This window comes from Rhipicephalus sanguineus, chromosome 1, assembly GCF_013339695.2.
Source record: "Rhipicephalus sanguineus isolate Rsan-2018 chromosome 1, BIME_Rsan_1.4, whole genome shotgun sequence".
In the NCBI taxonomy this organism is placed as follows: domain Eukaryota; kingdom Metazoa; phylum Arthropoda; class Arachnida; order Ixodida; family Ixodidae; genus Rhipicephalus; species Rhipicephalus sanguineus.
In genome coordinates, this window is record NC_051176.1 from 45,869,567 (window position 1) to 45,941,655 (window position 72,089).

The 72,089-nt window shown below is 45.8% G+C and overlaps 2 protein-coding genes across 2 annotated transcripts; both read left to right on the top strand.

Annotated features, from left to right (window-relative positions):
• The first annotated feature begins 9,170 nt into the window (after nt 1–9,170).
• LOC119390891 (keratin, type I cytoskeletal 9-like) lies at nt 9,171–18,780 on the top strand. Its single transcript, XM_037658599.2, has 3 exons — nt 9,171–9,290; nt 16,531–16,759; nt 18,496–18,780. Exons 2-3 carry the CDS (start codon nt 16,536–16,538, stop codon nt 18,761–18,763), a joined length of 492 nt encoding a protein of 163 aa, XP_037514527.1. The 5' UTR covers nt 9,171–9,290; nt 16,531–16,535; the 3' UTR covers nt 18,764–18,780.
• A 34,750-nt stretch (nt 18,781–53,530) lies between these two features.
• Nucleotides 53,531–59,616, top strand: LOC119385233 (uncharacterized). Its single transcript, XM_037652733.2, has 3 exons — nt 53,531–53,656; nt 57,467–57,741; nt 59,395–59,616. The coding sequence occupies exons 1-3, from the start codon at nt 53,531–53,533 to the stop codon at nt 59,579–59,581; spliced, it is 588 nt and encodes a 195-aa protein (XP_037508661.2). The 3' UTR covers nt 59,582–59,616.
• The last annotated feature ends 12,473 nt before the right edge of the window (nt 59,617–72,089 follow it).

The following is a 72,089-nucleotide window of genomic DNA, read 5'->3' on the forward strand; positions in this document are numbered from 1 at the left end:
TGTGCACAGCTACGATTCCGCAATCTATAGTGCGGCGTTAACAGTAATAATTTCTGTTGGGTTTTTACGTCTCGAAACCGCGATATTATTTTGAAGGACGTCGTAGTAATGGGCTCCGGAAATGTCGACCACCTGGGATTGTTTAAGCTGCACCTAAATCTAAGTACACTGGCCTCTAGGATTTCGCCTCTATAAAAATACGGTTGCCGGGGCCGGGATTCAATCCCGCGACCTTCTTGTCAGCAGTGGAGCACCATAACCACCAGACCACAGTGGCGAGGACAATAGTCATGCCTCGCTCGAATACGCCAGCGACCGCGACTTATGATATGCCCATCATCACACCGTGGCGTGTACTTCGCGCGATAAAGCTAACGTCTGTGCTTTAATGTGAGTGCCGATGTCACCTCGGACCATGAGCTGCCCTTTATACGACGGCGAAGTCGACGTGCCTGGCAAGCCCATGATATGCACACAACTACTCAATTACGCTTCGCGCAAAGCTGAATATTCGGCACAGGCTGCTACTCGCCGTCTGCTTCGCGTGAAATCAATTCCCACAGTGCGTAGGAAGTGCCGCATTTTTGGGTGTACGAATTTTGTTGTTTTCCCGATAACACATTACTTGCGTGGTTGCAGTTAGACAGCGTAATCCGGAAAGAATATTAGTTGCAAAAAGTTTAATTTCATCTCAGTAAAAATTGAAATATGAATGTTCAGAAAGCCGCACTGTGACCTTGAAGTGGCAGTGCCAGTGAGCGAGTAAACTAAACAAATAAGGCAAGGGCGTTACCTAAAAACCACTCCGTGCCCTCTGCTGGGGAACAGAGAAGTAGAAAAAAAGGGTGGGTAAGGGAGGCGGAGGGGAAAACTACGAAACTACGTGTGAAAGCAGCATCCCGCAACGTAACAAAATGCAGCCCTCTTGAAATAACCCCCAGACGGATTCGGCTCCTTCTGGGCCAATGATCGATCGGGGCGATGTTCCTGTAGCATGCGCATATTCAGAAGGGAGATGACAATGAACTAACGGTGAAATACCGAACACTTTATGACTATACGTTTCTACTTTGGGCACGCAGTAACCAAAAAATATTTGTATTGTAAACAAAAAAACTTCGAAAAGGCCAGTGCCAGTCACTACACGTAGTAGACATGTTACTACTGGTACTAGACTCGTACTAAACAGTCACTACTCGTATGAGACATACATCCATAAAAACGGTGTATGTATAGGCTCATGCCTAGCATCATTATTAGGCGACCTGTTCTTAGCACAATGCGGCAGACTGCTCCAAGCGCGCAATGACAATTCAAAAGTTTGCAGAATTTTTCGATATGTTTATGACTACTTGTTTTTGGACTCTGGTAACGGCTCTTTTGAAGAAAATATTGCGGAGGCTGTGGGGTTCTTCATTGAATGACTACGCCATCTTGACGTCACTATAAAATGCCCACGTGAACGCCTAAGATTCCTAGACCTTGAATTGCATTTCATGGCGTCACATGTTTGTTGGTCCTATGCTTCCCGAGGCAATAAGGCCATGCAACCCTTCAATTCAGCTCACTCTAAGCTGGTAAAAAGAAGCATTGCCGGTTTGTGCTTTAAAAATGCGCTGATTATATCCTGTGTCCACACTGTTTCGTCCAGTTTCACTAAACAAGTCGAGCGTTTAGAATGTGCAGGCTACCCTCGCGATGTTTTAAGGTCCGTGGCGGAAAAAACGCTAAAATCTATCAAGGATTCAAATCATGCTACAGCAATTTCCGTTGAGTCAACACAAGTGTCAGAGAAAAAAGTCGCAGTAATCCCGTACCTGCATCAAATTAGCCACAACGTAAAGCGAGTTGGCAAGCGAGCTGGTGCAAATGTTTTTTCACCCCCGGCCAAGCTTCTAACACTGTGCCGTCAGGTGAAAGTCCGACGCAAGACTTGGCAAGACACCGAAAAATGCGCACCACAAAGCATAAAGAGAGTCGTCCCAAGTGAAGATCGCGTCGTGTATTGTATATCGCTACCTTGTCACAGTGAATATGTCGGTCAGACCGGAAGGTGCCTTAATAAACGTCCTAAGGAACACATGTAAAATGTAGATAGGGCTATCAGTGCGCATTTGGGAATTCATTGTCTGGATTGTGGGTGCCGGCCTCTTTTTATTCACACACGTGTGCTCGCAAGAAACAAAAAATATGATAGCGCGCGAGCGAAATCATAGAAGCCCAGCAAATTTTGAAACGTGATAAAAAGTGCATCAGTGGTGCTTCGCTTGCTCTTTCGAGCAAGGAAGGGGAATTTTATCGCAAGACATGTGATGTCGATGATGGGTTGCTGTTTCCTTTGACTGCTTTTTTCGTATACCTCGTCTACTCTCTTCCTTTTTTTCCTCTGAAAATCGGCATATATATTGCCGTGGCAAGAAAATAAAAAGCCCGTTGTAAGTTCAGCGCTCTGTGTCCATTCTTTGTTCCTCGTCGTTCCATGTGCTGTGACACTTTGGAATAATACCAAAGGCATCCGCCAATGACAAAGAGTGCTCGCAAACAAAAGACTTTGTCAATTTATTGGGCAAAGCGAATACGGCAGCCCAGATCCATGTCGCGATTACCCGCCGTGGCAGGTTAACAGGTAGGGTGTGGCCTTCCTAAGCTCGAGGATGCGTGTTCGATTCCTGGCCACGGCAGCCGCCTTTCGATGGGAACGAAAACCAAGAACTCGCGTGATGTGATTCTAGGGGTAGGTGCACGTTAAAGACTCCAGGTTGTCAAAATTAATCCTGTGCACCCCACGCGTCGTGCGTCATAGTCATATAATAGTTTATGCACGTAAAACCCTAGAAATTACTATAATATTGCTATGGAAAGGGTGAGTACAATTAACGGTCACCGAATCCGTAAAAGCGGATCCAGTCGATCGGCCATTTATGACTGCAACACTGCCCAAGCCTGTACATTCTTACAGTGAACTCGCTCCGTGAAGTGCCAGTTCAGCCAGCCGGGTCGCGCATATGTATACGTTAGTAGCGCATTAGCCAGCGACAAACCAGGAACCATTATTATGCGATGAAAAGCAGCCGTAGGGAAAACGTAAAGCAAGGCCCCTGTTGTAGCAGGTTTGCCGTTATTCAACCACTGAGAACGATGCTTGATTCAGAACGGCAAGTAAATAGAGGCAGCAAGGATATTTTTTATCTTGTTGAAATTACTGTGCCTCATAAGTTCCATCCACACAGGCAGGTTTCTTAAGTAATTTAACCTACTTACCAATTTACACTGCACGCTACCGTCGACTTAAGCTGCGGACGTTGTTATCGCGTTCGGTACGTCACGCACAAGAATTATGCCAACAAGTATTTTGTTCCAACCATTGTATTCTCGCATTTTTTTCCCGGAGCACATGAGCGCTCTTGCGTGTACTACGCGCTTGATATCTTTGTTTTTTAGTTATGTATGCAAAAAAAAACATATCATGCGTGTTATTCGAGCGCCTTCTGCGTTCACTGACGCACTGACACGGATTTTCAGCATTTTCCCTCTCAGGTAAGTGCGCTACAAGTGGTTCGCACTTGTGTTATCTGCGCATACATTATATATATATATATATATATATATATATATATATATATATATATATATATATATATATATATATATATATATATATATATATATATAGAGAGAGAGAGAGAGAGAGAGAGAGAGAGCGATTATGAAGAGTCTGTCTTGGGTTGCCGTAAAATAAATGGGAAAATGTATACACCTCTAAAAAACTTTATTTGTCGACGTTTCGATCCGAGACCGATCTTCCTGAAGACGAAATTGATCAGGTTTCGATGCGCTTTTTATATCGTCGTCCTCCGAGCCGAGAGAGAGAGATGACAAAAAATAGAACAAAAGAAGCTAAAATAAAAAAAATTAAATTCAGGAAAAAGACAACAGAGTCACGAACAGACCACGTGCACCTACTTGGACATACGAACAACACGTGTTTTCCGAGGAGAAAAAAAAAAAGGAAAAAAGGACAACAAAAGAGAAATCTGTAGATGTATATAGATCGTTCCGGTGGATACATGAAGTACATTCATGTACTTCATGTACATGAATGAAGACAGCGTTCCGCGCTCTAGCAAACGGAAAAAGGAAAAGCGGTTGCTTGCAGTAACCTTATTTGAGGGCGCTGTTTTCTGTTGCGGGTGGGATCTCATTCACGTGTCATTTTTCGTATTTCGCGGGTTTCCTTTATCAGCTGGAAAAAATTAGCACGTAAGTAGTTCGTTGTTGAAAATAGCACAGTTAGATGTCAGTTGGGCATGCCTACGTATACCTTATTGACAGTTGGATAATTAGCTGAACACTTGTCGAGTTAGAAACATATTTATGACAAATTAATCAAACTTATTAATGCAAAAAAAATGTAGCGCATACTACAGTGTACTGGGAACAATATGTAGCAGGTTTTCTTCGCGTAAAGCCGTTCCTCTCCTTTTAAATCGTCCTACATAACTTAAAAAAGTTATGTAGGACAGACCGGAAGGTGTGTGAACGTGCGCATGCGTGAACATGAATTGTCAGTCAAAAACAATACAAACGGACACCTACCCACACACTGCTCTGAGTGCAAGTGCGAACCGATGCTGAAAGATGTGAGGAGGAGGAGAAGGAGAGAAAGGAAAGGCAGGGATGTTAACCAGTCTAGAAGGACCGGTATGCTACCCTACACTGGGGGAAGGGATGGGGGAGATATAAAGATAGAGAGAGAGAGAGAAGGAGAGCACGCACGCACAAAAAGTCACACACATTTCACGGTCATCATAACGACGTTAGTCTATTAGCGACGGTACAGGTCTGATGCCTTCAAGAAGTTTAGCACTGCCTTCGTCGCCTTCACCCGCGATGACCTATCAGGACGACATTCCAGAATGGTTCCTGCCGTCATCGGTCTGGGATCTATGCGAGCAAGAGCGACGGCGAGGGATTTCCTCTGCGCATTGTAGCGAGGACAGTCGCAGAAGATGTGCTGTAGTGTCTCCTCGCTACCACAGTTGTCACAAAACGGGTTGTCAGCCATTTGGATTCGAAAGGAGAATGACTTTGTGAAAGCCACTCTTAGCCATAAACGGCAAAGCAGAGTGGCATCATTTCGGCGTAGTCCCGTAGGTGTCTGAAGACGCAGATTGGTCGGGCAGTGGCGGTGGTGGTTGTGCAGTCTGCTTACTGTGTTATAAGTGGAGGAAGTCATTTCTTGTGCAGCCACTCGAAGTTGGCTAGCAGCATCGGTCCTTGATAGGGTATCGTCTCGATCCTGTCACCTTGAAGAGCTGATCGAGCAGCATTGTCGGCGTGTTCATTGCCTATCAGGCCGCAGTGACTTGGCAGCCACTGAAATGTCACGTGGTGTCCTTTCTCTAACGAAGTATGGAGCAGATATCTAACCTCGAAGACCAACTGCTCGTATGGTCCGTGTCGCAGGGCTGATAGCAAAGATTGTAGGGCTGCCTTCGAATCGCAGAAGACTGACCATCGTTGGGGCTGTTCACGGTTGACTACACAAAGTGCAGCGCGAAGAGCGGCAAGTTCTGCTGCTGTTGATGTCGTTGGGTGGTCTGTCTTGAAAGTGACGCTGATAGCTTTCGCTGGGACGACCACTGCTCCGGACGAACACTGGGGGGTAGTTGACCCATCAGTATAAACATGCACATAATCTGCGTACGTGTCGTGTAAAAGAATCAGAGACAGCTGTTTCAGCACTGGAGATGAGAGCTCAGATTTTTTCTGATTCCCGGGACGTTGAGGTGCACTTCAGGTTTAATGAAGCACCAAGGAGGTATCGCTGGCTTAGAGCCGCTGCCGAGATAATAGAGCAAGGGAAGTTTGCGAAGCATACCACATTAGGAAGAAGGGAAATGAATGCGTCAGTGAGTCATCGGTGTTCTTACATAGCACAGAAATGAGATTCATCGATGAGCGCTGTTAAGATGACGTCTTATGGTTGATAGGATTTTTGTGATGACACCTTTCGGAAAAGCGCATGCTCGGTATTGAATTCTGCGAAGTGTACTTATAGGAGGAATGTGTGTAATAAAATTCAATTGCAAGTCTGCGCCTGTGTGTGTCTATGATTGTTACGTGTGTGTCAGGTAGCGCAGTTATCCCTTTTGTATTAAGCTGTACCAATGTTCTCGGCGGGGATATGGCAGTCGTTGTGAACGCGGGTGCATCGATGTCGAAGGCCAACATGATAGCCCCGAAGAAATACACAGTGCGCAAATTGTGCTTGTTGAGCTCCAACAGAGCTGCAACCACATCCATAGCGACACGCTTCACTTTCGTGTTATAAGCGACTGCTGTAAACAAAGGATTCAGGGTTGCCGTTGGTGGCTACTTCGCGCCAAATTGGCCACTTAACTACCCCGTGTGGCAACGAAAACTTCAGGTTGGCTCCATTGTGTCTACTTTTGGACTTCTGTTTTGGCGCATTTTAGCCAATTATCTTATTATTTGCAGATACAATGCTCTGTTTCCGAGCATTTCTGCCGTGTCACCCGATGCGCGTCCTCCCTCGACCTACCGGCTGCCGCACATCGAGGCACCCCAACGGAGCGCGCGGCAGGCCGGCAAATACGGAACGGCGACATTGCGTGTATGCTAGCAAACGCGCGGCGAGCACGCTGCACACCAGCTATGCTGACACTGTGCACAAATTTCTAATTCCGATGCGCAGCGCGTGCTTTCGTGTGATCTTGACAGAAACAGAGATCCGCAACAAAATGAGACTGGTCTCTACATTTTACAACCAGGTTTCACTACCTGAAGCTGGAATAGAATTATGTAAACGCTACTTATCCAATTTGGTCTGCGGCTTCAAGAAGAAACGGTTGAACGTTTCATGTTCGTACAGACTTGTTGGCTGGAATGTTCCAAAATTACTCTGTATCTGGCAAGAAGTCTATATACTGACACGTAAAATGACACGAGGCGTGACTATTTCCAAGTGTATTGACACTGATCCGTACAGCATCGAACAAGATGGAGGCCAGCACGCCCAGCGTACAGGCCAGTCCTCTTCTCTGTCGTCTTCTGTACGCAGCATCTCTGACCTTTTGATGTGCTAGCTGCGTAGCATTACCCCCGGCGGTAAAACGGTATGGTTTTAGCCTACTGACGTGCAATACGTCACTGGGCGTGGTTGCAGGCAGGTTGGTCTCAGAGACGGGAACAATCTCATAGGTGACGTCCGTTACCTGTCGGACGATACGGTAAGGATCCATGTAGCGAGATAACAAGTTCTCGGATAAGCCGCCACAGGAGTACTAGGGAACCGGGTGAGAAGCGAACGCCGACATGCCGGCTGTCGTAAAAGGCTCTTCTGGGTTACTCGTGAGGTCGACAGCCTAGAGCTGACGCGCGTGGTCGGCACGAGCGATAGCGGAACGTGCGTACTCGCCAGGCGGGGATGTAGTAGCCGGAAGTAGGGTGTCCAGTGGTAACGCGCGAGGTGCAGGCATCGATGGTACTGCAGCTATATTATACAGAAACTATAGGCAGGTACAGTGCATTTATTACAATATATTAATTTTTTTCCCAACATATCTGTGGCTTCAAGACCATGAAAAGCGGAACAAAATTATGCTCTTATTTCTATGGTATTTCTTATTTAGTATGGTAACCTTAATTGTTCAATAACAGACACTCCAGTCATAGTACTGCTTCTGTTCTACTTAGCTACAAATTTGGCGACAAAATTAAATAGCGTGGCTACATTGCCCGCTTTTATCTTAAGTTCTGGCTCCTTTTCTAATCCACCGAATAGCAACCCTGACAGAGATAGGCCATGGTTTTCCTAATTTAGACGAAAAACGCTACGATTAGAAAACATGTAAAGTTGTATAGGCGAGATACTATATTGTAATTAAGCTAAAAAAGAAGGTAAATTGCGTCAAATTGCATTTAATACATATGCCCAAATTCATGAGGTGATATCAGTGAGACAGAACACCCCTGAAGGCGGTTTATTTGTGCGTAAAAACAAACTGCGCATAGAGTAAGAATAACACGCAAGCAATATTGAAATGCCAGTCGTCCCGAAATAAGCTGTTACAAACACAGAATTAGCCTGCTCAAAAATTCTTACTTTGCAGTTGTTAGACTATGAATGAAACATTAAAACGAACAAGAAATCACTCACAGCCCGACCCTCAGGAGAAAACATAGAAGCCTTTTAGTAAGATCATGGAAACCGTAGTGGCCACAGACAACTGGTTTGTGCTTGTATGTTGATCGGTCCTTGTCGGCAACTGCCAGAATTTTGAACTGTTCACGAAAAAAAGGCAACAGTTCAACCAGCCTTCGACATGAAACGCTTTTTTTCACGACTATAGCACAGAACTGATAATTAAATTGTGTTAGAAATATTACTTACTGGAGGCTCGTCGTCATCTCTTTCGGCTTCGATTATACTTGGATGGTTTCACATTTCACTTCCCCTGTCCTCTTGGTCTTTTGTTGTTGCTGCATTGTTTTTTTTTTGTCTTTTACATCCCCTAATTATTTCCATTGTGGCCATTTGCAGCGAGGCCTGTTATCGCAGCTGCGATAATAGCTCCCGCTGCATGTCCCCCGCCATGCCCAGAGTGCTTGAATATAGTGCGCCCGGGCTGTCGGAGATGCTCCGAAGCAGTATCGGCCGACGAAGTTGTACGCACCCGTGGAAGCCTCCCCACCCTTTCTGCCTTGCCCGAGCGCACATCGTGGAATCGGCAAAGCACACTTCGACAATGGTCGAGCAGGATCTGTGTCATGCCCGAATGCCGATGCAGTATACTGTACGCTACCTGCGGCAAGGCAGAGCAGCCAGCGATACACTTATTTTTCGGTTCGTGCGGGGCAGGAATGCCTCCCTACTATGTGGCGCTTGACGTGAGGTGTGTGCACGATAGCGCAGGCCGCTTCCTGGCTGGCCCGAGAAGGTTATCGCCGAGCTCCCGTGGCTTCTTGGTGGCCACGAGCGCTCTTCGCTTTCTGACTCCTCTGGAGCGCCCAAACTCTGGCATCAACAGCAGCGGCCGAGAGGAACGCGGCGGCGCGTATTTATTTGCCGATCGAGGCCAGTGAACTTGGAAAGGAAAAACGCAGACGTGAAAGGGGCGCTCATTCTTTCCCCGTTATGGCGGCGAAGGGCGTCGCGAAACCAGAACGTGTGCCCACACGCCGCACGGCCAATGGAGGTTAGTATATAAGGGGCCGCGCGGCATTGGCCCAGACCTAGATCGCCCCCACGGAGCAGACGCAACCCGGTGAGTGGAGTGTGTGTGTATGCGTGTGCGCGTGGCTGTGCCAGACGCGGCCGCCCCAAACGGGCGCTCACTTGCCTCAATGCACCGGCGTCCATGTCGGCCGGGCCCTTATGGGGGACCGCTCTGGTGTTTCCGGAATTTAGCAAGATCCATGATTGAGCAGCCCACGGTGTACGCAATGTTTCCGGACGACACCGAAAGGTTTCTGTGTTGCCGCAGAATCGTGAAATGTGGGAGTGGCACCGCGTGGCCTTTCTGACTGCCACGCGGTCATCTGTCAGGACACGGAGTGGACTCCGTTAAGGCACTATGTACAGGGAGCGCCAAGTATTTCCATTTTTTGTTACCAACAGCAACTCTGTCATTAGACAAGTGTGTCTTTTTTGGAAGGTTTGAATGATTACTTATGCGATAGCTCGCTCCCACGCATCCAGAACATTAGCTAAATAATGAAGTGTTGAAATTTTATCAAAGGGGTACCCTCTATTTATATATGGATAACTGAATCCCTCGTAAAATTCGAAGAATGACCGTAGTGTGGCGCTACCTCAGAATTTATATTCCCGTGCCTGCACATCTGGTGTGTATAGCTTATGTGACGTTAAATTAGACGAGTTCATGTTACGCCGTAAGGATGTCATTCATCGATGGCGCTGTCTCTGTTTCCAAAAAGTTTCATTCGTTTATGTTCTCTTCCTGATTACTAAGTGAGAATGTTGAAAAGAGTTGTGGGGTATCCATGTGGTTAACCACGAACTGTTAAAACGATGTTTCCAAACATTCACTTGGATCAATATGATTTGGATGAAAGTGCTTTCACCAGGATTTATGACAGAGGCCACGTTCATTTTGTAAGTTTCGCATCAAATTAGTCGTACTTCAACAGGACAAAGAAGGCACTTCTGCAGCATATGTAAACGGCAAAGTACATGCAGATCCAATACTTCATTGTGTGCATAGAGATTTCAAGCTAAACAATTGTGCAATTTCGACAAATTCTAGAAGATCGATTTCAGAAATACCATCTTATGTAGTGTGCGTTATGGGAGCTTCTGCACGGTCATTCGGCAGAAAGACCATGCACTCGCACCAACGTATTCCATTTCTGCATAGCTTGCAGCGTGCAGGTATGGAACTAGACCGGAGGCAACAAGCCGCTTCCTAGTCGGCGTCTAATATCGGCGTCGCTCAACCATCACTAGAATGCAGCGCTGGATTTAAACAGCAGTGCTTTCAATAAGTACGCTGCACACGAAAAGAGGGCTGTGGAATCGAGCTGCGACCTCCACCCCCCCCCCCTTTGGATGCACACTCTTTATAATCTATGGAAGTGCTACGCATATTTTCTTCTCCTGGTTTATCGTGGCGTTAGGGTTTCGTATCTTTATGAACAGTTAATAACAGCGAAAATTCTTTGGCTCTCGCTCCATACCTTAGTGCACACATGGCCTATATATGGCTTGGTACACGGTGCTCCAACTTCCGCTCATTACCAAGTACTTGTACAGGCTATTTTTAGCACATGCTGCCAATATATATGTATATATATATATATATATATACATACTTCATCGATAAATGTTATCTAAGGAATGCGACATACTTTGCTTTCCTTTCAAGCTGTCTTGTCGGTACCCATTTAGCGTAACAGAATTAGCGTCAGTGCGTTATCGATTCTCTCGACTTGTACATGCTATTTCTTGATAAAATTATACTTCTAAAATATCTAGTGACGTTGTTACGCCTAATTTAAATGTTCATTTGGAGGTCTTATTACCAATGGTAATTGCCGTCGAAAGGTAAGATCAATTATGGCCTTCTTATAGGCTGGTGACCTCGTGCCCGTCGCACGTATGTGGTGTCAGCACTGCTTGATGACGTATGACCACATACGTTTTTGGAATGCGGACAGTGAGCAAACGAGGAAATAGTTCCCCTGTCGAAGCACACATTTTGACTTTGACTGTATAGTTTGAACTTGAGTGCGACACACGCACAGTTCCTTTCGTGGCTGCAGAGGGGTAGTTTATGGCGAAGTGCTTGTACTTACGCTATGGATGCATATTCTAATACGGTTTGTGGCCAGGTCTACTCTGGTGGTACGACGCAAAGTTCACTTTCCCCCAGCAGTGGTAGTTTGCACATGGCCGAGAACAAGGTGTTGAGAGCTGCCGCTCAGCGGGGCACCTTAATAGCTGAAAATATACTTTCGGCACAAAATTAGCAGTTGTAGTGGCACGAGTAGTCGTAGTGTTTATTGTGGAAATGACGCTTGATTCTGCAGCCCAATAGGGAGCCCGGCGCAGCGTCAGGGGAAGGAGAAGTGGGAAATAAAGAGGATAGCAGAAGAGAGAAAGAGAGAAGAATAAACAGCCGGGTCTCGTCCATTCATGGGGGAGGCCGATGGTAAAGGGAGTGTCCAGCAAGCAAGTTGCAGGCGCTTAACGGTAGGTGGTGATTCAGGTCGCTTCCACAAACTCCAAAAGGCTGTGGAGAGCCCGGAGGTTCAGTGGCGTTGCGGGCATCACTTCTCTTATCTCGTTAGATCTGTACTGGAAGAATGGTAAGGCTGAGCTCCTTATTCTTCATTGGAGGCAAGAGCCACACAGCACAGGATAGTTTAAATTGAGGCAGACTTCGTAGACTGCAACACGCATTGATCACATCCCGATGGGCTAGTTTTTTGGCATAAGAGTGTAGCAAGACGCGAAAGCCAGCATACAGGATAATGACACGCGGACGCAAATAGTGCTGATAATGCGCGTGGTTGCGCCGGCTGTAACTTCTTGTGTACTTTGCGTGTCACGTTTTGCTTCCTTCGATATAAGATATGTCCAATAATTTGCTACCAGTCTCGCTAGCTTTCGTTTAGTTATAAGCAACAAGGCAGGTCTCAACAAGTGTAGGTACTACAAACATAACCTCAACTGGTATCGATGCGTACGCGGTCAGTACACGGATCCAAAAGCACATTATATAAGGCGGCTCGCTTACTCTATATAAAAGGTGTTACTGGCTCATTTTTCAACCTATAATGGTCATTTGCATAAAATATAATGTAAGCTTTATTGATAACCGAAAAAGTCACATGCCATGCTGCCGAGCGATGCACCACTCCCAATACATAGCTAAGACGACGCCCGGCCTGCCTGCCTTCGGCACTTTCTGAACTTTCCTTCTCCGCCATCTCTTGTAACCGCGTCTCACATCGGGGAAGTTTCACAGCACGCGGGCGTAATAGCGAGGCCGCGGCGTCATCATCAACGCTCAGAGCAAAGCCTGAGCCGTAAATAGCAACAACGGCCAGTGCACCGGCGGCAACCACTCGTCTTGACCTCGATTTCGCGAACGCTCCAGAGACATCGAGAAGCAGGAGAGGGAAGCAGCATTCAAGTGGTTGGGGAGAAGGACAGCTGGGGGGTAGTTTGGTTGGCGTGGTATACGATGGTTGACTGGCGTCCACCTCTTCTTCTCAGCCTCTGGAAACGGGTCACGCGCGACCTGACTGTCCGATGGTGGGTGCACGCTTCGGGAAGTTTGTCTCTTGAGCAGCCGGTCTCCCCTTTGAGGGCGCTCTGGCATTTGACAGCCACTGGTCTTCAAGACGTCGTTGGGAACGGAAAACGAGGCGACTTTTCTTGCAGATAACTGTTGGGACTGGTGAGTGCAGACGCCTCGTTTCGAGCGACAATGATCGTACCGAGGAGGTCGATGAAATGGGATCGCTTAATATGTAGGCTCATGAGTGATAATGAAACAGGAAACCGGCGCCTGAAAAACTGCATATATCTATTTTGTTCTGGATTTACTTGGATTCTGCGCAGTACGCTGCGCACGATGCCACCGTTGATTCACGGTGAGAAATTTTGTCAAGGCATAGTAATTGGCATGTTATCATTGAGGTCGTGCAGTAACCTCAAATATACAAAGGCACGCATCCGTTTCTGCTGGAACAACGACATGCTTACATAGTTAGACAGTATATGTTTGTTTAATGAGCACCAATTTAAGACCAATTCGTGTGCTTTCTGCATGTAGATCTTGTAAAGCCGGTAAAGCGGACCGAGGTGCTCGCTTACGGTGGGTCAGGTCCGAAAGCTTGCGTGAAACCATTGCGGATCGAAGTCTGACCGGCAGCCTTTCAGCGTGTGACCGCATTGACAGGTGTAACTACAAGGGTTCCTCCCTCGTGTGGTAGAGAGTGCGTGCGATCAGAAATACAGAACGTGTAATTATAGCCTTAAGAGTCCTGCTGGCGCCCGTCCTGGTAAATATTTCGATTGCTATTATGGGAACTGCCACCAAAGCCAGTTTTGACAGGTCGTTTAAGCTAAATATGCCGAGCCCATCAAAATATGCCAATCGCTCTATGCAAGTTCGTAGTGTTCCTATTTCTGAAACTGCTACAACTATAGCACTGACGTGCAGTGACCCCTACTTTAACCGCGAAATATTACGGCGTGTAGATAGCGGCGTAGTCCATCGGAGCACCTTATACAAGACACTCATCGGTTGAGTCAGAAGTCGTAGATAGCAACGCTGATATAACATTGGTCAATTATTATATTCCGTCTTATACCTGGCACCAGATACTTTAATTATTGCAAGCACTTAGGAGAGCTGCCAGACGGGTCAGAGGTGCCTGGCCGGCCTTTGCCCTAACTGGACAGTTCACCTTCGGTGCGTCAAGATTTCTGAAAACTTTTGGACGAGTGTGTTTTTCATCAGTCAATTATTGATCAAGTCTATATGACTCAGAGTTCAGTTGAATGAACCGTCTCGTAATATCATAGTTTCAGTTGCTGCCGCGAGGGCATCGGCTGGCTACTCCTTGAGGTTTTTCACTAAGCCGACTTCCAAATGCTCGCGTAAGGAATTCCTGTCAGTATAGATATCAAAGTGCGATCCCTTGCCGTAGGGGGCTCTTCATGGAGCGCACTGGTCAAAATTCGAATCAGCCTTGTGCCATAACCTCAGTACGTTGGCTGAGAAATATATCTTCATTGTTTTAATGCGTGCAATATGCTTGGAGCACACCATGCTAGATGCGTTTTCCTCGGTGCCGTTCAAGTTCCCGTATTCACTAGTACGTCTTGCACTAAATATTCTGGTAAGATAATATTACAGCCAATCGCTACGCGGGACATATGGTTGGTGAAGCCGGCTGACCATTGGGACAACGCACTTACGTAAGTTTTGTCAATTCAGCCTCCGGTTCACGAAGCATATGCATACAAGGCGGGAAAAAGTGCTACACCGGCCTTCATACGACTATCCTTGAAAAGCAAGGCTATCGTTACTGTCGAAAGGTCAAGGAAGTATACCAGCAATCGAAAGTTGATACGCAGATTTCCAGAACAGGGTGTTTTGGGTTCGAAATTTTGGGTACCACCATCCGTGTGGTCGTTCTTTGTTCATAGAGGCTGCAAAGTCAGTTTCGCTAGTGATAATTGGAAGTAGAATAGCACAGCGTAAATTTTATTTCTTCTAGTTATATGGTCACTTTGCCTAGTGAAACTAGGATGTGAATTCAGAAGCGAGACCTGCGGGGGGGAGGAGGCATATTTTTTGTGTTGTATAGGCATACTCAGTTGAGTTGTTTCGTCAACGAAATACTCACAGAAAATAAAATACTAGGAGACGTGCCGCTTTCCTGACATAATATAGCTCTCATATTACAAGAGGATTTTCAGGCCATCCTTATCATGATCATCATCATCAGCCTGACTACGCCCACTGCAGGGCAAAGGCCTCTCCCGTGTTCCGCCAATCAACGCGGTCCTGTGCTTGCTGCTGCCACGTTATACCCGCATACTTCTCAGTCTCATCTGCCCACATAACTTTCGCTGTCCCCCTTGCACGTTTGCCTTCTCTTGGAATCCAGTCAGTTACTCTTAATGACCAGTAGTTATCTTGTCTACGCACTACGTGCCGTGCCCATGTCCATTTCGTCTTGTTCATTTCGGCTAAGATGTCCTAAAACCCGTTTGCTCCCTGACCGACTCTTCTCTCTTCTTGTCCCTTAAGGTTACGCCTATCATTTTACTTTCCATTGCTCGCTGCGTCGTCCTCAGTTTATGTTGAACCCTCTTTGTAAGCCTCGAGGTTTCTGCTCCGTAGGTGAGTACGGAGCAGAAGGCCAATACCGTGCTAAATTGATATGTACTCATGGGAATACAACTTCGTTTGCGACAGTAAGCTACCAAAGATCCAGGCATATAATACGCATAACTGTGCCGGGAGAATTTTTTCCTACTACTATAGATGTTCTGTACATGCGAAGGGTGACCTAGGGCATGACCAAATTCCACTTTTCCCGGAATGGGCTATCACCGTAAACAACAACAATAATAATAAGATTAATAATAATAATAATAGTAATAATAATAATAATAGTAATAATAATAATAATAGTAATAATAATAATAATAATAATAATAATAATAACAACAACATACAGCTTATTTTAATGTGCTGCCCTACTGAATTTGTGAACAAAGAAAGAGCCGATGTGAAATGTTGCGGGTCCGTTTTGTGAGCTACGTATACCAATACACGTGATACGCGCCTGTCTGGAACTCCAGCTAAGCACTTATGTCACACGTTGAACGCACTCCTTCGTTAAGAGGCCAGATGAGCAACAGAGGGCACAAGGAGCCCTGGCAGCCATGAAGCACTTTCGCCTTACGCTTTTGATGCGCGTCCACTCATCCGTCAATTTCACGTTTAGTATTATGATCATAACGCGTGTCATAGGTAGTCGCTTAGTATGGGGAGCGCTAGTCATGTAAGCAGCGCCTGAATGTATATGGTAATTAGTGTGGTTCCACTATTTAGTGAAGTTTGTCGACGTGTTATCAGACTAATTTTTCAATGTGTGCTATGTTTGTGCACTGGGGCTCTGTTACAGTGATGCACTTTATAAGCCACTGTATGCTTTCTGCTCGGTATCCCAGCAGTTGCCGAATTGCAGTATTTTATTTTAAGCTTACAGTTAAAGTGCACTTGTTAATAGAAGAATTTATAAGTATTATTAACGCACAAAAAAGTTGACTTATCATTGTGCTACACCAGTGCAGTCGTAGTGTAGCGCTGTTCATCATTGATGCATATTACTAAGCGTGGTATTTCGTTGATTATGATGCGTAATTACGCGCTTGTGAAGAGTAATGAATTGTGCTAGAGCATAAACTCGGGATCATCTCACTTGGAGAAGGCTCATCTCTACCTTCAATTGCAGCAACCATGAATCCGATGCACCTCTTCGTCGCTACCGTGGTTTGCGTGCTGTTGTTGGCATTGCCGACGCACCAGCAAGGGTTGCTGGGTCTGATGGCCACTGCCGCAATTATGAGGCGATTCCGCGGAAACAACCAGAACGAGAACAGCCAGAGCCAGTCTGCAGGCCAGACACCATTAGCATCTCATCCGGAGCCCTCAATCTACGGCCTGCCTTCGCAAAACGTTCCGTGAGTCATTGTACTTAAGGTAGAAATAAAAATTTACGAGATTCTTACTCAAGGCGTGGCAACAATGATTTTACGTTGTACTTGCAAATCCTCTGAACCTATCATAAGCTGTGTATGTTTAATTGCGAGCGTTATGCGGGCTGTGGTGGCCGAGTACTCTAGCAAAAAGGTGAATTCTTTTTTTGGTGAGGGCGTGAGTCGTAATGAGAAGTCAGGAGACACGCAGCCCTTCAGCTGAAACGCCGGTGGTTAGTGAGAAAAAGAAAACGGATACCAAGAGATGTTAAACGCAGCCGAGGGCGGCACGGAGTTCATTGGAATGACGAAATTAAAAACTTTGCAGGCATCGGCTCGTGTAGAATGGGGTAAATCAGAAACCATTGGGAGAAACCTTCCTGTTGCATTGGACATAAAACAGACGTATGATATTGATGAAACATCATACCTTTATTGATCTTTTTCTGTCGGCAACCGAAGGCAAGCCACTTAAGTGACTGTATGAGTTGTAAACCTGAAAAGTTATGAACATGCTAGCACCAGATACTCTGTGCTTCGAGCTAAAGAACTGGAAAACTACAGCATAAATGCATCACAGTAGATAATTGGCGGAAAATGGTGACATACCTTAATATACCCAAAGAAACACGAAAGGTAGCGCTTCAGACAGGAGATATGCCCGTTCTTGCCGCGATCGACAGTTAAACAAGCATTTCACGATCTGCCATCGAAATGAACAAACCAATATAGGCTACATTTCGGCAGTTTTTTTCCGTGGTCAAAATACTATACGCTGACGCTGAAGTTATGATCGACGCTGCGGTTTTTCCATGATGTATTCAAGAAAATATGGAATGTGTTGTTCATGTCGTGTGAAGGATACAGTCACTCATGTTACAGCAGCTTTAATCCACTAAATATAACTTAGAACCCGTTATGTAATTATTAATACTGCGCGCCCTCGAGCAACAGATTCAACTGGGCGAAGCAAATATCCATCTGTTCAGAGACCGCGTTGTAGGTGATTTAAGTGACGCTTTGGCGGAATGACCTGACATTGGTATAACAAACATGTTGTTTCTACAAATTTCCTGTCTTGACTAATCGTTCTAGAAGCTTTGTCATAAACGGCACATTAAAATTTATCACATCAAGCCCGACTCATGCAGTTATCACACTGAATCAACCTGTCTTAGTGAACGAAATCGGAGGCCACCGCTAACGCCAAGCTGATTTCACAGCAACCACCTGAGTGGTCTGACACATGTTAGCTAAGGAATCCCTGACTAAAACGGTGATTGATTAACAAAATGAGCTGGTGCCGTGTATTTTGGTGCGACATGGCGTGTGCAGCGGTCTTGCTTCAAAGACATGCGTAAGCTTCTTCCAGACAACGCTTTTTGGTGAATATAAATGTCAAGGGATAATTTAGTAGTGATTCTTAAGCAATTTCGTGACATTGTCCTTGTGAGTTGGCTGGCTGTGTATTGAATATCGCGACTGGTTTACCACGTTGTGTCGAACTGGTACAGGCCATGGAGAATCATGTACTGTGCTGGAAGATTAAACATCACTGATTTCTGCAGAAGCAACCGTGGACCTGTATACTGCTGGTCTGCATAAGCGATTGAAGGCTGCATGAAACACAAAGAAAAGTCTTAAACTGCTACAATGTGGTTTTTTTATCCATTGAAAGCTGTACGATTTCTCTTTGAATCATCGCTTTCTTTGGATCGCAGGTTTTATGCGGGCGGCTACCCCGGCGCCTACGGCCCTGCCATGGGCGCACAGCCCGGTCTGGCCCCAGGCTATGGCGGCGCGTTCCCTGGAGGTAGCGCAGCCTTTGCTCCCGGTGGCGGCCCTAGCACCTACTCGGCCAGCTTCGGTGGTTTGAACTTCAACACGGGCGGCTTTGGTGGTGCACCAGCGGCTTCCACGTCTTCCGGTTTTGCACCCGGAGGGTTCGGAGGGCTTCCCGGTGCAGGCGGTGTGCCTTACGGTGGCTAGAATAGCTGCTGCTCCCGTTATATACCATCGGCACTCCGTGTTCGGTGATTCCGTGCTGAGCTGCGCAGATCCTAAATCCAAGAAACCGGCGCCAGACGTTTACGTGTGAATGATAGTGTCTAAGTGGGAGCCACAGACCTCCGGAATCATCCGCCAATGCGAGGATTCTGTTTGCTACACAATTTGCAGCTGTCGATGTGCGATAATTGCGATGTGCGCTTCTGTGCGCTGCCTATAACCCCTCACCCCCCCCCTCCCCCCAGAAAAATATGACAACAGCCATCCTTCCAAATGACGACTCAGACGGTAGCTGCACATGCTGGGGGCATGATTACATCAAGATGCGCACGTATGTATTTTACATGGCTTATTACGAGCAAGCAGTGCTTGTACACATTGCTTCAAAAATGACTATGTTGCCGTCAGCTCGACAGAACGCTTCCCGTGATACCTAGCTTTACATTTATGAAGAAGGTCTATTGGCCTATCACATGGACGAAACTTCCAGCTGCTTCTCTCCGTCCTGTTCAGCGTTACTAGCGTGCGAATGCTGACGGAGTGGAACCTTTTTGCGGCTGCTCAGCAAGGAATCACTGACATGGAGTGCGCAATCACAACGCTGTCTTGCAATTTCTCTCATCCCCAGTTGCAGCTCTCATCACAGGAGACTGCAGCATTTCTCACGAGTGCTTTCCCACATTCTACGTACTTGCACGCGTGACAATTACTACGCGAAAAAAAGTTACGATTTGCTTCCTAGGCTGCCATCACGTTACCGAAGGTTGCGCGAGGTAGCCGTGGTTTTCTTTGAGAAGTGCATTTAAGCTCTAATCGTTTACGTCGACCGCTATTATGTACCCAAAAATGGAAGAGATAATATACGGTTACTGGGCTTTGAGACACGAACGCGCGCCCTCCGCTAGTTCGGCCCCGCCCAGGCTGTAAATCGCAGAGAGCTTTAACCCCGCTGCCATTCGACTGAGCCTGGTTGCCGTTAGAATGGTAGCCCTGTCCACTTTCTCACACTATTCCTTGTGCCCTAACCACAGCGCAGGCAGTGTTACTCCGGAAGGCGTATTAAATTGTATATTTAAGGATGTTTAGTTATGCCAAAAACGATAATATGGATACGGATAAGCAATGTTCAAGATGGGTGATTTCCACTTTTACATGAGGGCCAAAAATGATGAAATACCTTAATATACCTAAAGATACCCATAAATATTATTCAGGGCATAAGGTACAAAAAGCTTGTTCATAGGCAGCATTTGTAATGCACGGCGAGCTGCTCGAAACTTATGTGCGTATGCGCCGCCCACCGAACAGTTTCACCGAGGAATCATTTACCACTCTTGCTCCTAGCAGAAGTGAGTCCGACTGTACATTTCCTTATTTGCTTGATGTTTTGTGACGCTCACCTTAGCTGTGGTGCGGGCACAGCAGTTCTCATAACGTAATTGCAGCTAGACTGCACCCACCATAGCCTCTCACTAGCAGCCCCAGGAGCGTGCGAAAATCGCTCCTTCTGGGCCGTAGGCGCGTGTCCCGCAGTGGCAGCCAATGTGCGTCACGCGTCTCACACATTTCAACATTCCGTGGCCAGAAGCGGCGTCTCGTATGCACGCTTAGCCACTATCACGAAACTCTCGCGACGTCAGCAGTATTGTGAAGGCTTGTGTTCTTTGGAAAACTACAAAGAATGTTCGGGCTGGGCCTTCGGCGACTGTCGAAATATCGGTCTGTACGCGATGCGAAAGAGGATGGAAAGGAGCGTGACCTGTGTGCAACCGGACAAGTAGTGTTATAGGAAAGAGAGTTTTCTGAGCCGTCTTTGTGATGTAAGCATCGATGCCCTTTAGCGGCGTATGAACACATCCGGCTCACAAATTTCAATTTGTAAACATTTTCTCAGCACTGCGCATGTGCTCCGACTCAAGTCGCTATAGCGTAACGTTGTTCCCTCCCGTGCGATAGATCTGCGGGGGCCATAACATTTGCAAAAACAGTTGACATCGTCAACCTACTAAGCAGTAAAAATAGGCACGCGAAGAACTGCCGTGAGTTTTCACATCAGTGAGCGAGTTCGCCCTAGGCGTTGACGGTCACAGCTCCTTTTCTCACACTCGGTCGTGTCAAATTGGACACTCAAACAGTGGTCATTGCTTCATATTGGTTTCAAGTGCCCATGCTTGCGTGCATATGATTAGGTACATAAATGTACGGCGCACTAGTAGAATGTGCTGCTGCAATTTCGTGTTCTACTTCAGCTTCGACCACCGTTTCAGTGTTTCACGTTGGCACCTCGGCTACGCAGGGCGCCGGGGTTGGCTTCCGGCGTTGCTGCTTATTGAGGTCCCCGTTCTGTCGATACGGCGGGCAGTGAACACTGACGCCGTTTAGTTGTCCTTGTTTTGCTGCCCCAAGAAAACCTCGCTCAGGAAGTAATTCAATTCATTTCTAGTCTCACACGCTGACACAACCCTGATTCTCGAACTGCACTCCAGCCCTATTCTCGATACGCGTGAGTTTCGTGGTGCTTTTGTAAATACTTCTTCAACGCGGGTCTCCTACGTTGTACGACCAGTGCCGAAAATAAACCGAAATGATAATGAAAGCTGGTCGTCTCTTTTCCTGCAAAATGCTTGTCCGTTTGTCCGAACGGCTTACTACTGATCATTTACAACTTGCTCGCTTCACTTCTACAAGCGTCTACAATTGCATAGCCTTTTACGTTACGAAACCAACCGTACGGTATTTCCAACCACTTAACTTGTCTGTATCACTTTCGTATGTATTACAGCGGCAGTATCAAACAGAAGCTGCGGAACAGCGGTGCTTAATATTTAGTTATTTGCAGCTACCTGAATCATCTTTGCCAAGATGATGCTGCTACAACCACACTTGTGACTTGTTACTGACATTTATTTCTCCTTTGGTTTTCTAAGGTGGCCCTGACATCAATGCCTGCGCCACTAAGAGGATTGAACGTTTGTCTCACACTTTTTTTGACGCGTTTCTACGCTTTCTTCGCTGCGACTTCGTGACAGCGTAAAAATGAAGAATATTTCCAGGTTATAGCAGAGCTGGAGAAATGAACGAAGCTTTCCAGCTCGAAACCTGAATACTTGACATTCAAGTAATGATCTCATTGAACGCGGCATAAATGAATGTTTCAGTTTCTCAACATGCCATTTTTAAAAGGTGGGAAGCTCGTCAAAGCAGCAAAAATAACTAAATACTCAGATGGGTGACAAAGCATCCTAGCTCGGTGAAAAATTTCATAAAGCATATCGGAGAGGCATCAAAACAGTCCATATCAGGGCACATGACTAAAAACAGGCTTCATTGTTATAGCGGGCAATTGTGATCTCTGCGGGTCCGAACAAATACTCAATTTCTCAAGCGCAGGTTCACCTCCGCGCAAGTCTGTAACAAGAAGGGAAAGACAGTGACTGAGTGAGAACGAAATTTAGACAAGTGTCCTTTAAATATGTGACAGAACTAGGTGGCGCAAACGGGGATTGATTTGCGCTAAGGGCACACAAAAACTATAAACAAACGCGCCAATCAAGTGCAACATATATGGTTGCGCTCTTGAAAAGTCCGCAATATAAGATGTGAAGAGCTTAAGAATATTGCCCCGCCACGGTTGTCTAGTGGTTATGGCGCTCGACTGTTCACGCGAAGGTCGCCGGATCAAATCCCGGCCGCGGCGGCTGCATATTCGATGGCGGCGGAAATGTTTGAGGCCGGTGTACTTAGCTTTAGGCGCACGTTAAAAAACCCCAGGTGATCGAAATTTCCGGAGCCCTCCACTACGGCGTCCCTGATAATCATATCGTGGTTTGGGTATGTTAAACCCCAGATATTATTAGCTTAAGACAATTCACAAGCACGGGAGAAACTGTGAACTCCTTTGGCTGATTTCCTGAAGCAAATATATATATATATATATATATATATATATATATATATATATATATATATATATATATATATATATATAGTATATAATATATATATATTATATATATATATAGATATATATAGTATACATATATATATATATATATATATATATATATATATATATATATATATAGATATATATAGTATATATATATATAGCCGAGTAGACAAGATCTGGTGAGTTGTGAAGTGACGAAAATCAACGAATATCACGATTGTGTGGCACATGCATCGCAGGTGTGCGAGCTCTTGGCTACAGTGATGGCTTGATCACGAATTCGCTTCCAAGTTTTCAGACTTGAAGCTCCTGGACCATTTCGGGATTTGTTTCTTTCCATGGCAATAATATGTCACGGTTTTTTTTTCTAAAGGAGCCAAATCTAGAAACACCACACTGAGCTAAATCTCACGGGACCGTAAAGCGCGCCTAAGTGTTTCAAGAAATGTGTCCAACCTTCTCAAAAAATTAGGAAAATGCGATATTTGATTGCTGCCTTCAGAATTGGTTTTACTGTAGTGGCAGAGATTTTAAGATGGTTAAAGAAATTATTTGGGACTGTAATTAAAAAAGTTAAATTAATTAACTTTTTATTAGTGGAGTTAGGTGGTTGTGTCAAATGGGAGAATTGAAGTTCTTCATGCCAGAAACCCAACCCAACTTTGACATTTCTAAAAAGTGGCATCTAGTAATAATTACAAAGTAATGAAATTCAACCATATTCAATGGCGAAACCTAAACAGAAACATGGAAGAACGCAACTGCGATATTCTTCTGAGACGTCCAAAATGAGTGAAGGACTTTTTCTGTAGCGCTAGGCATGTTAACATAGTTAGAGGCATGACTTGAGACAATAGTTAAGAAAGTGAAATTAATTAACTTTTTTTTAGTGGAGTTAGGTGACTGTGTTAAATTGGGGAATTGAAGTTCTTCGTGCCAGAAACCCATCCCAACATTGAGATTTCGAAAAAGCGGCCTCTAGTAATTATTACGAAGTAATGAAACTCAACTGAAATCGATGGCTTTCGGTGTTGAAATCCGTTCCATTTCGTTGCATTTCATTACGTCACAACAATTACTAGAGGACTCTTTTTGGAAATCTCAAAGCTCGGATGGGTTCCTCGCATTAAGAACTTCAATTCTCTCATTTGACGCAGTCACCTAACTCCACTAATTAAAAAGTTAATTAATGTATATTTCTTAATTACTGTCCTAAATGATATCCTTAACTATCTTCAGATTCCTGCCGCTACAGAAAAAGCAATTCTGAAAGCCCCGAGCAAATATCGCATTTTCCTGATTTTTTGAGAAGGTTGGGCACATTTCTTGAAACACCCTGTATAGCCCACTGTCATCGGTATTCAGGAGCAAACTTTGTATTTGGCTCTTATGGATTGGAACATTTGATTGAGGCTTGACTCAGCTCTTAAAAGAAGTCTAAACCGCAGCGATTTACGATATACCAATAGTTTGCGACAAAATTAACACTATCCTTGTGCTTTCGTCGGTGGCGCGCTCTGTTGCATGGGCGTATTGACGATGCATAGACTTGTAGAGCGAGCTTTCCTCTCAGGCAAAAGGCGCTCCTGGCGGCGAAAACGAGACGGCAAATAATGGGCCCGGGAGCGATCGGACTAGCCGCCTCGTTTTCCGTCCACTTTCGCCGCACGAAGAGGAGGTTTTCCCGCTTTGACCGCCCCGCCTTCGGTGTAAATCAGCCTTTACCCCAGCAGAGAAGTGCAATGCACCAAGTTTTATTTTTGCAATAACAATTTTATGCTTCTCTGGTTCATCTCGGACCTGCCAGATGGCACCACCTATCCTGCTTCTCACGTTTCCCAAGTAGCACAAAACGAATAATTTACAGTTTATAAATGGTCATCCAATACAATAAAAACGTCTAGAACGCGTCACGGAATAGAAGCTAAAGGTCTAAAGAACATCGTGTATCTCCTCTAATTAGTGCACGTTCATAGGAAGCGCGCTCCGTTATAGTGATTACAGTTACTTTATTCTTTAATTACTATTGCAGAGTGAGAGCTCAGTAGCTTCACAGACAAAGGTGGTCATGTCGTAATATATTGCCACGCCCACTTCTTGTATTCGGGTTTGACCAGCAAGGACGGTTATCAACGCTCGACGCTGGCCGCGAAGCTTCTCGAATACTGCTTCGCGGCCAGCGTCGAGCGTTGATAACCGTCCTTGCCGGTCAAACCCGAATACAAGAAGTGGGCGTGGCATTATTATGTAAAACAGCAACGATTCCTGTACAGCATAAAAACCTACAAACCACAAAATGATATATGGCATGCGACTAGATAACATTACAGAAGCGGCAAATCAACACAAAATATCGCGGTAGCTAAAATGCAATTACATTGTATTCAACCTTCAAAAACATAGGTTTTTGTTGCACCATTGATCATTCGCGAAATTTTTGTCAAAAAACTAACAATGCAATATGACAAAAGTTAGTATCTGGCACAGCCATTCTGCAATATGTAAGCGTCGTCTCAATTAGCTCTTAACGAAACACAAGGATGAAGTGAAGAGAAATTGTTGAAAAGGGAATGTCGCTCAAGCACAATTCGACAAGGCGACTATAATCTCCGTCAGGGCCCTGACGAAGACTAGCCTCCATGTTGAAACATTTCCTCAGCGCTTCATCTTCCGCTAAACTTTTTTCTTGCAAAAAGGAGAGAGGGAGAGAGAGAACGAATAGAGGATAGGCAGGGAGGTTAAGTAGCGTCCAGTTTGCTACCCTACTCATGGGCAGGGGAAGGAGGGAGTAAACGATGGAGAGAAAGAGGCACCTTTCACAACACCACACAAACACACACACACACACACACACACACACACACACACACACACACACACACACACACACACACACACACACACACACGCACGCACGCACACACACACACACACACACACACGCACGCACGCACGCACACACGCACACACACGCACACACACGCACACAGGCGGTCGCTCAATTTTGTTGCCTTGAAGTAAGGCAGGATGGCTGGTGTGGTTTTCCAGGCTGATAAGCTGTGAAGCGACTCCCAAGAGCACCTTTGTGTGTCACGTCTTCCATTGTCCGTGTTTTTTCGTGTGCTATAATTTTCAGTATGACATACCAACACGCCCAAAACGCCATGTTACTAAGCTTTCCTTCAGTAAAAGGCCGACCATCAAATGAGTCTTCTGAAGGCACACTGGAGAGTCCGGTGATGTTGTTGGAATTGGGGACAGTGGCACAAGCGATGATCGAGAGACTCTACACATTTGCAGTTATCGTCACATCGATGAACCTGCCATAGCAAACCGATAGGTGAATGAGTTAATAGACGCTAAACCGAGCCACAGCCAACACAGCATTGTAAGCAGGAAATACGGCATGCACCAAACACCTGGTGTGGGTCTGCCTTCGTTTCAAAACAATCGTTCAATAGCGCAGACCACAGTTAGTGGAAATCCACTGAAAAGTGAAAACACTAATAAGAAAAAAACTGCGAAATAATATTTGGCCCATCCAGCCAAGAATACATAATAAAAAAATAAACATAAATGGCTTGCAAAATCACTGTTGCTGAAGTGTATTGCTCACAAAATGAAATTTGTAGGAATTTTCTTACAACAGGCCTCTGTTGAAATATTTGTCACTGAAACAATATTGGCAAAAAACTCTGGCATCATTACAAGAGTAACTCTAGACGTTCGGAGCACAAGGCGCCATGATAGATGTTAGGTAAAAAATATTTGTGGCTGCAGGATCTATGTTTCAAACTGCGCCCACTAATAAAGTAACGGTTGGAGGCTTTGAAATGCAGCGTACAAAACTTATCACAGAAATTTTGGTCTGACCTCCCTAGAGAGCACACAGTTAGCCTTAAATGTGCCATGGCTAGCAGAAAATGTCAAGACTGTAAATTACAGCAACATATAACAAAAAACACAACTAAACCAATTGTAGCGAAAAAGCTAAATGTGTGAACAGAAAACTAATGGAAACGACCACAAAAATTACAATGAATTGGACACTTACTAAAATGAATAAATAAAATATAGAAATATGAAAATACCAGCCTGATAAAAAACAACTTTGTTTTATGATGCCCAGTAATAAGAAATGTCAGACTGAAAGAACAAATGTAATGAAAAGTCAAATCATCTACAAAAATTGTGACTCTTCCCCACTTTTGCTCAAGCACACAGCTATAAACTCAGGATTGTCAGAGGCAGGTCAGGATATTACACTCCGTACATCACTATTCTTACTGTCAAAATATCACAATGTGTGGCAAGGCAGTCTGAACACATGGCTTCATGACAGGTACTTGATGGAACTCGCTGGGCACTTCCGGAAGTCTATAAGAACGCTACAAATGGCATGAAAGTTGTGCTATTAGCAGCATGGGGCAGTGTTCCCCATAAAACATATTTTAGCACAGTGCGATTTCTTGAAGATGCCGACAAACGCAGACGCTAAAAAAAGTTATCTGCTTTATAAATTGTGACCTTTTGTTTTTCCAAGGAAAGGTTCCCAAGATTAAGAGAAAAAGGCAAGTCTCTTGACATCGATCTTTTTTTCCTACTAAAAGCTGCCAGTCACCCAATCAAACAGAAGAAAATCTTAATTCAGTTGGTGTAACCTTTGTTTGTAAGCATCTAGGGCGAGTACCACCTGCAATATATGGGAGAAAAGATCATTTTATTATATGCTATATTACCCAAAATAGGACGGTGTGAAAAGTTGAAAACACAATAACACCGTACGGTGACAGGGAGCGAGCATGCTATATTTAAAGGGGCCCTCTAACACTCTTCAACCCCCCATTTTTTACTCGTGGATTGCGTAGACTGAAGTACGGACGAACTAGTGCAGCAAGAACGGCAGCGATAGCGGCACGCAGTACGAAGTTATTCAATTTAGAAAATTCAAAATACAAGAAAAAAAATGCCTGCCCTCAACTCGATTTTCGCGGGGTCACGTGCCCACATTTCACTCTCTGCTGTGACGTCGGATGGCGCTCCAATGAAATGGGCTGAAAGCTCTTACGTAGGGGAAGCTCGCACACCATTGTTGCTTCTCCTTTCCAACGTATTGTTGACGTCGTTGCCATAGTAACAAACGTGGTTCCTCCTGACTTGTCAGAACTTGAGCGGGCGCTACTGCTTCGTAGCGAGGCTGGGGAGGCTTTGTCTGCCGTTCCTTACAACGACATTCCATGTCATTCCCTCTTCTCATTCTGAGAAGGGAATTTGTGGAGCGGCATGGGCGGTTAAACACGGTCGCCCCTACGCGGGTTGTTCGGTGAGCAGCCCGACGAGTTACAACTGTGCAGCGACAACAATTCAACGAAGAGGATTACTTGCACCGTTTCAACAACAATCATGAGCCTACGCACATGCGGAAAGAGGCAGCTCGCAAACGTACAGACACAAAAAGAAGGAAGAGGGGCAAGCGTTTCATATGGACATCCGACCGGCGCAGGCAAAAAAAAAAAAAAAAGAAAGCCAGAGCAACCAGAGGCAAAATGGCAACCGGCGCCTCTGTCGTACTTTGTGGTTGTAGTGATATTTTTTGTTGCCACGGCGGCTATTTGGAGTTCATTGAAAAAGCACAGAAAAGAAAAACGAAACACAATAGTAATCTCAACTTTGATGCAACGCCGTTATTACTTCTAACGTTACATTTATCCAATCATAGGCCAGCGCCCATCTTCGTCATTTCCGCCCGCAATAGTTCTGGCAAGCGCCACTACGCGCTGATGCGGTCAGCAGCGATGTAGCGACTTCAACGCGTGATTAAAATACTAAATAATTTGATATCGGTGCTTAAACTTATGCTAAAATTATCCCCAGCCATCAGTCTACGCAACCCGCAAGTAAAAAATGGGGGGTTGAATAGTGTTGGAGGGCCCCTTTAACCAGGGACAAGAGGCGCGCAAGAGAACGTTTTGGTTCTGCTAAAAGCTGCCGGCATTACAGAGAAAGGACGAGGTTACCAGAGAAGGCGAAACATGAATCGCAAGTCCGAAAGCGCATCAGGAGAGTCAAGGCAGCACGGATAAATCACAGCATTGAGAAAAAATGCCGAACTCCTCCCTGTGAAACGCGTCTTTAACTCTCATGCCCTCAGAAATTCGCAACAGAAAAGCGTGCCCAGCCTCCCGTTACATACAGATAGTACTGTGGAAGAAACCATGAACCAGTACGCCGTCGGTGCAAAGATTCTGTCATCCACAAACTTCAGTGACAGTAAAACAGATGGCACATGCCGTAACTTCCAACTATGCAGTTTTAGAAATGGGTGCGCAAAGTCTTGCGTTTGCGTTCTTCGCCATTGCGCATGCGTTGTACACTACGTACGCATCAAACGCTACCTTTGTGTATCCTATTGTAAATCTGGCTACTGCACATGCGTCGTACGCCACCCTCTTGCCTACTCACGTTAAGTGGCGGAAATAGCATACGCGCTTAACGAACGCTATCTTCGGGTACCCTATTCTAAAACTGCCTATTGTGCGGCACACGTAGCTTAAGCTAATCAAGCGGCCAAGAAGAAACAGTCATTTTACTGAAATTAGGTTAACAAATATAAATACACTTTCCGCTCACGATCGTTCGAACATGAACGGAAACCACACTCCAAACGGGTTTGAGCCTTTTAGGGAGTTTTGTGCTCGTTGCGCAGCGTGCATCCTAAAGGTACTACGCAAAACCCCCTACAAATGGAGGTTTTATTCACATCCTTTGTTAAGGAGTGTTTAGATAGAACTAACAGAATCTTTAGGACGTCATTTCGGTGTTTTTATTTCACTCATTTTGGGGGCTTGAACGGAGTACATTGGGAGTTTTTCTTCTTATATTTCGGGGCTTTCAAGCCTCCTTTACACGGGGCCCTGGAGCGGTTGAGAAAAAAAAAAAGAAAAAAAAATCAGGCACCATTTTAACTTCTCACGGAAAACTTCTGCTACTATTTATCACTAGGACATGTTAGAAAACATACATCAATGTATTTATGCACAAACATGACATTTACATACAAGTACGCACGACACAAGAATCGACCTCGCGACCACACGCACCGAAAAACATACACCATAACCATTACACTACAGCGCCACCACTTGCTTGCGTGCTTTTTAGTGGGCTTGTATATGTAGCAATGTATGCACAAAGCGGCTGGTAACGCGTCGGCGGAAATCTCAACTTCTGCTATTGTACCATCTTTGAAACGGGCGGCGCAAAAACAAGGACAAAAGAAAGGTACGACACACCTTGTGTTTGCGCCGCCCGTTTCAAAGGTGCATAACCAATTCCAACTTTGCTAGAGTAAGGTCAATACAGTTGTGGGGCGTCATGCAGGCCGACCAAACACCTTCGGCTCCGAATTCATCGGTTCGTCGTGTCGTACGTGCCACTAGAAAAATGACGTGTGCCCTCTCGAGTGCTTCTCCACATATCGACAATGCTTCGCTCGCCCCAAGTTCGTGAATACCAGCGCGACAAAGATATCTTCAGCTGGCCGAACGTATGTGCATTCCATGAGTATATGGTGTGGTGCAATTTTCGTTATTTCTGCCGCCGCGAGCTGAATGCGTCCAGAGGCGGAAGCCTGTTCTGAGCTGTTCGAAGACCGCCTGCATTCGCATATGAAACTTACACACGCAAATACCAGAGTTACAAGGACATTGTAACGCGCCTACATTAAGTGTATTTAATGCGCGCGTACGCTCGCGAGCTGCACGCAGGCACAGCAGCGCCTTCTGAGCAGCTGAACGATCATCTATTTCTGCAGTTAGCGCTTATTCGGAATTCACGCTTTAGCGCGGCATACAGGGATTCTCTATAACTCATATTCAGAATTTAGTTGCTTTAATACTCCGAGACTACCTACTATCTTACTAATTAACCTTGATTGTTAAGCATCACGCCACCGCGTTCAAGCGAATGCCTAACGCGTTCGCCAAGGTCAAGCACAACCTCCCCAAGTCCACAAAACACAAAAAGTTATTGTACTTGTACTTCTCTCTTGTGAACGTCCATGTGTACTTGGCCCTCCTGTTGCCCTGATGATGCAGTACTAATTTCAAAAAAAAAAGTCACAGTTTCGCCGCAAGGGCGAAGCAATGAATGCGATAGCAAGAAAAGCGGCCCGTGATGGACGTGCTGCGACTACCGTGCGTCCATCACTACCCGGCAGCTACTAGACAGTTTTAATTTCACGTACGTAGGGACTTCTCATTCGCAAACGTGAAAAGTACACGTACGTTACGTGCACGACATCTCAAACGCTTTTAGCTACACGCACGCGACGCGCGGTGAGAGCTACCACGTAGCTCGATCTGCTGAGAATCATGAACACTGCGATAGTTTGTTCGAGCGCCCGCGCGAACAGACAGCGGAAGGGCAAGGTTCTCGCTGCGCAAATATAAGAAGAAGCGAGAGAGCTGGCCGACGCCTTTAAGTGCGCCCGCGCGCTCCTAGCGCCATCTCGCTGGTAATGAAGAAACGCTTATAAGCGCCTCCGTCTCGGAGGACTCCAAACGGTAAAGGGTGTGTATATAACGCTCGCCGTTGGCTGTCAGAGGGATGTATGCTTTGTGGAGTAGTGCTTAGCGCACCGCGCTGCGAATTCAGAGGTCGCTGGTTCGATTCCGCGCTTCGGAAGCATTTTTCTGATTATATTTGTTTGGAATATTGATGTATATATACATACTTATACATATACGCAGCATGACGGCGGCGACGGCGACGGCAAAAATCAGCCGAGACTGTCCATGTAATTGCTATCGCAATAAAACGCATTACCGTCTTCCTCAACGAAATAGCTGTTCTTCATAAAATTATGGTTCTTTTGAATTACTAGTATTTTCACAGCAGCAGACAATTTGGCTTGTTTGCAACGCAGAATTTTACATTCATAACACAGACACAGGAGGATTGTAGCAAATATGCAGAAAACTGGATAAACTATAATATGTGCACTCCCTCTTCGACCTGTACATCACGTTAAACTTTATTTACGCAACAGGCACCTTCAAATATGCTACTATTGATGAAAGGTCACCCACTCTACGTTTGAACAGTGTGATTACTTTCTGCCTAACTTTCTGTTGCATATCTCTATTCTTCAATGTACCATAATGTGTGATTCAACTGCTCAACTAGTTTGGTAATAAAACTGAAGCAGTTACATTCAGGAGGTAGTGTTTCAGCAATTACTTTTGCATGCACAAGTTCATTTCTTTCATTGGCATGCACGACAAATAGTCATACTTCAATTGATACAAGAACCACTGGTTGCAATAATTTATTGGAATCAAAGCAGTCGCAGTTCTCATGCCAATATTAATATATGTATATTTCCATTGTGACGCACAGAACCTACTCCCAATAATGAACACGTGGAACAATATAAGTAGAACCTGAGCACTATACATAATTCACCGCAGCAAAGTAACACAACAATGTAAAATCTCATCTAATGTACACTGTCGTGCTCGCTTCACCGTGCCAGTATATAAGTACAATCCAAAGAAATGGGATACCCAAGGAACTTGATGACAGCCTACACATGAAGGCAACTAAATTAGTACAAAATTAGTAAAAAGAAGCAGGCGGAGGGAAGGTGACTGTGGCGTAATTTTTTTTTACTGAGCGAAACCTTACAAAATGACGCTAAAGTATTTGTATAAATAAAAGCATTCAGCAATGCCCACAAAATAACAAGGTTGCCTTCATGGTTGCCTTCGTGCGCAGGCTTCCCCATCAGGGGGGGGGGGGCGAAGGCTCATCGCAGCACCCCCCTTTAGAGCACTGCACGGGCTCGGGCCTACCCGGAAAGCCGAACCCGGCCCGGCTGGAGCTCCGGGCTTAGGGCCGGGCCGGGTTTGAGGTGACGGGCTCGGGTCGGGCCGGGCTTGGACTTTGCTATGTTCTTAAAGGAACACCAAAGTAAAACACTGAATTGGTTTAGACTGATCAAGTGTACTCTGAGAACTCGAATGTCAATCATTTCACCATCATACGTTAAGTGTACTGTGAGAACTCGAATGTCATTCATTTCGCCATCATGAGTTTAGTAATTGAGGATAAAGTCAAGGTGAAAGTTCCATTTTTAAATCTGGCTTGAAACCTCCGCGCGTGACATCACGGATGTGAAACCGTATCTGTCGTATTTTGGGGACATTGGCTCAACAAAATTTTCTGAAGCTTGGTATCTTGGTATGTTAAGTCTATGGCACCCTCAGAGGTCAACGCACTTCACTTTTACCGATTAGGAGCTACGTAGGCTCCAGTAGAAAGCGTCGTAATCTATGACCTCACGGCGTCTGGTGCCCGAATTTCAAGGGGGCGTCGCCAGCCGCATTTCCTTTTTGTGCGCTTTCTTAGTTACCAAGAGCCTTGTTGTAGCGAGCGTCGTGACTTTGAATTGTAAAAGAGTAATTTACTGATAATCGAAAAATTGTTTTTCTCTTCAGTGTCCCTTTACGTGTGTTCCACATACGTTGCACATACGTATATGTTTCACATTTTATCTCGAAAAACGCTTTTTTTTCTATGTGGGGCAAGCTATTTGGAAAAGTTCTATGAGCGAAAAGTACTGAACTCCTTTTGCTTCTTGCATATGGGGCTAGTTGATTTATCTGAAACAGTCGAGCTAAAAGTGATTAGACGAGGCGCTTATATAGTTAACATATCGCTATTCTGTACTTTATTTGCATTCGCTATTCTATATTCCAAATGTTATTTTATAATCGCCCTAATAAATGAAATATAATAAATTTACACCTATAACTTGTCATCGCACGAGAGATGAGCTCCAAAGCGGAAAACGTTCTTGAAAGTTCCAACCCTCAACTTAAACAAAAGGGGGGAGGATAGGTTGTACCAAATCTCAGCTAACGTTGTCATTTGAAAGACGTTTCCCATCTCTGATATATGGGTCATTTCTCAAGGGCATTCGGCGGCAGAATTCCAACAAAATATGGATACCTATCTCCAAAATGACTAAAATCTGGACGCCCATTATGAGATTTAGAGTTTTGTTTGACGGTTTTGTATCAGCACATGATGGCCGCAGGGGTGCCTCACAGAAAAAATGCTTTAGCCATGTCATGCCTGTGTAGCCTAAGAACGTATTTATAAAGCTAATTTTTTTTTTTAAAAATGGGACGAAGACCGACACGTGCGGGCTCAAGGCCGATAGCGAGGTATATAGCGAAGTGGGGCAACGTATATTCGCTTAACGAAATATCTGGCCTGAAAAAAGGCAATTACGAATTCCGTGCCGAGTAATGTCCCTTTACATCGAACCATATGCATCCAATGAGTAAAGGCGCGTTCACACCGAGCGCGGATCCGGAAAGCGGACGCGGATTATCCGCGAAAGCGGAAAAGCCGTGGCCGCTTGCCCGGATCGCTGGCGGACCGATTTTCTCCGCGGCGAAAAGTTGGCCGCTTTGGCCGCAGCCAATCAGCGCCCCAGAAGCATGCGCGCAGTATTGCGTAGTGCCGCAAGATGGCGACACGTCCGCCGTGGATTGCTCCATCCCCGCGGTGGAGCGGGTAGAAGGCAACGCGGTCGGTCTGAGCACCCGCGCGGCCTCGCTGCCTCTTCGCTTTGAAAATCCGCTTGCCCGCTTGCGTGCTCCGCTTTCGGTGTGAACGTGCCTTAAGCGTCGAGAAGTTTATCCGCGCCTTTATACCAAACTGGAACGAACCCCAAAAATTGATTGATATCGCTTCGTCTACCTCCTGCCAGTTTTACCCGCATGGAGCAATAACCATGCACCTTCTAAAAGTACAGCATCATTAGGAAGGCATACACCATTACAAAATGGAAAAAAAAAAAAAACATGGTGCGAACCGTGCATAATATACACTGCTGAAAACTGCAAGGACAAGCACTCAACTGATGTTTTATAGATGACATTGAAGGGTGGCACGACGTTCGGGAACGAGATAAATGAAGGGATGAGCTGGACAGCTATGTTCACTTTGCAGAGGTCCACAAAGACATTCTAAGTTTGCTCCAGTGGTGGAAGTTATGAACAACGAGTGCTGATGCCTTCACAATTCGCAGAGCAGATGTTGTGCGCCCCTGTGGCTAGCGCAAGCAGTGCGACAAACATTGGAACGATAGGATATGGGATGCAGCAGCGCATAGTGTGCTTAATGCCGGAATCTCTTGGTAATTCGATCTTTTGCACAATATTTGAATAAATAAACTATAAAACAGAAGAACTGACACTTGGGCGAGTTGGATTCGGTTGAGCATATTGGGTGGATTCAGCACGATAACGAGGACAGAGATGAAGAAGGGACACGAACACCAGCGCTGTTCTCACAACTAACTTTATTAGCGCAGAAACACGTATTTTAAATCACAACCTATAACCACGTGACTACACACCGACGACGTCAAGCAGAAGATAAATGCAAAAGATTAGGACTATCCACGAGCAGTCATGTGACAAAACAACTCAAGAACGAAATTTCTCTGTCCTGAAAGAAGGAACGGAATTTCCCTGTCATGCAGGGCTAAGGAAGGCACGCTTCTTCCAAATTTCTGAAAGTGTGCTTGGGAACTTGTAGGCATAATCATATGACTGCAATGTACCAATACTTCTATTATGCATAATTAGTACAATATGTTTCAATGTTTTCATGCCAGCTAGCGCTATCTGTAACTCAATAGTTCATCTTTAATTTCTCACTTTATGGCTAATGCATAATTACCATATTGAAAATAATCCAAGTACCATGGCTGCAAAGTCAACATGGAATTAGGCAATGAGATGCAGTGAATAAGAAATTTTCTATAAATAGTGACTCGTGGCTTTGCAAATTGGATCCTAGAACTTGATATGCCATGAGGTTCAATAAAAATTGACCATACATGTATAGAGGCTGTAAAGCAGTCAGGACAACAGTTCATACTTAAAGAAAATGCGAAATAGATCCCACAACACATAAAAATGGAGGGGACAGGACGACGCACTGCTAGCAACTGAACTTGAACACATGTTTAGCTTTTTTAGTCATGTTCATCCTCTTTTTGTTGATGTGTGATTGCTAAATTTTGTAATTGTTGCGTACTGTGGCTTTATACCTTTCTGTGGTTTTATTAAACTTAGCTGCTAGTAGTGCGTCGTCCTGCCCCCTTTATTCCTCTCTGGATGTGTAATTGTTTAATCTTGTAATTTTTTCGTACTGCGTGTTTATATTTTTCCGTGGTGTCGAATAAACTTCAATTGCTAGTAGCACGTCGTTCCTGTACCCTTCATTTCTCTGCGTTGTGATTTTTTCACAATCTTTTTAACAATAAATATACATCAACTCGCCCAACTGTCGCTGTTAGGACTTAAGTTTGCTGAATAACACTGGCTTCACTCAGCATCATTTAAATAATGCAAACTTTTCAAATGCACACGACATAAAACAGTTGGCATCTTTAGAACGTCGTAGAATTAATGCGAACACAAGGAACCTTGAGACATGGTCAGTTCCATATTTCAGGACGCACTACAAACATCAATCATTGGCATATAACCTACCATCCACTTTAAATAAATATGAAGATATTCAGATTTTCAGTAAAAAAGACTTGCGTTTATATTTCGCACACTTGTAATGTCACATACTGTGACATTCTGTGTAATTGCATTGTGTGTAACTTATGTCGTTTCTTCTAACATATTCATTCTGCTTCCATGAATTTCTTGCTGTATTATATGGCCAGTGTTTTTGTTTTATTTTGTTCCAAATAGCTAGCATTGCTACAGTAGTTCGGTGTTACTATTCTGTGTTATTCTTATTTCTGTTCATTACTCATGCTATAGCAGTATTTTATTGTATGTAGCATTTTTTTATGCACATGTATTTATTTTCCTTTTTTTTTCTTCCTGCAGTTCTCGTGCTGGAAATACATGTAAACCGCTGTATATGTATTCATTTTGTACGATATGGTATTCTGTTTGGCTTGTTGATTTGCTCGCCATTGCACCGGACTGCTTGTTGTTACTGCGCTGTATAGTCTGGTCGTTGGGTCCCGTCAAGCTACTTATGTAGCTTTTAACCCAACGCAACCATCCAGCATGTATATACTGGAAAATAAAATTGAATTGAATTGAATTGAATTAGAAAGGTTGCACGCAGAATTGCGCATAACACTCTGCACCAATCCCAGTGTCGGCCCAAATGTAGTAAGATGTACGAGCTGTTCGACATAGTGTGCAGTGAGGCACAGCAGAGTGTTCCCACAATCATGGCCTTCGGCAGGGGGTTGAAAAAGGGCACCTGCCCCCTCAAGACACACCAGCATTTCACCCCACCCAAGCTACAACAATGCTCTCCCGCTGACCCGGTCGCTGTGTTACATTAGCCTGTACCTCTCCCCTCCCCCCCACGACAAATTCCTGCCGACACTCATGCCCACAATACAATGTCTTGAACATGAACAGGCGGGCGGGCAACTCTTGCTGGTATTTCTGAAAATGACACAAAAAAGAAGTCTATTGAGCTTTCTGCATCCATAAAAGTGAATGTCTTACTAAAGACTCGCACTTGACGATCCTCATTGCAGATTTTTTTGTCAAAACACGAAGTAAATACAAAATTGAGATGATGCGAAGTATTTCCTTTAGAGCTTTTCATTTAGTGTACACGAGGCAAAAAATACACGGAGGTAAAAAAATGCGAAACAACACCAGAAGTGTACTTTTGTCATGTTTACCATTATTCGGGTGTTTCTTATGTGTGTAAAGTTATCATTATAAGTGCACTTTGAGAGGGGTATGAATGTTATTAACGCCTTCTTGATGAACCGCAGCTACTCTGTTTAAAAGTGAAGGTTGGGGAACTTGGTATTCTTACAATGCAAAAATAGGTAGCGCACTTCTAATGAGGATAAACTAAGGCCTGGATACGATAACAGCAATTTCACCTTGTGAAATTGTGTCAACTGTCATGATACTGTGTATTGATCATAAAAACTATGGCAACGTAATGCAAAACGGCAAATTAATGAGAGAGAATAAACAAGGTGATTCAACAACGTGGTTCAACAGATTCAACTCACTTAAATCAATGCTAAATTAGCCTTGCACATTTGGTAATGGCTAAGAATATGCACATGTAGCCTTGAGAAGTTCCACTGCTGATATGTGACTAATAAAGTTACATTCCTTCCATGCCGTTGAAAGGCCGTTCATTGTTTTTCTGTTTTCACTTTCTTCTACATTTCATTCTTTTCTTTAGCGCACATATTCACCCTTATGGATTTCGTCACTTTGCAGTTTGCGTATGTGTTTCGCCTTTGAATACGCACATGTTTGTGCTGCTCTGTCTTTTCATTTTTTGTATGCGCATGTGTTTTGCCTTTCAATGTGCACATGTTCCTGCTGCCCTGACGTTTTTTTTTTTGCTCTACTGGGACTCATGCACTTCTCAAGCTACCGCTGTAGTTTTTCGCTCAAGGCCCCTTTCCTTTATCTTGAAGGAATAAACATTCATTCATTCAATACTTGCATGTGCTTCATAATACACACTGTCACTTAGCAGATGCCTTTGACATGATATGGCCATCACTATATCGCTTCAACATGATTGACTCCTTCTAGCTAAATGAATGCAAGCTAATGATGCTAATGCACCTTGATATGCTATTATCACTGTACTTTGATGCATATGTGTCAAGGTACAGTGCTTATGTGCCTTAATATGCTATTTCAAGACACGGGCACAGTGCGCATGCAATGCAAAATTGTTGTCGAAAAGTCTTCTCCAATTCTTCTCACTTCCTGATAATCTCTGCTTCGGGGGATTGTGACAGTTGCATGGCGGCAGAAGGATGTGCAGGGTAGTTTACTGTATTCAAAGTAGATGCTGCAAAACGAGAACACACGTTCTGTCACATGTCAATGCGCACAAATCGACACCGAGACGAAGGATCAAAATAAACAAATGAAGTTTGAGAACAGAATAAATAGAAAGCAAAGTTCGCCATTATGCACATTTCATCACATGACAATGTGATAACCATGGCTTTTTACTCTAGTTTATTCGCAATGCCCACGAACTATAGGTGGCGCGCCGTGCTTTTCAAGATGGCGCCAGGAGGAGGGTCAACCCGTTTGTTAGCATAGGAACAGATAGGACGTAATGCCACTTTCACCGGATGAAGTCATGAACTGTGCTGAAATGGATATGAGACTAAAACACTTTCCCAAACCATATAAAGTGCTAAGTACTCGCCATCTAATTATTTGCTGCGGTGTGAAAGGTTATATTTCAACTCCGTTACCGCGCATAACGATGCTTTGCAAAATTCTGTGCGTGCTACATAAAACTGCAGAAGCTAGAATTGATGTATGAGCTGAATAGCACTCCGATGTAGTACGTACCGAATCTGCCTGACGGATTTGCCGCAGTAGTAGGCCGCCAGCGAGTAGCGCCATCGCTGCTGCATGGGACCGCACGTTTAACGTGGTGATGGTTTGCAAACATAATACGCCGTCGTCATTACTTGAACAGTCGGAAACGCGGAGTTACGTCTTCAACGGAACACAAGCATTTAACATCACATTCAGGAGCGCTTGTGTCACAGCCATGTCGAGACTCTAGCCGTGTGCAATTTACTTCACTCGCATGTTGCAGGTTCGATCACCACGATCAAAACATGAATATCGAAAAGGATGTACACGTATGCTTTTCGCAACGTCGAATAAGTTAGCCGACAGGCGTGGATTGTGGCCGTGACTGCACGTTCCATCGCTCTAACCATTTCGCTTCGCTGGTCGAGCTCGAGCGTGTTGGCGGCATGCGGCGCTCCATAATATCCACAATAATTGTGATACATGCAGTGCACAAGAGGAACTATGCTTTTATTTTGACGTCGCTCAAGGATATTATATATTAAATACAATCAAAGTGACTTACGAGCGTGAAAGAACATTAACGCACGAGGGGACGTGAAGTGCAACTCGCTCCTCGGGAGTTAGCAGCTGATCGTTCATCGTCGCTGTCACTCTCGGTGCTTTCACAGTCTTCAACGTCCAGTGAAAAATCCTCGTCGTCAAGATGGTTTCTTTCAACATCACTGCTGAAAGCAATCTGAAGAATTCCTCCGCCGAACGACTTCGACCACTCCGCGTCACCACGTTTACAATTAGAGATACGTCTGGGTGCGAAGAACATCTTGCTCTAAGACCGGTCAACAAGCAAATCGCTTGCAGTGTGCTGCCACCTATCAACAAACGTACAAAAACAAGCGGCGCAGCGGTGGCTATGAAACACAACACACTGGCGAAGGACGGCGTGGAAAGTGTTCGCTCCACGAAAGGCGTCGAGCAGACGCGTCCTCGAGTGATTGAAACGTCGCTCGCACGATTCGTAACAGCGCTTTGCTGACAAAGGATAGAGGCCCTATTTTAATGTATCGCCAACTTGAGATCGCTCAGTTATACAAGAGCACATCGCGAGCCCGCGCGACCTCCCGCGTACAATGTTATGGGACTCATGCACAACAAGAAACACTGACCAATGGTATATGCAAGTAAAACAGGGTGAGCTTTAACTGAATATGTCAAACGATAACATTTAGGTAACCTACGTGGCTACAGAAAGCCTCGCGAAGCAGATAGTATGTGTACGCTGTGGGCGAGCATTGAAAGCGCGAGTTGCCACGTATTTTCACGAAAACTTCACGTCTCGCAAACTTCACGAATCAGATTTCTCGTGTCACGGAGGGCCCGGTTTGTTCACTGATGCAGGGAACATGCAAAGTCGTAGTGTTCCTTTCTTGCCAACGCGTTAACACTGAGGCTAGCACAGCCGAACAAGGGAGCGACTGCGTACTGCTGCCATTTTGTCGTCTACTAACCCTCCTCGAGAGGACGCTCCTGAATTCCGCTTGGCGGCGCGACAGTCTATGAGCATTGCGAATACTCCCTGAAAGCATTCTGCCTCATTGGTGCTTTATCGCAAGCAAGAAAATTATATCTTGCAAACGACTTTTTCACGGCGCACTCATGCGTCGATTGTCTGGCCGTGCGAAACATGAGATATATTCACAGGAGTTTCAAAGCACGGATCACAGATCTCTGAGTTTAATGACCTTTAAATGCGAAGCATTTCTTAGCCAACTTCTGCGACTTTGAGCGTATCTATCTATCCACCTATCTATATAGCCGCCTACAACTCTGTGCTCGTGTGGTCGTTTCGTTAATGGGATGAATGCTAAAATTGGTGACCATGACTTACATGCCACTCCCTTGGTCCTCTTGCGGCCATTTCGTTAATTTGACATGTACCAAAATATGCATGGCGTGACAAGGGTGTATGACGAACATAAAGGACAATTTATAACGTGCAAATCTTGGCACGCTTGTCATGTATAGCATATTTAGACAACATGGTCTCGGGGCGCTCGCGGTGGTTTAGCCTGCTCGATATACACCAAAATTGGTATTGCGCAACGTGACTGTACGATTAACATAAATGACAGTGAGGGATTATTGGTCAGCTGCCAGCTCGTAAAAAGATCACGTAGTATACGTGACGCCAAAAGGCAAAAAAAGTGTTCCACACTCGCCGCCATGGCTGCGGTCAGCACTGACTAACACTCCTAGGTTTAAATGCACGTATATACCCTCTTAAGTGGACGGGGGGATGACCGCGGCCGTAGCTCAGTGGTAGAGCATCGGACGCGTTATTCGAAGGTCGCAGGTTCGGTCCCTGCAGGCGGCAGGTTATCTTTTCGTCCACTTTACTTTCTTCACATTTATATCCCAATTATTACAAATAACACCCCCTATACTTTCCTTGGCACTATTGTCTGTTAGCTCTCTGTAATATTGTGCCTGAGAAAGAAAAGGAGCCCTTAAAAGTAATATTCTTTTATTTAAATGACAGCTGCTAACATGAAAATAATGATATGCATGTCATGTGCGGCATGATTTACGCGCCACGCTCATGGTGCGCTTGCGGCTGGTTCGCTAGCTTGATACACACCTAAATTGATATAGCGAGACGTGAGTGTATGGTGCACATAAATGACAGGTGGTAAAATGGAAATAATGACACGTGTGTCACGTACAGCACTGGTTAAATGCCACACTCATGTTGCACTCGCGGGCATTTCGCAAGCTTGACATGCCGGTTTTTTTGGCTTTTTTTGCTTTTCATTAGACATTTCACGCGACGCATTGTGCAGAACGGCATCTACAGGTGCATGAGCGACGGTGAGGACCCGCGAAGAGAGAGAACATCAGTATTACTTACCATTTTTGTTCCTCACTGTGCCCATCACGAATGCTGCCCATCACATTCTTGGTCATACACAGCGGCACGCTCGCTTGAGTCGACGGGCCGCCGTGACATTATTGCACTCGCAGTGCGGCATGTTGCACTGTCCGCAAATCATGCATTTTACATCCAGCGGCAAAAAATACAGTGAGATTGCAGGCACAAAACGCGCTCACATGGCCGACACAGCTGAGCAGTTGACAAGAGACGTTTACAAGGCCAAGGCTCGATATGGCGAATTCCACCACGGCTTCGCATCGGCATCACGCCGTCGCGGGCAATTCGGAACTTCAGCAATGCTTCAACGACTCTCTCCTCGCGTTCCTTTATTATTTTTTCCTATTTTTTTTCCTTCGCACGCGCACGCGTTGCGAAGCTTTCTCCCATTTTTCTTGAGTTGTGCCGCGTCTCGCTGTCGCCGTCGCTCGGCGATCTAGCTGGCCGCAGCCGCCAAGGTCAAAGGGCGCTTCCTCGCTTCCTCGAACGCATACAGCGCCCGTTCAGAGCGGCCGATGAAGAGAGTCGCGTATATTTTTTCTTAGGGCTATATGTGCACGGGATTTTATTCAGGGAGCTGAAGCATGCCGCCTCTAGCCCATTCGTTGCACACAAGCGTATACTGAGTGTACGTGAGGTGCCGATCGGTCACCGCTCTGAAGTTCACGCGGCCGCCGCGGATGGCACCCGCACACATGTGCACATCGTTATCCATTCCCCTTTTCGGGGAATGCAGACCCACTCACAACAGTGGTCAATAGTTCGCAGGCAGCTATACCATGTAACGCTATGGCAGCGAGGCCTGGGAAAATTTGACCATCGCTGTACATGTATTCCTTTAAAATAGACCCTTGTAACCCCGCATCAGCCGCTTTTTTTGCACTTTTTTGTCTACACTTGTTTTGCTGAGGCAACAGTGGGTCTGTGTGCCGTTCCGCACATTACCGCAGACAGCCCAACTCTCTCAATGAAAGACATGAGCGCTGTTTTTACGGCAACCAGCAGCAATGCCACTGGTACCTCAGGACAACGCACGAAAACGCAGTGAATTAAATATAGCTCTCAAATAATGGGAACCAATGGCAGAGGCACAGCGGTGTGAAAGGCTGAAAAAAAAAGGCAGGATAAAACAGGAAGGTGGTGTCACTGAATGAAATAATTGGATGTGAAAGAGCAAACTCAGTGCCAGCCAAAGAATTTTGATGCATTGGGCATGGTAGAATACTTCAAGCTCAGTTTGCTGTGATACTTTAAGGTACCAGCAGAAATATGCCCGCGATCACTTCTTCCATGAAAACCGATGAGTTGCATCTCGGCAAGGGCAAGACCGAAAATTCCCTAATAGCTGCAGTTATCTGCAAGCAGGAGTGGTAATTATCCTGTATTGCGGACTAATGAAATTCGACCAAACTCACTGGTGAAACCGAAACTATGGGGCTCGACTGCTGATCTGAAGGTCGCGGGATGGAATCCCGACCGCGGCGGCTGCATTTTCGATGGAGGCGAAAATGTTTGAGGCCCATGTACTTAGATTTAGATGCACGTTAAAGAACCCCAGGCGGTCGGAATTTCCGGAGCCCTCCACTACAGCGTCTCTCATAATCATATCGTGGTTTTGGGACGTTGAATCCCAGATATTATTATCATATGAGGGATCTCGTGAATGTAAGTTTGACTTACGTGCAACGACATTGACTTATACGCAAATAAGATTTTAACAGTTATAGCAGCACCGGTAAAATCACGTAACAGACGCTATCTTGGTCTATGTCTCTTTATTCTTTTAATCAAAGAGTTTTTAAGACAATAATTTCATTGTTAGCACAAATTCTTTCTTAGCTGCCCTTCTTTTCCATGCCATACAATACCTATCTGTCTGTACTGTTTTTTCCCGTCTACTTACTGCAATATGCCTTGAACGTGCTGCCAAGCCAAGTGCTCTGCTTTATTCTTACTTATAACTGTCTGCGCCATTTCTGCTACTGTTTACATACTTATATTCCACTCGAATTTACTGCTATGTACATGCGATGATGTGATCAAGTATATAATAATCTGGGTGTGCCTGGAGTATACAAGAACAAAAATTCTGCTTACTACTAAGTAAAACTGCGAAATTTAGTTTGCGTTATATAAAGTAAGATTTTAGGGGTCATCTTAAGTATGTTAGCAAGTGTATTCGAGAAATGTTCTTATACCAAACACTCCGTTTTTCTCACGAGCCTCCCAACGAGCCGTTTTACGCTATTTTCCATGGGCAATGAGTATAATTCTCATACCTATTATGGGTTACCCGTCGCGGTGGTCTAGTGGTTAAGGTGCTTGACTGCTGTCCCGAAGGTCGCGGAGGCCGTATTTCAATAAAGGGAGAATGCTAGAGACCCGTGTCCTTATATTTAGGTTTGAGGACCCCATGTGGTCGAATCTCCCGGAGCCCTCCATTTTAGCGTCTCTCATAATCATATCGTATTTTTGGGACGTAAAACGCAACATTTATTATTAGCTCTTTGAGGTGCCGCCTGTATCGTGTTTCTATACTTATTCGCTGTGTCTTATACGGAACTACTTTTCTATTTAACTTATGGTTGTTTTCTTTGATTAGGCTTCCCTAAATTATGTTACCGTCTCTAATGTTCATGTAGTCGGAGCTATAAGGGGCAATAGCGTGAATAGCGGCGGTGTCCTGAGGCGCTTTGTGCATCTGTACAATGCGTCGTTTCTGGGCTGCACATGTCCTTGACGACGGTTTCGTTAATGGGATGTATACCAAAATTGGTATACAAAATTGACTGCCTGATGAACATAAATGACAGGTCATAACATGAAAAGCATGATATGGATATCATGATAGGCATGATTTACATCCCACGGTCTTGGTGCTCTTGCAGCCGTTTCGTTAACTTGATATATACCAAGTTGGTATGGCGTGACAAGAATGTATGACGAAGATAAGTGACAGATCCTAACGTGCAAATCATGAGAGGCATGTCATGCACTGCATGATTTACATGACATAGTGTCGGGGCGGTCACGACTGTTTAATTAAATGGATATATATCAAAACTGGTATGACAAAAGAATTCTGTATGACGAACATAAAGGACAGGTGGTAACATGAAAAACATGAAATCACGTCATGTTCGGCATGACATACCTGCCATGCTCATGTCGCGCTCGCAGCCGTTTCGCTAGCTTGACATGTACCAAATTTGGCATTGCGTGACGTAACTGTATAACGAACATAAATGACTAGTGGTAACATGAAAAGTGTGACATGCATATCGTGTATGGAATGGCTTACATGCCACGTTCATGGAGCGCTCGCAGCCTGTTCGTTAGCTTGATATACACAAAAATTGGCATTGCGCGATGTGACAGTACAACGAGCATAGATGACAGGTGGTAACGCGACAATCATGACATGCCTGCCATGTAAGGCATGATTTAAATGCCACGCTCATAGTACTCTCGCGGCCGGTTCGTTAGCTTGACATACACCAAAATTGGTATTGTGTGAAGTGACTGTACGATGATATAAATGACAGATGTTAACACGCCAATTGTGACATGCGTGTCAAGTAGGGCATGATTTACAAGCCGCGCTCATGGTGCGCTCGCGAACGGTTTGCTAGCTTGATATACACCATAATTGGTATTGCGCAGCGTTACTGTATGGCAAACATAAGTGACAGGTGGTAACATGAAAATCGTAACATGATGTCATGTACGGCATGATTTACATGACACTGTCTTGGTGCGCTTCCGGCTGTTTTGTTCACTGGATATATACCAAAATGGTATTGCATGACGTGAGTGCGTGACGAAGATAAATGACTGGTCATGCATTATATGTCCAAGGATATACGTTTCATTAGCATGGTATACTGTATACCATATTTGACGTGCATTCTGCATGCATGAGAAACATGCAAATAGAGCAAACAACATTTCATGACATGAATGACTTCATTTGCCTCAGAAACAAACAAGGCGATATATGCCGCATCTTGCTGGCTGCTTCGCATCACGTCGATTCCCACAGTCCATGTAATGTGCCGTTTGTTCACTTACCTCTGAGTGAATTTCTATGAAGCAGCCGGCTCCGGAATGACGGAGCGGCACCGCTGATCGGGAGGACTCCTCTCTGGGGCACGCCGAGAGCCTTCCCGAGCGCAGGATTGTACACATAATCCGATGACGAGAAGTGTAGAGAACACAGTATCGGTTGTTTTGGCTCCTTCTTCTGCCGTCTTATCATGGGCACATCATTGAGCCATTGCGAACGACAGGGCTCATCGCGCGGCATCACATGAAACGATCTAGTTGGGTCGACACTGCCGCTGCCCTTGAGCAGACGCCTTGGGCCGTTTGTACAGCCCGCTCACGCCATTTTCCACATTGACTGCCTTCAAGCCGATACTTCCAGTGAGGAGAACGGGTTAGCGTATCCTCCCATGGTGAGAATGGACGAGGTGCCCAATGGGGTCTACAAATGCATCATGCAGTGACGATGCACAAGTCCTACGCTTTGGCGACTTGATTCCGCCGACGAGGTACGCGTTGAGTCCATACAGTGGTCCGGAGGGTCGTTGACCTCGGAGATCTTCCGTGACAGCGACTGACTCGAGCACCTGGAAACGCTTGTGCTTGCGCTCATGTGAAGACGTGCCCCGGCGTGATGAGAACCCTTCCAGCGGCTCCGCCTCACGTTCACAACGCCACGCGGAAAGAGGCGTTCGCGACTGCCCCATCGGGCTTCCGCGACGACAGGCCGCCTCGCTCACTCAACCAGGTTTACCAAGCACCTTCCAGGCAAATTACAGACTCGCTACTTCCGTGCAGTGCTAATACCAGTGGGAAAGGTTTCCGGCCAACAGGTCAACGCACACTGGCGTCTGTCATTTTGGTATTTTCAATCTAAGCTTGACAACCACGCAACGAAACCAACAAAACTGCAACGCTGGAGCGCGACGCTGGCAAAGTGGGCGAAACATGCACGCTGTGGGCGGAGCAAAACCGAAACCATCACGGCCGCACGCAGCGCCATGGCAGTTTTTCTTCTTTTTTATTTTGGTTATGCCTTAAATTTGCACTTCCTTGAGTGGCATGGCTTAAATAAGTGCCGAGTACTGTTTATAGATGTGTAAGAGAAATTTCATCGGACGTTTTTATTACCAGCATTAAATCCCTGTCGACCAATCCCGGCATGTATCCGTTTGTGATTTTCCACGTCACGAGAGCCTAGTGCGTAAAAGCCGAAGGGGCGCCAGCATCCATCCTTCGCTTTTCGCTATTTTCTCGCTTACGAAAAACTCTGCTCGCCCGTAACAATGGCACCGTTGTAATAATAATAATAATATCTGGGTTTTAACGGGTCCCAAACCACGATCATGATTATGAGAGACGCCGTAGTGGAGGGCTACGGAAATTTCGACCACCTGGGGTTCTTTAACGTGCACCTAAATCTAAGTACACGGGCACCGTTGTAATCGTAATAAGATAGTCTACCATCGAAGCTCAACCTCCGGTTTCTCTTTAGTGTCCCTTTAAAGATGTGTTGTCCAGCTGCGCCATCCCACAGTAACAATAGAAAGTAAACAAATCAAAGCGTGGAATCCGCGCTTAGAGAAGACAAATTTTTCTGAGCGCTGTCGAGAGATGGTGTCGAGAGCTGGCGCTGCTCTCAAAATATCGGCTGGAGAGTGTATTGCACCTGGGGTGGTGGTTTTTCACATTAAGTTAACTCTATAGTTATAACGATCAATATGATGCGGCTTTAGATTAACAAATGAGCTTGGCCGTCTGATAGCTTCAATATGATTATGTGTTCGTGTTTTGTCATGCAACCATAAAAATTAAAGTGTTCAAGAAAAATTAAGCATCACCTGTGCCACCACAGTACGCTGTAATTCAGTGACTGTAAGTGCTTCAACGCTTTAATCCAGAGTATGTCAAAACGCGCTGGTACTTATAATAAAGAAAAAACTGTAAACGTGCCTATTTGTATGCGACTGTAATGGTTCATGATGTGTGTTCTCTTTACATTTGAGTGAATCGTGCGTTGTATTCAGTGAGTGCGCATATTCTGTGCATATGTCTCGCATGTCTTGTAAAGGGCTGCGCATTGAAAAGGCGTGTACCTGCTCTGCATTAACCACCGGCGTCCTCCTGCAGCGAGCCAATGGATGCATACATGCAGCATAATGAACATGACTACTCATGAGGAAGGCATGGAAGAGGCGAAGAAGACTGCCCTCCTTCATACCTCCTTTCCTATTAGAAACTCTGATGATAAGGCGAAACGTAGCCGCAGTATGTTGCTCTAATCTACGTAAAGTTTCCGTGTTACGTCCATCCTCTGAACTGAGCATACCTAAGATTCTAATACAGCTAACCTTGGGAATTATATCCCTACTAGCACTCAATAATGTCACATCTACCTCCTCATGGGGAACCGAGTCCTTCAGTCGCCGTCCTTTTCTGTGGGCTTGTATAATAATAGTTCCAATTTACTACTTGAAAGCTTTAAGGACATACGAGTGATGTTCCTTTCAACCATGTTGACGGCCTCCTGCAATCTGTCCTCAAGGTGCCCTGTCGCACCGCCTCGGACCCAGACCGTGATATCCGGGTAGCGTGCACTTTCTTACCCCTCAAGATCACTAGAGTTAAAGCTTGGGCAAGTTGGTTCATTGTGCAAAGAAGGGAAAACAGCGCTGAATTTTGGACGAACACAAAGGAACACATACGACGACAGGCGCTGAGGACCAGCGCCTGTCGTCGTCTGTCTTTCTTTGTGTTCATCCAAAGTCCAGCGCTATTTTCCCTTCATTGCACTCGAGTTCGTCCAGTTCGCGAGCAAAACGAATCATGCCAATATTGAAAAGAAGCGGAGAGACGACTGTCCCCTGAGGGGTTCAGCGTGAACCTAATTTGTAGTTTTCCGACTTCAGCTCCCCCAACTTTAGAGTGGCCGTTCGCTGACTGAGAAAAGCAGCGACAAGATGATAAAATTGCGCACGCGGGTTCATGTCGTTTATGGATTCCAGTATGTAGGCATGAGATATGTGGTCAAAAGGCTTAGCCAGATCGACACCAAGTATAGCACTGGCATCCCGAGTGCAGTCGTCAATAATGTGATATTTAGGGAGTAGCATCACATCCTTCGTTCAGAGACGTGGACGGAAACCTACCATATTCGGAGGGAGGAGACCGCCATCCTCGATGAATACAGAGAACCTGTTATTAAAGACGTGCTCATGGACCTTTCCAACACAAGATGTAAGTGAGATGGGGCGGGGGCTGTCAAGGCTGGGCTTTTTGCCCGGCTTACAGATCAGGACCACGTCCGTATGTCTACATTCCTCAGGGAACGTGCCATTGTCCCAGTGTTAGTTAAAAAGGTCGGTGAGAAAGTCAGTTGAAGCGTCATCGAGGTTCCTCAGAGTCTTGTTAGTGATCTGGTCAGCCTCGACTGCCGACCTGCCATTGAGATCCATTAGCGCCATCTCAACTTCAGCTGCGGTGATATTCTCACCAAGCTTCGATTGCATCCGCCAACTATAAAGGGGTGGGGGGGGCATCGAAAGGGGGGATCCAACACTCTAAGAGGCAAATGTTTGCCTGCAAGCATGTCGCAAACCTCCTTTTCTGAGCTGTCTCTGAGAGCCGCGCAGACTATGCGGTCGACCACCCTGAACTGACAAGCCTTGCTTTTTTCGGGTCCCATGAGATGTTTAAGTTCCATTTCCCCCAACACAGATTTGTCCATCCAGCATGTTGCATGTCTCCTCCCATCGCGCTCTCTCGAGCTGCAGGGAGTAAGTCTCGATCTCACTGTTAATTTCAGCAACCCTGCAAAATTTCAGCAATCCTGCGCCTTAACCCCCGATTGATCTTGGTGTGCTTCCAGTGCGCCCTAAGGTCATTTCTGGCATCAGAGGTGGTCAAGTTTGCTATCCATGGTCCCAAACTCTGGCTGCGCCTCTAAGATCTCTGTGGCCCTCTTAACGTCGCAAGATAAGTTTTGTTTCCAATCCGCAAAGTTCTCCCAGGAGCACTCATCTTTACGAATTTCGCGGAAAAGGTCCCAGTCTACATAGTGTGTTTCCTGGTGCCTGCGAAAATTGCCGACAGCGTAGTTTCTAGCATGTAATGGTGGCTACCCAAGTCTTCATATAAATTAGTCCACTAGCAGTGATCCTGAAAAGTTGTAAATTCCAAATGAAGCGTGGTGTCCCTACAAGCTGAGTTGTCCATTGGCGACGGATAGCGGGGATCAGTCAGCATAACCATGCCCCAGTCATGCGTGCCATCGTAAAGTGAGTCACCCTTCTTTCTAGTTTTTGGATTCCCCTACGCAATGTTTGGCGCGCTAAAATCGGCCGACACCAAAAGCGGAATCTCACAGCGGTTCGCGAGCCTCATAGCCTTTGAAATAAGGGTGTAAAAGCGGTCATGCGAACGTTTCGGGGAACTCGAACTCCCAGGGAAAAGCTAAATGCACTGATATTCCGATTTAAATCGCTTGTCGATATCGTTATGTACGAGAGCCGAGATTTGCTTGGAAACGCACACCGCTATCGCCGTGCCGCCATTCATCAATACCACGAGACATGCCCGCTTGCGCACCATATTTTATTCATATTCCATTTATCTTCTTGTGGCTAAACTTTAAAGGGACCGACAACTGGACAGAACGTGTGATTAGAACCTGGGAGAAATGAAAAAAACCGCGAAATATAGTGACAGATTCGAGCATCCTTTTGGCGTTGTGAGTAGGATTTATATTTTTAATTCGTGCTTAAAAGAAACAAAAAATACGGTATGTCGCACAGCCTAGCGGAAGAGCCTTGAAGCAGGATTATGAAGATGGTCACTTTGCTGTACGTCGTCTGATGCTGTCATGCGCGCCACAGTTGGTCCTTAAAGTCAGAGTATGTATAATATTATCTATTCCCGCTCTGTTCTGTGTTGCCTACGAGGTAAACGTAGTTGCACGGTGAGAAGCGGAGCTGCCTTCGCGGCTGCCAGTGGCCCATGTAGAGACGCGGCGCATGCGCGCGGACTGCCCGCATGAGCAGTAAACCGCCGCGCTCGAACACGAACAGCTCTCGCGCTCACTGTTTGCAGCATGTGTTGTCAAGTGTCTATAAGACTTCATATTCGCTGCGGATAGGAAAATCCTGATTAAAGATGTTTCACGGCATTTTCCACGTTACCGTTCCGCGGCTAGACACTCTGACCAGTTAACCTTCCAATGCGCTAAAGAAAACAGGTGCCCTAAAAATTGATTGTCAGCCCCTTTAATAAAAAACTAAAATCCAGGCCCCTTATGCTTGCTTCACTTTCATATGACTGTATCTGAGAAAAAAGGGCCCTCTTCCTTCTTTCGTTCATTGCATAATTTTGCAATTCATGGTGAATAAACAAGGCATTGATAGCTCAAAATCTTTGTTCTTATGTTAATTAGGCTAATGTACACCGTAAATTATTTCTAATAAAAAAAGATGTATAAATCAACTTCGCACATTACTTGGGTAAGGGCGGGCGGTAATCTAATTCTGGGGTTTAATTTTAGCGCCTTTAGATGGTAAAGTTAGCCCCCAGAATTACATTTCCACCCACCCTTACAGCACTGATGGCATGTATAAACGCGTAATAACCACCGCAGTAATGAGCTGACCCAAATCACTGCTTGCGCGCTGTTCTGGCTCGTGGTTAATAAGAAGCACGGCTTATCCCTTTTAAATATTAATTATACATTTCAATTATCAACAGCAAATGGCCTTATGGGCGTAAAATATCGCACGTGGGCTTATTTCTTTGTTGTTATGTGATCGGCGCGCGATAAAGCGAATTTATTCTGGAGCTAACGCGAGCCCCTGCGATAACGCTGGAATTTCGATCATTCGTGTATAGAAGACGACGCACGAAAGGTGCATAAAAGGCGATTAGCAGACGCCCGATGCCCATGCTCGCCGTTATAATTGCACAGCGAGTGTTGCTTGCGCTCTGAGTTTATGTGCTCATCGTTTCGTATTTATAAATCGGACTGCCAGCTTGCTTACCATCGCGATCACGTGACAATATTCATCATACAGCCAGATGGGGTTGACCTCTAATAGTGCCATTTGTGTGACAATGTGGTATCAGCGTGAATGTAGCAGGCTGCATCACTTGGCTAGCTTGGTGCTCAGCAAGGCATGTGGCTTTTTCATAACCTCTGCTAGGAATTTTGTCACGTAAGCCTGAAATCGATTCACACTTAAGTGCAGTAGGAAGCACAAGCTCCATGGAGGTATAATGAAGAGTTTCAGGAGTTTTAAGTGCCAATACCCCGCTCCAAAGAAGATGAATGGGCACCAAAGGGAAGGACTTCAATAGTTCTTCCACGAATGTACTTTCCAGGCAATGCACATAGAGATGATCCAAAACTGTACTATGCAAGCGTAAGGAAGAAACATTCCTGTTCGGTCACACTCATTAAACTCATTAAACATTAGCAGTGGGCCAAGACAAAACACCCTTACTCAACGCTCCCGACGGTCATTGTAAGCTATCCACTCGCGAAAAGGTATTGTGTTAACGATAGGCACAGGAGTCAGGCTTCCGCTACCATTACCTCTGTTTAACTACGTGTTATTGTGCTCCCACTTAAGCAACTTAACTACCCGTCTACGCGGCCACTTGAATTTCAATTTTACGCCAATGGGGAGGAAAGGGGGGGGGGGGGGGGGGTGAACGCAACCAAATGCTTCTCTCTCACAAGCGCCCTTATCGCTGACCGCCACGGGAAAAGCTCGGAAGGCGATACGAATTCACCGGTGTTCTCTTAAACGTCCGCGGACCAGCGGTACCTGTTTGTCGTCGCCGAGGTCATTGCGGCCTGACATTGGTCATGAAACACACGGTCAATGCGGGCTCGTATGTATCCTCCCGCTGTACTCAACGGCCTTTCTCCGTGACCCGCATTTTCCCGGCCAGCCGGCATCAAGGCGTCACGCTCGGCGTAACACGCTCAGGCGGAGGACCTACCGAATGAGCGCTCAGCGAGCAGCCGTCTCGCATGGCTCGTCATAAGCGGCTGGCACGGAGTGAGTACTCGCGATAACCTCCGCCAGCCACGAGGAAAGACCTCCTTATAGCAGGCCCGACGAAAGGGTGGGTGTGGATGCTATAACGAGACACAGAAAGAACCCTGCTAGTTGAAGCGCACACTGCTCGAGTGCGCCGTCGCAGAGCGGCGCTCGGTGCTCCCACCGGGTGGCACGCCTTTCCGCACACACGCCAGTAAGGAGACATTGTTTCCTGCCGTCGGTTCCTCGACAACCAGAAGAACGGCGAAAGAACGCGCCTTCCGCGTAGGAAGCCTGGTCATTCCAGGAAAGAAAGATTCGCGAGCGTCATCCGCTCTTACAATATTTGGAACATGACGGTGGTTTTTGAGCCAAAACAAAAGCACCCGCTCTCTGGTCATGTATATAAGGTCCAGGGCTGCGCCCCACACGCAGTTATCTGCTAACTCAGTCTGCTTGGGTGAAAGTCCGCTATCCTCGGCTGCAGACCTCGGAGAGCTGACTCCCACCCCGAAGCTGCTGCAGGTGAGCGGCGATGCGGGCTTGTCCGGTGTAGGTTACATAGGTACGACGTCGCACTTCTAAATTGCTATCACAGAAAGCGTACGAACTTTCTAATTAGAATTATTTTAATGTGGAAGATTAATTTTTGTGGCCTACCTGTGGGTCATTATCATAGAGGTACATATTCGCGCTCAAATGGAGTGCTCTTTTGATCGCCGCATTTTCTGAGTGCGCTGTGTTTCTCGAAATAACATGCTCTCGCCGCATAATTTCCTTTCTTTGCTTTCGTCGATGCTGCCTTCTGATTTTTCTTGGAGGCCTGGATTTCTCTCGTAGGAGAAGCTGTGATCTATTCTCTCGGTCCTTTGTGAACTAACAGCGCGAGTTTTTGTTGTGTAGTTCCAAGCTAACTGTTCATCCATCTCTTTCTTACACTTGTTCTTTCTTCTCTACCCTTTCCTCTCTATTATTCCCCCTTCCCCCACCCCAAGTGTAGGGTAGCCAACCGAGCCAAAGCTTGGTTAACCTCCTTGCCTTTCCTCTTCGTTCCTCTCTCTCTTTCCAATTTCTTCTAGCTATGTCGCAGAATGTTCATTAAAGCAGAATTGCATTTGGAATAAGGTCTTTTACTGTAGAGATTTCATTTGAATATTTTGCTGTAGAGTTTTTTATTTGACGTTAACTTTCGGAGCAATAAGTCTGAAGTGGCCTCAATATCCACACGAAAGTCGTTTAACACCTCCAAATTCGGCATCATTTTGGAAGGGTTAACGCTCACTATCGTAACAAGAAAAGTGAATAGTAGTATAATAGTAAATTGCGGAACGTACGAGCCAAAAACAGGACATCATTAAGAGGCACGCCGCAGTGGTGAGCTCCAGATAATTTTGACCTCGTTGGGTTCATTAACACGCAATGACATCACACAGAAGCCGGGCATCTACCATTTTGACTCCATCAAAACGCGAAGCGGCCGTGGCCGAGATCGAACCCGCGGCTGTATGATCAGCAGCCGAGCACCGCAACCAAGCTGGAAAAGACAAAGCAATAGCGGAACATCTACTGATGCCATCGTCAGCGGCAATGTTGCTTTGCAAAGCATGATACTTGATACCGCCAAGAAACTGTAATTAAGATGCCACTAAAATTAGTGCCTCTCTGCGATTACGGCCTTAGTGCAGTGAGCAGTAGGTTTGTGGCACTATATAGGCACGATTGAACACCATAAGCTAATAACAACCATATCTGGTGATTTACGTGCTAAAAGCGCGGTACGGGTATGAGGCACACCGTAATGGAAGACTTCAGATTAATTTTCACCACCTGGGGTTCATTAGTCTTGCACCTAAATCTAATAATATCATTTTAAACTAGCCTATTCTGGTATTGTGGATGGTAGGGTTGCCACACTGTTGGGCGTGTGGATTGCACCGTCACTCTGTAAGCACGCTTGTCTGACCAACTCCTTCCACTTAGGGGTGAGGCTTACCGACTGGCGGTGTGTAGTCCTTCGCATCAGACTTCGAGAGATCAACAGAGAGTCATATTTTAGGGAACCAATTACGCAGTACAAAGCTGAAGATAATAAGGAATGCCCATGGCAAACCACCTACCAAAAAGCATAGCTCGGATTATACACCCGAGACCGCAGTATGACCCTCCTTTTTTTTCTTTTTTTTCATTGTTGCCTATTAGGGTTTTCTTGCCTAGAGGCAGTTTGCGCACAAACTTTTGTATGACGAAGGCATGTAAGACCGAGAATAGTGCCTCTCTTCAGACATCCCAATGCGAGAGAGAGAGAGAGAGAGAGGAGGAAAGACAGGAAGGTAAATCATAGTCCCGCACGGTTGACTACATAACATATGAGCGTGCACGCGAGAAAAAAACATTTTTTTTGTACTTCACAAGGGTATCCCTTAGGCCTTGTTCGTAACACAGATGGGATTGGTTGCCGATGATGGTCTGCTTTTTCAAGATATTGCTTCTGTCCGTGATCAATCTAGTGTACGTCCTAGTTTAAATGACATTCTTGCATGGTGCAGGTGCTGAGGAATGGCACTACACACTGGTGAAAGCGTAGTAACGCGAATGACATAATAAATCACACCGCATTTTAGGCGTATACGTTATATTCATCGCCTTTACCAAGAAGTAAGTAGCTATAAATATTTACGGGTCACACTAAACAACGTTCTTTCATGGAACGGTCACATAAATAACACCTGCAGCGCAGCCACCTGAAAATAATGCTCTTTTAGGGCACGAACCTAAGAAAGCCCCTTTCAATGCAAAGCTGCAGTGCTAAGGCGCCTTATTGAGGCCTGAACTGGAATATACATGCATAGTACGGGGTCCACGCACAAAAACTGATAACAATAGTCTTGAGAGAGTGCAGCGAAAAGTGGTAAAATTTATATTTAGCGAATTTTCAAGATCCGATTCCCCCACCGAACTTATGAAAATTAACAACGTTTCACCACTCGAGCTAAGAAGACTGAAGAAGAGACTAAAATTCCTTAAACTACTTTACGCTAAAACTTTATTCCTGGACACATCTCTATGGCTATCGCAGCTATTAAGCTGAACTACATATCACAATAGATGTGATGCCACCCATTGAAAATGCAGCCGCCGCAGCCGGGATTCGACCCCGCTACCTTCGGGTCAGCAGTCTAGCGCCATAAGCACTAGACCACCGTGGCGGGGCAGCTACCGGTGAAGTGCAGTGCTCGACAATTTAAACGCGATATTCGGAGGGCGTGGCTGCTGGCGGCGAGGGTGACAGTGAGGTCGAGGGCGTTCACGAGGCATGGTGACTGCATCCGGTAAACAATCGTTCACTACGCTGTTGTCAGTGGCGTCGGTGGAGTGCGGCACTCCTTCATAATGCAGGTAGAAATGACCAAGAGGAGGGGATCTGATTGGTGGCTAAAATCAAGGCCGGAATGAAATTGCCTTTCACTACAAAGGAATTAGTACTTCATTATGGCTTACGCCGATGTGACGTGAACCGACCCCCGAGAAAACTGATTCTGCCCATCCATCCATCCATCCATCCATCCAAGCCCGCCCGCAAGCTCCAGCCGCTTGGCGCGGCGCGCCACGTGAGCCCAGTGTTGTGAAGCCACAGCACGAAGCGCTCCGCCGGCGCCACCACGAACCACAGACTGAACGGCTGTCTACCTGATGCTGTCACTGTGCGTCACGAACGCTCTCGCCCTCACCGGTATCCTCTCCGCCAGCAGCCACGCGCTCAGAGTATCGGGTTTCAATCGCCGAGCACTGTACGTGCTTGTTATGTTTGGGCCTTGTGGACTCTATCAAGCACTGTGATAATTGTGAGATTCGAAGCCATAACTATAGTCCGTTTCATACATCAGGTGCAAGGCTGTGGAAGTTATGCAAGAAGTTCGTTCAGCAAAATCTGTACGTCCGCGCGTCTCGCGCTTGGATTTCATCCCCTCCGCGATTGACTCTGGCTGCGCGCTAATGGAACTAATCGCAGAGGCCGGAATATGACAAAAAAGAGACGCTAAGAGATCCAGTATGATCTACTGACAACCATATATATACCGGCATTTGTTTAATTCTAAGGCACAAAGCATCTTCATTTATTACTCACTCGAAAAGTGGAAATTATGGGTGGTAACCTAATTGAGCTATTTGTTGCTGCGAGCTTCGCAGATTCCATAGCACCATAACCGATGCATGAAACGGAGTATATATGCTAGGTATGACGGTCCATCGCTGCCGGTGTACATTCCATCTATACTTCACACCGGGCGACGGCGATTTTCCTAATTGTGACGAGTTTATTTTCTCTTTTTGCAGCGGCGTGACCTTGAGACGGCTACGGCAGTGGAGATGAGCATGAGGCCAAGGCTGAGGCCCTCCATCCTCCTGTGGGTCACAGCAATTGTTCTACTAGCGCTGGTGGTTCATTCGGGTGAAGCTATGCATCACAAAAAACACAAGAAGATCATGAAAGTCCTCCTGGCGCACGCATTGCTGAAGAAGCGCGTTATTCCGATCCCTATACCATTTCACCAGGAGTCTCACCACACAAACATCGTGCCGGTACCCAACCCTATACCCTTCAAAGTACCGTAAGTATCATAATGCCCGGTAAAATACTGCTCACGGAGTTACAGGGCTACATAGGAGCCGGTTCAGAAACTCGGCGATCGTTTAGATTGAGGAAAGTGCGGGTCAGTAGTGGCGAGTGGTGTCCTAAGTATAGAAGACGAAACATAGCAAGCATTTTGTGTGGACGCTAGTTACCAATATCACCTGAATGAAGGCACTGTAGGAAATCAATGCATGCATTCCAAATACATAAGAGCCTGTTCTGATGTCATTGCCTAAGTTGCAGGCTCATTGGGCATTGTCAAAACTTTTATGTTGCCACAAAAACTAAACATGTGTTAGCATTTTGTTTCGCTTTTTCACACTCTTGAGGCTGCTAAAAAGCGCTTGAATAATATGCTGGTTGCGTGGCCACAGAGGTATCGAGGGCAATATGACACACCCATAGAAATGAGACTACCGATTTCTCCATGGGCATGTCCGCGTCAAATTAGCAATCCTTCATTGGCAAAAAAAAAAGACACTAAAGTACAGGACAGCATATATGTGACGCTGAAACATTTCCACGAGAGGCAGGCTTAAGTGATGTATGGTGACACATACTAAATGGAAAGAGTCGCTCAGGCGGAGCAATTGCCGGCCAGGTCTGCCAGGCTAACCCCGCCTGTGGTAACATCATCACCACCACCACCTAAAACAATCTGCACTTAAATGGGCCACAGTTGGGACCTTCATAATGAATACCCAGACATGAGAAACACAGGTAATGTTACGCGTCATGCCGGAATAGGATAGGGCGGAGATGCGGCACCGATTCACACTTGATAAGCGGTAGAGCATTTCCCAACGGTAGCAGGTGCAGCGTCGCCTTGCTGAAGTACAGCGACGCAGATATTCAAGTAGCGAACTTCCCCTTGGATAAAAAAAAAACATATTTCTTCACATACGAGCGGTTTTGGCACTTAGAACCTCGGCAATTATTATTATTTCTTTACATCCGGCTATGTTTCTCCGTTCAGAAGCGTTGCTCGAGAACAAGGCCGTGCTACCACTTAACAATAATATCCTGTATATTTTTCAGCCAAAAATATTCGTACGACATTCTCGTAGCACAAGGTACTGCTGCGACAGTGCTGTTTTGTAGTTCAGGCGCCTCCCGGTTCTTACTTTCAGGTGCTATGGTGATTCGTGTTACCAGTGGCAATTTATATTCCAGTATGTCATCATTTTGTTGCGTCTATTTCGTTGTGAAATCAGAAATGACTGCCCTTACTATAACATTATTATATTTTACGCATTATAGTACGGCTGATTTTGCGGTCTTTACACAGCATTATTACATGCGCTGTTAGACATACAATTCGAAATAAACTTTCGAGTCGTCACTTGTCGGCCATGAGTTAGTATTCCTTGTGCGCTGCTCAATTCAGACATATTACATAGTGCTGATTCATCGCGTCCAACAGCGAACAAACCATTGAGCATGCCCAAGCATGTATCCTGGTGTCGCAGTTTATTATACGAGCCTTTGAAAAATGTGGTCTATATGCAACAATGCCATCTGCTGTTCTCGTCGTTTCGTGTCCCATTTCGCTTGGGACAGTCACGTGCTAGCTAGCTGTGAATGCGCGTGTCCTTAACGGCTCACACGTGTCTCAACTGCTCTTGTGTAGGGTTCACACTGTTCACAAGCATCACCACCACACCAAGCACGTTCACCACCACAAGCACACCAAAGGGCGCAACACCCTGCTCATCCTCGACAGACAGCACGAAAGAGGCCACCACGGTGGTGGATACCATGGCGGCGGTTACCACGGTGGATACCACGGCGGCGGCTATCATGGAAACTATTGGTAAAAAGAGCTAAAAGAATGTCACCGAGGGAAGAAATCAAGCGCATGGGTATTTCTTAAGTGAACTTACCTAACACATGCACCGAACGAACAACATTTTCCTGGCATTTCTACTTCGTGCGCGTGTTCATCAAGATAACAGCATGTCGTCTTCTCATGGAGCGCCTGACAGCCGACACCCTAGAAACTTTCTTGTTGCACCAACTGATTTTTTAGTATACTTACATATGTAAAAAACTTCGGTTAACTGTAACAAATTATTTCTTCATCGGTAGATGAAATTTTAGAACATCAAGATGTTTAATGCAGCACAAATTAACTGGTATCGACAATGAAGAAAACGTTTTCGAGATCCGCTTGCCCGAATGCTTTCTGACTGGAACTTACCCGCGAAGAATTGCAAGATGTCATGAGAGCTATATCCGCTACAAGGAAGTAGTTACTTGGCATTACCTCTGTACTTAGTCCATTGTTCATGTATGCGTGGTCTTGTTTGTGTATGCGATTGAGTGTGCATGAATGTGCGCTTTCATGTGTTTTTGTAGCAGCGTCAGATCGTGTGCCCGATTCAGAGAGCTACACTAACAGGAAGATTGTTTATTACGAAGAGGTCGAACAAGCAATACCAAAGCAGCCAGCTAGGGACCTTAACAGTTACGCTGCGGAATTGCACGTTCAGCTGTCATGTGCCTCCGCACTTTTATCACTGCATGGGAAAGTGCTTAACGCGTGTTTTTCGGCCGATGCTCTCCGGCTAGACACGGTACCTAGCGTATTTTCGGCGCTGCCCTTCATCCTAGTATGTGTTTTGTGCTCCTTCTTTGTCTTTTAGGTGTGTATTGATGTTATTTATGTCAGTTCACAAGAGTACCGTGTTCTCGTTCGTCCTTTTACCGTTTTCAGCCTCGTGTTCAGTATTCATTCACACACTAATTTTGCAGGCAGATCTAAAATGCAACATTCTAACTCTGTCACGCTATAATTTGATGCATGTTATGTATTTCGAGTACGTTTATTCGTGTCGTATTGTGTACGTTATGTTAAGGCATTGCTTCTTGTGTTGTGCTCATGTGTACCACCGCTCTTCGGACATTTTATTTTGCCTTCCACCATGTCCTTAATTGTTGTACTCGTTATTTGCCGTGCGTTATGTGATGTACAGGATGTGCGCTGCGTTGTCTGTGTGCGAATTTAACACTGCGAAGAAGAGGCTCATGGATGCACTTGACAAGTTTGCCAAATATGCGGGTTAAAGCTACATCGCCTTTATGTTCACCATATGACACAGGGATAAATTTAAGAAGCATTCCGATAACTACGTGTACACCATCTTTAGGGATGTATTCGCTTGTGAACGTCTTGATTTGTTTCAATAAACATAAATAATATATAAAGCAGTGAAAATATGTGCTGTGAATAGATTGCATGTCTCGTGCTGCGGATATTTTTACGTTCAGTTTCTACCTTCTCACCAATCTTGTAACAGACGAGCCCTCAACTTCTTGATCACCGTTCATTATAAATGTGTACTGCCCAGAAAAAAAATCACGATAGCAAGATGACTGATGAAACAGTGATGGCGGCTGTGCCGGTTCTTTTGGTAACAAGGTGAGAATTTACCAAAATTTGTTAAGAATTATGTAAAATAAAAAAAAAAGAAAGCGCGATGTGCTTTACTGCATGTAAGCACCAAATTTAGCCCAGTTACCGTTTGCGAATCTCGCAAATTCTAAAACACACTGGTCGTGTCGTATTGCATGATCGCCTGGACGTAATGTTTAGGGCATAGATTGACAACTTGAAAACAGCGACTTAGGGTTCGGTTTATCTTACATACGAAATGGTGTCCCGCAGTGGCGTGGCTCATTCTAGGATGATAACCGCCGAAACAACGGGAAGTCAACGACGCTGGCGCAGTCCAAACTCCGAGTTAACAACGTGGTAATATTTACCATTCATTTACGGCCACATGCACAATGGACGAACCTCCACGAGATGTCACGGGGTCGTGACGTTGACAAAAGAAGCAGTCGGAGTGTCGAAGACGAAACTCTTTATATGACCGAACTTTGGCCCGCAAACGAAAAGTCAATCTACAAGCGATACACGCTTACACTGATAGCGGCGAACAGAGCGTTGGCTGTCAATAATCTGATCTGCGGTAATGCGCGTCGGCATGTATACATGCGGCATTGAACATTCCAACCTTGTCTCTCGTGGCCGCGTTAGTTCGAGAACAAACTCAGCTGTTCGTGTTTTCGCGCTGAAGCCTAACATATGATCCTAAAATTATCTGGAACGTTCCCAGCCATTCTGGTGCGGTTTGCGCAAGCCGGTAGTAACACGTGTAAGGGGGCGGTAACATAAACACAGAAAGAAAGGAGCGCGTGTGGCAATATTGATAAACCCTGGCGTATCACGGATGGAGCTTTTTCATTTGTAGCCGAGTTGGTTAAACGCACACGCTCATCGCGCGGCGACATTGCGTTGTTATCAGTTAGAATCCTCACGCAGGAACTTTTTTTCAGCCGCTAGTTACTTATACTCGGGGACAACTTTCTGCGGCAATGAAGGGAAAGCTACGGGGGCGGAGCCGTCTGCACATGTACTGCTACGCGAAGTAGTCCGGTTTGGCGCGCGTCTCGTAACGGAAAGTGGTGGCTAGCGTTGCATCCATCAAGGTACGGGTAAAAGGCGCGACTTTTTCACGCACGCAAAAACGAAAAGTGACAACGTATAGAGTAAAAGAAATACAAATATCTCGCTTCTGTGCGCTGCGTTCCGTCTCAAAAAGCTACATGTAGAAAATGAAGGAGTATTTTATATATCTCACGCAGAAAATACGGACGCAATTGTGGGACTACATTTATTAGCGGTATACGATACGTGCATTGTGGCTCTGTAGCTTTCCCTTCATTGCCACAGAAAATTGTCCCCGAGTATAGTTCCACAGCATCCCACAAGAAGTCGCTGCCAAAACACAACAAAAAGGGCTTTCCTATCGGTTTTTTTTCTCGCTTTAACCGTATACTACCGTTTTTTTCCTTCACTTAATGACTTCTTTATAGCATTTTTAAACCCGCCGCACGTACTAGGGTGTTGAGGTCTGCATTGATAATTTACGCATGATCGTTTTAGACGACGTAAGTAGAAGCACGCGTGAATAATTGATCCACGTAAACAAACATCTTCCGTGCTATTCTACGCGTATTGTGTTTGAAACTTATTTCTCAGCTCTCATGATTATATTATTATCTTGTCAGGTCCCTAAAGTCCAGCAAGGTACAGTGAACGAACTAAGCTTAGAGAAGCCACTGTATATTAGGCATAGTAATGAAATAATAAAGTTAGAAATTTTCGCAGTTGCTTTTAAGGCTAACACTAGTCTCTTGTATAACTTTTGAATGCTCATCCATTGATGTCATTCCTAAGAGTCTGCTTCGCCGATTTTCTTCAGTTAAGAGCCTGTGTTTCAAAGTTTTGCTGGCATTTATACTTCGTGTGCGTGTTCATCAAGATAACAGCAATCCGGATGTCTTCCGGATGTCGAAAATGTAGTGTTCTACAAAACCTACTATTTCATCCTTTATCTGAGTCGTCTTTTATTCGCCTGTTGTCATATTCATTGTTGTATGCGATCGGAAAAAGGCCAGCATGCTTTCATTTTCTAGGAGGCTGAAATGGCTCCAGCCAAGTTTATAGAGAGCCCGACGTTTCGGGACCAATTCGGTCCCTTCCTGAGGGCGTGACTGGGTTGGTCATGGAAGCATCTCCCCGTCTTGTTTCACCACGACTCCTGATTTCCCTTTCCCTCACGTTTCGGAGCATGACCAACCTAGTCACCCACCCCCCAGTCCCCCGAGGAAGGGACCGAATCGGTCCCGAAACGTCAGGCTCTCTATAAACTTGGCTGGAGCCATTTCAACCTCCTAAATCTTGCACCCAGCCAGACAGGTTTCTGTCGAAATGTTTACATTTATTTCATTTTTTAGCATCATTAATTGATGTGCGCTGCGTCGAGTAGGTCCGTGTGATGTGACGTATGTGGATCAAAGCATTCGGCAAGTAGAGGGACTGAGCCTTCCAGTTCCAAAATAAAGGCCCGGCAATCCAATAGCTTTTGGCCCGCACACGCAGCCTAGCTCAACGTACCGCAGTAATGCTCCCGTTTAAAGCTGTATCAAAATAAATAGTGATCTCAGATAAGCCAAGTGTAAGGTAAGCCGTAAAGTAAATTTCTAGTTTACCCTGGTATATATAATATTAGGAGTACTTGAAAAAAAATACGCTTGAGTTCTTGGCTTTCGTTATTTGTCTCCTCCTCACCCAGTCGCGCTTCAATCGTACGGCGGGCGTTGATGCCTGCGGAAATAGGTTTTCGACCACTTTTCGTGCCAAGATATGCGACCGATATAATTTGAACTTGGGCTCGTTCCGTAAACCAGCCTGAACGACGTCATGTGCGTTGTCTCTTGCACTGCTGTGTTGTAAGCGAATGCTACATACGGAAGAATGGCGGGCAGAGTCTTCTGTTCAACGCCGACGTAGTACGTACATTGCCAGTAGGTCGGCGAGGGTTTTATTCAGACGGTTCCATTCGTCTGCGGGTGGCAGGCAGTATTGCTTTGGTGAGTTGTCCGGCTGTATTTCAAAGTGACTTGCGTCAGGTGTGTCGTAAAAGCCGTACTGCTGTTGGTGATAAGGACTTCTGGGGCACCATGACGTAGTAGGATGTTCTCGATGAAGAACTTAGCTACCTCGGTGGCACGACCTTTAGGCCCGGCCCTGGTTTCGTCGTAGCGGGTCAGGTAGTTCGTAGCTAGGACGATCCACTTATCACCGGAAGTTGCATCAGAAATGGGCCAATAATAATAATTGTTGGGGTTTAACGTCCCAAAACCACGATATGGTCATGAGAGACGCTTAAGAGGAAGGCTCCAGAAATTTTGACCACCTGGGGTTCTTTGACGTACACCTAAATGTAAGTACACGGGCCTCTAGCATTTTCGCCTCCATCAAAAATGCGGCCACCGCGGCCAAGATTGGATCCCACGACCTGCGGGTCAGCAGTCGAGCACCTTAACCAGTTGACCACCGTGGGGGGTAGAAATTGGCCAAGTAAATCCATTCCGATATGCTCGAATGGTCGACGAGGTGTATCGATTGTTTGAAGAAATACCACTGGCCTTGTTGGCGGTGTCTTGCGTCGCTGAGAGTACCGGAATGTTTTCACGTAACGAGCGACGTCGGCGGGAAGGCGTGACCAATAGTACTTTTCTTGTATCCTCGCGAGCGCATGGGAAAAACTTCGATGGTCAGCCGTCGAGTCATCGTGCAGGGCCTTCAGAACTTCTGGTCGCAGCGCCCGAACAGGAGTTACTGATGGCTAAGGTGTATTTTTATATAGCACTATCACAAGAGTTTCGTTACTTTTTATATTCTATAGATCGGCGTATACTTTATCAAGTACAACTGAGTTTTGATGGTAAGTGTGAACAGGAAATGTGTATTACTTGGCACCAATTATAACACACAAACACCAGGACAGACAATAGACCTTTTTCAAGCAATCCCAGAGCGCCCCGCGGGCGCGCGGAGCACTATGGGAAAAGTGTGTACGCCGAGCGAGCCGGCTGTTCGCTCGCCTGCTGCTCGTTGGCGCCGTGATATCGGTGGGACCACGAAACGAAAAGAACACGTCGCCGCTTGACTATTCTTACGCCGTAAATGCTGCACACATCCGGACGCATCTGCATGTATCTCTACGCATGAAATGCGAAAGGATTAACACAGTGCAGTGTTGGTAGGTATTACCGAGCGGATATGCATCGGATGTAGTAGTTAAGCAGCATGCGTATTATCTCGTGCCGATATCATCAAGTTGTATTAAATATGAGCTGGAACACCGAATTCGTTCTAAAAGAAAGGGCGTGCAAACACGGACACAAGGAAGAAGTCAGGGCACCAGAGACGCTGACTAATTCAACTGCAAAGGCGCACAGCGGCAAAAAAAAAGAAACTAAATCTTATCTGCGCATGCCCGTGCAATAGGCGAGCCTATCAATACGGCACGCTACATGACAGGTAACTGTTAAGGCATTTTATTTCTTCTTATCCAAGTTAATCGACGATTAACTCATACATGTGCTATCACTGCTATCGATATACCATGCCTCAATCATTCAACGCGTTTCTTCATTCCTGTGCCGGTACGAAACTGCGCATTCGTCGAACTTCGACGTTCTCGGCAATGTAAAGAAAGAGGTGAGCCTCCGGTTAGCAATCTCTTATGTTCCAATATCTCTAACACAGCGTCTGTCCTACGTGGAAGCGGCCGCAGCTAAAAGGACACCTGTACGGCAATCAGTGTGTTTTACGAAACAAATGTGGCTCCACATCTTGTCTATTGCTCGCTCATCCTTTCTCTGCACAACGGCACAAACCTTACCTAGCCTGTGAGATAGGCAATGAATGTAAGGAATACTTATACGACACGTTTCTTCCTATTGAATTTCTACTACCATGCTCGGACTTCACAAAATCGACTTTTTGAAACGTTCAGCGGCAGTGGCCACTGCAACACGAGGATAACCTACATCTAAAAGATGTAGATATCGGCCATCTAACCGAACTCATGCTTATTCAACGATTACTTGTAATGCACTGATATCAGCGAGAGGCATCGTATTGCCAGAGCCAGTTTTTCGCTTGAGCATTTATGAACACTCTCGCGCTTGCCGACGGCACTTAGTGGCTATGGCCTTAAAAAGGCAATTTCGTATTGGTCCGGAGCACGACTATACATATCCATAGTGGTGGTCACATGTGAGGCAACACGCGACAACGCAACCAGCGTTTGTAAAATATAACATTTGCTGTGTCAAGAAATGGTGAGAAAAGCGTATCTTTTGTTACCTGCGGTACGAGCGACGCGCACGCTGTCTAATCAATTTATTTTACTTTGCTAAGCGCATACTGTCTCGCGCAATATTTAAATATTAGAGCCTGACCTTGTGTTAGTCAACAGTGTCGGTGGGCATTGATCTCGAATGGATCCACGATTCACGAATTGTAATGACCGCTCGCGGAATTCGTTTAGGAAACCAAGTTGTATCTTTTTGTTTAATTTATGCCGTAGGGCATGCTGGGGCCAAAATAATAAAAATCATAATAATCACGCTTCCGAACCGCTCAGGTGGTCCGACAGTGGCACGCAGGAACACTAGACAGATGGAAATCGTAGAGAAGCCGTCGTAGTTAATTACATAAGAAGTTCATGACTGATTTACTCAGTAATATATTACACCTTGTCGCAATCACTTGATCTGACAAGTGCTGGCACGGCGTAAGCGGAAAGCTAGAGCGTGAGGCCCGCGCGCTCGGCATGGCGACTGCTGCGGCGTACACACTTTTCCCATGAGCGCTTGCGCGCCCGTTGGTGGCGTTCGTGTGCTTGAAAAAGGTCTATTGGGAAAATACGGGTGACGCGTCCATTGAAAAGCTGCATCCTTCACGACAGGTGAAGCATATGGGCTTGGACGAAAGTAACTGCTTAACGTGCATACTTAACAATATATTATTTTACAAGATTCCTATTGCATCACCCATATTGTCCCTGCTGTGGCAGCTTTTGCTACCTATTGCATACCTTGAGCAGTGAAACAGTAGATTATGCTGACGAGAGTACCAAGGATTTGAAATCAGGTGGAGGATCGGGGGAGGGGGTTGCAACTATTCTATATGTAGGCCTATGAGCTTTTGTGTTCTTTTGCGCGCATGCATATATACGGATAAAGCTGAAAATTTTGGTGGAGAGTGAGGTTAGAATCTCCCGCCCTCTCGCTACGCCTATGGCAGTATTTGTTTACTTTCATTTATTACGATTTAACTTTACCTCACCCACATTAAAGAGCTGGTGGCGCAGAAAATACGGCACCATATTCGGCCGGTTTTCCGTGAGCGAAGCTCCCGATAGATGCAAAGAATAAAAGCCTGAGTTCGATCCAGAATCGAATCCAGCCATTCTGCGTGGCAGTCAGATATTCCACCAAAGAGCCACGCAACTGCGGAACTTCTTTGGAAAACAATCCTATAGTGTCGTCATCTCGGGCGAGCAGTCGCGCTAACAGATCTATACTTAGTTTTTATAATCATATCCTTCCCTTTCTTCTTTAGTCTGTCGATCCTATTCCCCGTCCCTACACAGAGTAGCATGCCAGCGCTATACAGACGCCGCAAAAATCTCTGTTTTTCTAATAAAGTCTCTCGCTCTCTCTCTACTCCATCTCATCACAACCGCTCAGCACTACCAAGGCTTTCGGGGTGCAAGCAAGCCATACGCTTGCGCAGAGAAAGAGTTCCAGATATAATTACCTTACAATTGGCAGGGTTGAGACATTTGCGCTTGTTTGGCATGCGTTGCGTCACATCGACGCGTGATATATATATATATATATATATATATATACACACATATATATATATATATATATATATATATATAGATATATATATATATATATATATATATATATATATATATATATATATATATTCTTCTTCGCATTTTTATCGTGTGCATTTAATAGCTGTATCAGTAACCGCCGGTAACTCTGGTTACAAATCAAGATGGCAGCGCCCACACAGGCGCGACCAGACGCTTCGATTCGAACTTGCGCTTGCCATTCGCACACTGCGCTGGCAGCAACAAATAAATGGTGAAATGAGACATCGTTTAGGGCCACCTCACGCTGAGGACAAAGTATCAGGTACATTTTGTCTTTATTTGCGAGATCAGCTGTTTGTTTAGCCAGGCCTGCTAAGCCTAACGCGCCAAGAATTTGATAATGGTTCTTGGAATCAGAGCAATATAGTCACGAATTCATTGCTGTCGAAGCGCCAGCACATCAATCTAAAGCACATACAAGCGTCCGTTTGTAACTTACGGGTCACACAGCGCATGAGGACGACTTGATAAATTCGAAGAGGGGGGTACCAGCTGCGGTAGGTGCAGCCATTATTTCTATTTCAGAGATGCCATCTGTTCGCCCTACGCGCGCGAGCAGACACCAGGGAGGCGCTGAGCAGACGACGCGAGGCGGATGAATACATGTGGAGTGGCTAATCCCCCTTCCTATTGGCTAAGGGGCCCCCCTGCAGCCTTCGCAGTGTTGAAGGGAACTACTGGGATGAAATGTAATATTCACGCCTGGTTCAATTCTGCGTTTCTGCGAAGAAACGTAGAATTGAACAAGGTGTCACACCATACGAATTTCGTAATGAGCGGGTGGCTGAAAGCTGCCAAGGTGTTACTGGGGGCTCACTTATATTTCGCCATCGTCATCATCACCCACAACGTACACAAACGTTGCCGCTAATTAGGTGCGTGTATTGCCTTACATACACGTAGTGGGTATTTTTTAACTGTAATTGCAGCAGGCCAGTAGGCGCTCCAGGAGAGTTTACAACAGCCAATGTAACGCTCAGAGACATTCCTTACTCCACAGCACCCTGCCTTACGGCACCAAGAGGCGAAGCTTGACAAGCGAATGCGAAATCGATGCCAACTTGGCTTGATAACGCTATCGCATTGCACTCTCGTTTTTGTATACTGCATGCATCTTGGCCCTGACCTATGGTAACTGATGGTTGCAGATAGCTTCTCACCCAAAGCGAAACGTGTAGGAACTGTAGGGCGAACAAAACTTGACGTATTGTCTGTATTTATTGAAATGCGAAGTCATTCATTTTTAGTATAGGTCAACATTCGTTCCCTTTAGCGTTTTGGCAACGCTCAATGTAAGCCTTACTAAGATCACTGCGCATATATTTTCCCGTTTCAGTTTGTGGAATGCTGTCCAGAAATTCAACACCTCCATGGAGCTGCTTGTGATAGGCCAGACGATCTGAAAAGACGAAAAATTATATATTCAGAGAATGTGGCTTTGTGGTCAGGCTGATATCTTGTTTACGAGAACGTTATTTAGCCATGCAAAAAGAAGTTTATTTGGCATATATTGAATTGATTTGTATTGCTTCAAGTTACGCACAGATTCACGAAGAACCAGAAAGAAAATTATTGGAGGCAACAACCAGCATGACGCAGCCTCAAACCGCACAACTGAATAATATGCATTCCAACTGTTTTGTACAAATTTGCTTGCTAATTGCGAGGTTTTAGTATGGCACACAATGCGCAACAACAAATTGAATTGAGGATAAAATTGTTGAATATACCATGGGAAAACGTTGGCGGGAAACGCCATGCCGCGCACAAGACACGCGAAGAAGCGGGCGTAAGGCGGAGCTACTCGTGAGCACGCAGTAAAAGAAAACGAAAAAGAAGTGTTCAACCAGGGCAACACGGGTGCCGGTCTGTTCTCTCTATATACGCGTATATTATTGGTGCCGAAAACTCGGGAGAAGGCCGACATCCTCCAAACCGATACCGTACCGAGGACAGACGAGGTACGTAGGCATCGAGGCGCCCTTCGCTGTGCCACTACCTGGCTCCTGTGCGAGGCCAGCGAGATCCTCCCGCAAGGCACAGTACCGTCTTCCGCTGACTTGCAGGAACTCATCGACGGGCTTCGCGACAACGCCTCAGCTCTTACCGAACTGGACAAACAGATCCCCGACGCCCTAGAGGGTGAGGAGTTTGACGAGGAAATTATGGGTGTTCTGGATTACCACGAGAAGACCGTGAAAGCCATCAGCAGGCTTGAGTCCGCGATGAACGCGTGTGCACCGGTTGGCTCTACCGTCATCGAAGCCAATCAGCCGAGGCATGCGGCCAGAATTGACGGATCCAGCAGCTCCATGACAGCTGCCCACTCGGACACCATCGGCCAAGATCTCGCCAATCCCACGAGGCCACGAGCGCCCGGCTTGTGAGTCGCCTTGTCGAAACTTCAAGTGCCCGCCTTCAGCGAAGCCATCATCAGAGAAGAACCGTGAGTGGCAGTGGTTCTGGGAGCACTACGAGGCGACCATTCAGACGCACCCCGACCTCACCGGTATCGAGAAGTTCAAGTACTTGAAGACGTACTTGGCTGGCGCTGCGAAGTGGGCCATTCAAGGAATAAGCCTTACTGAGGCGAACCATAAGATCGCCGTCAAGGTGCTCACCGAAAGGTTTGGCTGAAAGGATCTTCTCATCGACGGCCACATCGACAGCCTCCTTGCCATCGAACCAATCGAGACATCGTCGCAAGTAGCAAGGCTGCGGGACCTGTACGAGCAAATACAGTTCAGCACCGGCTGCTTGGACAGCCTTGGTATGCCGTCTCATGAGTACGGGGTTGTTTTGCACCGGGTGCTGATGCGCTCATTGCCTGAGGACCTGGCGATCCAGTACCGAAAGCGCATGAAGACCGACACAGATGACGCGGACTCTGCAGTCCAATTGAGAGACGGGCAAGTCAAGGCAATCTTGAAGTTCCTTCTAGTGGAAGTCGAAAGTAGAGAGGAGAGTCAAGTGTCACGCGAGACGGCCACTTCAGGGAGACCGTCGACGAACCGCAAGGCTGCGGACACCTCATAACCTCCACATCCACTGTCCGCTCTAGCCCTGACAGCACGGTCATCATCACCAGGTGCCACTTGGAGGCTTGCAGAGACAATATGTCCCTCTGCGGCATTTCAGGCCACGTCACGCGTCATTAGGCAGTTTTACAATAGCGTACGCAAAGCTTTGCGTTGGGTTTTCGCGCAACTGCTTATGCGTCATACGCTAAACGCTTGCGGGCTCCCGTTAAGTGGCGAAAATAGCAGGCCGCAAACGGTAACGCTAACTTAGCGTACGCTATTCTAAAGCTCCCTATTGCCGGGTCGCGCTATCAGCAGAAGAATAGCGCCAGCGTCTTTCCAGCAAGAGCTGCTGCTTCAGATGCGGGAAGCAAGGGCACATTGTTCGCAGTTGCCGAACCGCAGCCTGGCTTCAGTGCGACCGATGCTCCGGACGACATATTTCTGCTCTGTGCGATATCTGGGGCCGACGAGGATTCGATATTCCTTAATCCACTGGAGCTGAACCCCGAGAGGCGGCCACATAACGAGAAAAGCAGGTAACAACGGCTCCTCCAAGCAGCACGCGCTTGTCGTCTGTGTTGCTCCAAACAGCCACAGTGGGGGCATCCGGAAACCGTGGCCGTGTGCCAGTGCGACTGCTGCTTGACACCGGCAGCCAACGAATGCTTATCCGAAAAGACTTGGCGCAGAAGCTTTGCCTGCCTTGCACTGGATATGAAGAGATGGACGTCTATACATTCGGCGCGTCAAAGCAACCATGACATAACCAGTGCCTAAGGGTGAACGTCATGCTCTGTGGACGTATTGAGCCGATCGAAGTCGATCTTGAAGCACTGGAGGTGCCAGAGGTCTGCACCGTAAGTAGTATCGCTTTAGAGCCAACCATTATTCATATGATGCGTGACTGCAATCTGGCTTTTGCTGACTAACCTCAATGGGCCAACCTCAAGACTCCGCGATAAGCATTTTGATCGGTTCCAACC

Excerpts from the sequence above, each read along its gene's own strand:
- LOC119390891 (XM_037658599.2), top strand. The coding sequence starts at position 16,536 with ATGAATCCGATGCACCTCTTCGTCGCTACCGTGGTTTGCGTGCTGTTG. Across the intron at positions 16,760-18,495 it reads CTGCCTTCGCAAAACGTTCC|GTTTTATGCGGGCGGCTACC; the intron begins GTGAGTCATTGT and ends TTTGGATCGCAG.
- LOC119385233 (XM_037652733.2), top strand. The coding sequence starts at position 53,531 with ATGTATATAAGGTCCAGGGCTGCGCCCCACACGCAGTTATCTGCTAAC. Across the intron at positions 53,657-57,466 it reads CCACCCCGAAGCTGCTGCAG|CGGCGTGACCTTGAGACGGC; the intron begins GTGAGCGGCGAT and ends CTCTTTTTGCAG. Across the intron at positions 57,742-59,394 it reads CCTATACCCTTCAAAGTACC|GGTTCACACTGTTCACAAGC; the intron begins GTAAGTATCATA and ends GCTCTTGTGTAG.